General features: G+C 39.3%; 2 protein-coding genes across 3 annotated transcripts; one reads left to right on the forward strand and one right to left on the reverse strand.

The window, feature by feature from the left end:
• The first annotated feature begins 21,421 nt into the window (after positions 1-21,421).
• Positions 21,422-47,336, forward strand: asns (asparagine synthetase). The gene is made up of 9 exons (XM_056254256.1): positions 21,422-21,872; positions 38,971-39,150; positions 42,505-42,642; positions 42,755-42,805; positions 43,558-43,664; positions 45,262-45,296; positions 45,388-45,467; positions 46,883-47,040; positions 47,127-47,336. The coding sequence occupies exons 1-9, from the start codon at positions 21,422-21,424 to the stop codon at positions 47,334-47,336; spliced, it is 1,410 nt and encodes a 469-aa protein (XP_056110231.1).
• Positions 47,337-53,343: 6,007 nt separating this feature from the next.
• tac1 (tachykinin precursor 1) lies at positions 53,344-56,051 on the reverse strand. 2 transcript variants are annotated; one of them, XM_056254524.1, is made up of 5 exons: positions 55,544-56,051; positions 54,624-54,726; positions 54,446-54,469; positions 53,957-54,013; positions 53,344-53,840 (listed from the first exon to the last, which is right to left on the reverse strand). In XM_056254524.1, exons 1-5 carry the CDS (start codon positions 55,649-55,651, stop codon positions 53,797-53,799), a joined length of 336 nt encoding a protein of 111 aa, XP_056110499.1. In that variant the 5' UTR covers positions 55,652-56,051; the 3' UTR covers positions 53,344-53,796. The 2 variants fall into 2 exon arrangements, with proteins under 2 accessions (XP_056110499.1, XP_056110498.1); XM_056254523.1 differs by having other exon boundaries at positions 55,538-56,047.
• Positions 56,052-72,089: the final 16,038 nt, after the last annotated feature.

Consider the following 72,089-nt stretch of genomic DNA (forward strand, 5'->3'; position numbering starts at 1 on the left):
ATCCAAAGGTACGGAAGCCCAAGAGGCCATTCATTATTTGAATGAATTTGAATTTTACATATTTGAATTTTCCACCAGACACGGTGGTGGAAAAAAATTGGGATGGGAGAAAAAAATATTTTTCCAAACTTTTGCATTCCCCTGAGAAACTTTGCGTTCCCTCACAAAGATATTTGCGTTCCCTCGCAAAAACCTGTTGTGAGTTTGGACAAACACTTCCTGTTTAATGTCCCGCTGGTTGTGTTTCAGTCAGCTCCGTATGTTAACAATGGAGCAGCTCAGTGTTTGAACTTGGACTCAAATATAAAGAAATGCGGTCAGTGAGTGCTTAGTTCAAAGAGTTCGGTAAAGTTGGCAATAAAAAATATATAATATAATATATATATATATATTTTTTTAAAACGTTTTCTCTGTGACTTAACTGATTTGTGACTATTCTTAACAACTACAAATTCCACTGTCACAGGTGCTCAGTTTTGCTAATAATACCCTCACAGAACATGGTATAGTATAGTATAGTATAGTAATCATCCCAAATGATCATTCCAGGTTAATTTTTAGCTTTGCTCAATATACATTATTTGTGGCATGATATTGCCCAAAAGAAATGATTTCAACTCGCCCCTCTGAATATTCCTTTAACATGGCATTTATTTGAAGTGAGGGCTTCAGAGCAGAGCCGCTTACAGCGTTTGCTCTCGTCTGTCTCATTGTTTGCATCAGGACTCAATTTGTCAGCCAAATCTTAGTCACGGTTAAAACTCACCTGAAGTTATAACAGCAGAGATTTTTATTTGTATATATCCCTACCTGCCTGAATCACTAAGTTTGGGGTACCCCTATCTGGAATTGGAGAGATCAAGAGCGATTTTACACTCTTTACAATCTGTTCTAGTGGGGGTGCCTACACCCTGAAGCACGGCCTGTCTCCAATGACGTATAGCCTACACCACTCAGCATCCTGCTGGTACTTGTGAATATCCACTCACTACAGGCCCTTCGTGTTCCCACTCAAGAGTGCGTCCAATGCACTCCTACACTCTGTTGTAGTGGGGGTGCCTACACCTGGAGCATGACCTGTTTCCAATGACGTATACACCATCCAGCATACTGCTGGTCCTTGTGTATATCCCCTCACTACAGGCCCCTCGGGCTCCCACTCAAGAGTGCATCTGATGTGCTATCACTCTCCCTTCTCTCAACCTCTTCCACCCAGACAATCCTACTAAAATAATAAAATCTTCCTACCTTGTTTGTAAAAAATACACAGACACCACATCAGCAGCGCCGCTGGTCGCCATGTCTCAGCGCTTTCATGAAGCGGACGCAACTTCACGCCCCTCGTGCATGCATGCGCATCCAGAACAGAACCGGGTTTGACTGGGTACTCGGTACCACCTGGACTTGGTACCGTGACGTTTACATTTTTTTAGTACCGACTTGGTACCGAAGTACCGAATATTTTTACAACACTACCTACAGGCTTTGGATGGGTGCTTAGGCTCACCACGAGAAGAAGCGCTCTGAGGACACAGTTGCATCGCAACAGAGCGTTCAACCTGGGGGAGCCCAGTGTACCCACGGGCAGCCGCCTCATCGAGGGGAGGAAAGGCGGATGAAATCATCGAGCGGTCACGGGAAGACATGGGGGTCTTCCAGGACTTCGAGATCTCATCATGCACGTCCGGGAAGAAAGGTATTGGGGTTTGACGCGGACGGGGGTCCGCGGCCTTACCCAAGTACCAATCATCCAGCCGCGAGCGCTCGGGACAGGGCGGAGGGGTCCACTCTAACCCGATGCCTGCGGCGGCTCGAGACAGCATGGCCGTTATCTCCGGATCAGACTCTGGCACAACCGTATTCACACCCGAAGGTGGCAGCTGTGATGAGTCTTCACTTCCAGAAGATTCAGACCCACCTTGTGATGCTGCGATAGACATCGCGTCCTCCTCTGGAGCGCCAAAGGAAACCCGCGGGACACCCGAAGATGATCCCGCAGAAATCCCCTGAGCACTCACGGGTTGCAACACTGGAGAGGGTGCGGCTGGGCACGGACTGATAGTCGGCGCTTTGTTCCAAACCGTCACCCTCAGATCACCCTGGCCACCAGCCGAAGTACTAGCTCTATTTCTAGAGTCAGTAGATCGGGGTGTGGATGAGGGGACTCTCACTCTTGCGAGATCACTGAGTCTCGATCGTAGTGCTGCGATGGTCATGTTCCCGCAGAGAGAACATGAGTCATCCACGAGCGCTGCTCTAAAGTGATCAATGCCCAAACACACTATGCAACGCTCGTGCCCATCAGAGTCGGCAACGAGTCTACCGCAACCAGAAGTGCACGGGCGAGGCATCTTTAAAAAGACGTGCCGCGTGCAAGCTCTTTTGTGAGAGGAAAGAAGCTCTGACTGTGTTGAAGCGCCCGGGGAGAAACACACTCGCTGTCAAACCACAGACAGATAAGCAGGAAGTGCGCGCTCGCCGGAGATCGCCGTCACACCAACACCAGAGAATCTCGCTCGTCTTGAAGAACTGACAGTACAGGAATGGCTTGTGGAACGAAGGATCAACTTGGCTCCGAAGCGAAAACATGCCTTTTTGCTGCCAGCGTTCTCCTTAAATACCCACGAGGTGAGGCGGAGTTACGCTATGCAAAATCCGCAGACCCATGGCATTTCTTTGCCATTGGCTCGTTTTGTAGTACTCGAAGTCGATTGGCTTTCTAAGCGAAACCCCCATTCGTCGTCATCCGACGGAACTCGGAGTGACAACGAAAGGGAACTAAGTTACATGGACCAATCCAACTACATATTTTACACCACTGACAAGGGAAAAGTCACTACTCACTGTGTTTATGGCTAGCTTCTAGGTTTCTGCGGCTTCTCTTTCAAGGTAGTGACGAAACGCGCTCTGTAGCGCTGTTTGTTCGCGTTCGGCTACGGTAGAAACATGACGTCACAATTGACCTTCATAGAAGGGGGTGCCCGCGGTTATGTAGATATAAATGTCTCATTCTAAGGTAATAAAAACATTACGGTTTATTAAGTAAGTTCTTTATACACCACTGAAAACATAGTTATGGATGTCATATTGCATTTCTGTTAATAGATACTCAAAATTTTTACACATTGCACCTTTAAACTATTGGTTCCTATGACCCTTGTGACCTATAGCTGTCATAATGAGCTAGAAGAACAGCTATATGTTTTAACACGTTGAAGACCTTTCTCAAACAAAACGAGTCCATATTTCATCTCTGCAAGCCAGGCAGAATAAGCCAGCTCTGTTGCTGTCTCCCTGGCATGGGCCAAACCCTTCAGTCACCTCCAGAATACATGAAAAGAACATTACGTAATCACACTGGTAATTTCTATAACTTCTAAGTAAAATGGTAAATGGACTGCATTTATATAGCGCTTTCACAGACCCAATGGCCACCAAAGCGCTTTACATTTTGCCTCACATTCACCCATTCACTCACTCATTCACCGACGGCGGTGTCAGCCATGCAAGGAACCATCCAGCTCGTCGGGAGCAGATGGGGTTAGGTGTCTTGCTCATGGACACCTCGACACTTGGTCAGGTGGAACCGGGGACTGAACCACCAACCTTCTGGTTTGTAGACAACCTACATGAAACACTGAGCCACTGCCGTCCCAAAATCTCATAAGCTTAGAGAAGTCATTCAACTAATTTGATATATATATTAATACCTTGATTATAATCACTCATTAGATATACATTGAAGTGGCAGTGGATTCCAGAATCCACCCCCCTTCAATAGGATCACGTTCTTCATGCAAATGTTTTTAAACCATTCAAGCGTGACAAGACAAAAGAGAACATGCTGTCTGTGAATGTCCTCCTGACACACAGGACGCACAAAAAAATGTGCGCCATGAATTGACTTCTCTTTCTCGCTTGAACGAGTAATAACACAGGTATGCCAAAATGAGTTTTGTTGAGTATCCTCATAAGTTCAGTCTTAAATGAGTTAAATAAAGTCTTAAATGAATGTAAAGAGTTGGATGGGACGCGTGTGAGATCCTTATGTGCGGCAGTGACAGCAGAATCAAAGAACACGGGTAACAGAAAATTACTCACTGCTCTTGACTAAAGAATGTTTGTAGCTTTAATAATGATCAATCTACATTTAATTTATAATTTATGCAGTTAAGACTGTAAAGTGTTTGATAGCTTTATTCAATTTATGTATATTTACCTGTTAGACAGGTAGAAAGGGCACAGGTAAATATGACATAATTATGGGCTTATGTAAAGATAGTTCACTTAAATTTTAAGTTGTTATATTTTTTAGACCCCAATTAATGTTAAATTTGATAGCTTTCAATTATACTGTAATGTTGAATGGCAATAATTAACGTTTAAAATAAAAAAAAAAGAAATCATTGTATCCGTGATACTGGCCTTCATTCATAAAAAGATGCCATTAAACAATTATTTAAATATACTGTCTTTATGTTGTTTACTACATAAATTTGGAGATTAACTGTGAAATTATTACATTATAAAATATATTAAAAACAAGCTATATTGTGCAATTGCAAAAAAATTATCCCAATATAAAAACACCAATACACCAAGTGAGCAAACATTTAGGTGAATTTGCCATGGCAATTGAGCAATGTTTATATATGAATAAACGCCTTAATTAAATCTGTAATTTCCTAGACTTTTAATGGATGGACAATTTTTTTTAGATAATTTTACAAATATCTATATGACAATAGGCCTACTGTATATACGGCGGTCCTTCTCTGCGGTATTGAAAATCGATACATTTCAAGGTATTGTATCAAAGGTGCCACAACTGTCGTACTGAAAAAAGGTTGGGAAGCTATATGCTACCACCATTAAAGATCCTTCTATTTCTTTTTTGTCCTTTTCTTCCTTTTCTTGTGCAGCCCAAACAAAATATGTATATTGCAGTTTTATGAAAAAATATTTTTATCAAGATAAGATTGCCCCTTTTTGCTCATTAGTAAGCATTCTAGCTGTAACACCATTCACCACACCTCAAGTTTTCTAACATTAAAAGCACTAATATTGGGGAAAGGGGTACAGATGTGGTTCTTGATCAATTCAAGTTTATGATACAGACAATTGTAATGAATATATGTTTTTGATAAACAACATAACCTTATTTTTGATTTAATTTAATTTGCCGCTATGGCCAGCAGGCTACCAAGATGCTTGGGACCAAATTACAGAAATGTCCAATCTTAAAGAGACAATTCTGTCATCATTTACATAAGTACTTGCATGCTTTTACATGCATAGGCTAATGTACAACAAATGGTATTTATTGTGTTGCGGTTTATTTATTTTTTTTCAGTACATAGGCTACTTTTGTGCGGTCATGTATGCAGCCATATATCAACTTTGGCCATCAAAGAAGGCTTTAATAAAATAGCCAAGAAAGATTGACTGGTGACACTGCATTAACTCCCCCTTTAAAGTGCTAGTTTAACCCTTTACTTTTATTTTATTTTTAGAAAAGCAGGTTTCACTTAGAAAGCTCCTAATGTATCATACAATACAGTACATATTTAAATGATCAACAATACAGTTTTTTTTTTAGCATTGCCCATAGCACAAGGGTCAAACTCATTTCCTGGAGGGCTACTGTTCTGCAGAGTTTAGATCCAACCTGTCATGATATGTAATACATGAGTCACCTATTGCCACCCTGAAGCATAAATGTATTGTTGGGGTTACGGGGCGGGGTCAATGTAGATAAAAGAACATGGCTGAAACCTAAAACAGGTCTCGTGTTTCTCCTTAACACACATCGAAACATGGTGTCAGAAGTAAAGTACTAAAGAAAATAAAGCGACAAAAGGAGTAACGAAAATGGAAGGATTAAAGCCACCTGCAGGACTTGATCTACTGCACGGTAATTTGTCGGAAAACTGGAGGAGATTTCGGCAAAGATTTGAGCTGTATCTAGACGCAACTGGAAGCGCTAGCAAGCCAGCCAAGGAAAAGTCCTCACTATTTCTTCATGTAGCCGGCGAAGAAGCGGTTGAAGTGTACAATTTCTTCACGTTCGAAGAAGACGATGATAAAATAGTCTGACAAAAATAATGGAAAATTTGAAGAGTACACTCTTAAAACAAATGTGTTGAAAACAACACAACATGTGTCGTTTTCAACACATGCTCTGAGTGTGCTCACAGGGACAACACATATTGTGTTAAAATACAACACAGAATATGTGTTGTGAAAACACAGACAAATGTGTTACTTTAGTTAACACATTAATGTGTCCTTTTTGTATACATCTAACACAACTGTGTGTTAGTTTTATTTTATTATAAAATATTATTGAAAAAGCTAGATCAGAATACAATATGTACAGTTATAATGAAATTACACTGAAGCATTGAATACGGTTCACATACTGTGTTTATTTTGCATTTTTTTTCTGGTTTTAACATGAAATTCATACTGTTAAAAATACTGATGATAAAAAAATAAGCATTTCAAAACATGAATCATATAAAACATTCATCAGACATTTTAAATAACAACATACATCAAATATTATAGCATACATGTGGGCAGCAAAAGTAGCAACATAGTCCGTTAGATTTAAACTGCTCTGATGAACGTCCTGTGTTTCAGACATTTCGACATTCTCTCCTAGATTATTTGTTCTGCTTTCATCAATTTGACAGAATACATCTGTTTTTTTCAGTGTGTCCTGACTCTACGGTAGGGCCTGAATTAGAGTGAGCTCTGCTAAGATGTTTAGAAAATGAATTAAAACTATATGTTCTGGGGCAACCATTTGATTAAAGATTAATGTTAGGTTTTGGCTATCAGAGAGTGCATGTACTTCCCTTAAATGCCAAATCAACTGTTTTGTTTGGACAAAAATATTTTGCAAGCACTTTGGACAGGTATACATGGTCTGTTTCAATTAGGCACGAGACTGCAATTTGGCAATCAATTCCATAACCTTTGATCGTTTGCAAGTGGACTGGGACAAAGGCAGGTCATATACATACTCAAAAAATGAGAAAACTGAAGAAAGTTGGCATGGATATTGAAGATTACACAGCCAGTAGAATTTGAAAAGTTTGTCTACAGCACAAGTGAGGTTTTCAACATCAAGTGGAAAAGCAAAATGTAGCCAGGTTAAATAATGAGAAACCCTATGTAGCTGTTTAACCCAGTCACGAAAGGGTTAACTTTAATTTTGTATATTTGATGGACGTGTAAGTGAGCCAATGGGTGAATTCTATGAGGCACTGAGTTGACCAATCAGCTGCCAGCTAGGCTCTGTTACAGTTACGCCTCTAGTTTTGCGTCACTGCACGTTCTTTTGGCGCTTGCACTTGAGCATAGGAGGCTGCGTTATCTGCTTGGTAAGCTGAAAAAACAATAGGAAGTAAATTAAACAAGTTCTGTAATCATTATTGATTATACTGACTATGCCTTATTGTAATATAGAGTGTAAACGAAAACTGTGCCTGAATCCACTGTTGTCACGGAGCTAAAGGCAGTGAATTCCGTTAAAATGGTGAGTTGTTTATCTAGCCATCTGAGTTCGCTAATATTCATGCTAACAGGCCAGGTTTTTGCTGCTCATTTTTGTATTTAACCTAGTCTGCTGAGTTTATGAGTTCGCTAGCATAGCATCTATGTTAATCTGTGTTAATGGGTGAGTCAATGCAAAGGTGTTCATTGTGTAGAGCTAAAGGTGTAAAGCCTGCTGTGTGCATATGTTAATAAGGTAATTAGCCACAATAGGCTAGCGAAATACTGGTTAATGTCTTTGAAACTATCAAGTTATTTCGTTTGTGGGTTATAAAAAGGGATGTTAACTTTTTATATTGTTGCTAAATAGTTAGTTTGTTAAATAATGATGTTAAAAATTGTGGATTTAATTGTGGTCACTGAAGCTTAAAAGAGGTAAAAAAATTTTGTGCATTCTTTCAACTGTTACCGGTGCAGAGGGGGATAAATAAGCACACTAACGCCTTAATGCCTCTAATTTAAAGTGATACAATTTGATTAATGTTTACATGCAATTCATGCAGTTTTATTCTTCATACTGTTAATGTGACTACCATAAGGTTTCATAAAACTTGAATGTGAAATGTGTCTTTATGAAGGATGCAAATTATGTAAATTTACTTTTGATACTAGAGAAAAATTCATTTAGTTTTGATACCTGAGAAGAAACATAAGAGCTGTTGTACAACGAGAGAAAGATTTTTATATTGCATTATAGGTGTACTGAAATATTATCTCATTTTATTTTGTAGAAGCCTGTAACAGTCCATTTATTCACTGAATGGTAATTGAAAGAAATGATTTGGCCTTATTTATAGGTCAGGTTTTGGTAAAGAGTTGGGAACATCGGGCAGAGATCCTTTGCATGGAGTGATCCAGATCCAGACGTTCTTCCAAAGATGCATTGATTCCCAGTCTGAGTGGCTGGGTGGCGAGCCAACCGTGTTTGACAACGAATCAGAGTGCTTTAGACGAACTGATTTCATCCTCTTCATCTTCATTGTGGTAGGACAAACACTAACTCAACCTGGAAAAAAAACCAACGGTGAAACTGAACTTTTGTCAACCAGGGCAAGTCGAACCGAGGACGAACTGAGCTCAAAGATACTGAAAAGAGAGTGTTTTGTTTGTTTACGTGCGCACTTTATTATTTTAGTTTGTTATTTTTCATAAATATGTTTGTTTCCCTTGTATGTATGCTCCACCCTGTGAATTTAATACAGGTTGTCTGAACTGTCATTCTGGTGTGGTATATTTTTTTATTGATATTCAATTCTCAGGCTCTTAACAATTTAGTGTCTTCTGATTTTGGTCCAAATCGTATTCATGATATTCTCTACGACTACTTCAGACTATTAAACCTATGTACATTATTATTACTACCTCGTAATAAGGGTTACATTATTGGCGAGCCAGCCAGGAGCCAGAGACATTGAATATCAATATTGAAAGGATATGCACAATGGATTTCATACAGAAGTCAGGTGTTAAAATTCCGAATGCAGTGATTGTTAGTGGGGTAACCCAGGTAGCAGATCAGGATGAGCAAGTTGTTGACTTCCTTAAGAAGTTTGGTTCCATCGAAAGAGCCCTTTTAGTTGATGATTCTAAATCTGAATTTTACCAAAACCTGATCATTGAGTTTTCGAGCAGTTCAGCTTTTGAGAACTTAGAGCCACTTTTGCCATACACATATACAGTGCAGGGTGATCCATGTGCTAAATATGTTGTAAAAGCATTAAGCAGTGTGTACACTACGCAGATTGGCAGTAATGCTACAAAAACTTATCTAGCTGAGTTAAAGGGCTTAGCCAAGCTAAGTGGCAAAGACTATGGGGAGGTGTTGAAAGAGATGATGTCTCAGATTGGTGAAGATATTGAAGCTATGAAACCCGTAGGTATAGAAGTTTCCCCTTCACATGTTGAGGCCCCAGTTGTGACACTTCAACCCCCTACTTCTGAAGATCAACAGCCCCTAGGCTCACTCTTGAATGCCCCCCGGGAAGAAAATTGCTTAAATGCCACTGATTCAGTCCTGTTCACTAATGGAGGGAAAGCTCCGTCCCTTTCAGTGAGTGACATAAACCCAGCAGAGATACAGAAGGTGGTGGTTGAGCATATTGTAAGGAGTGAAGGTGTTAGCCCACACTTGCAATCTCCAGTGAGGCTTCGTTCCTTTTCTGGAAAGATTCCCAGACCCAGTAACGAAGCTGATTACGACACTTGGCGCTCACACATCGAACTGCTTTTAAATGATCCCAGTATGTCCCATCTTCAGATTTCAAGAAGAATTCTCGAATGTCTACTTTCGCCTGCAGCAGATGTGGTGAAAGGGCTACGGCCTGGATCACCCCCCATCGCTTACCTGCAGCTATTGGACTCAGCCTTTGGTACTGTTGAGGATGGGGAAGAACTTTTTGCCCAGTTTATGAACACCCTTCAAGACCCGGGTGAGAAACCCTCCACTTATCTTCATCGATTGCAATTAGCATTGAATCTGGCTGTGAGAAGGGGTGGGGCTGCACCAGCTGATGTGGATAAACACCTACTCAAACAGTTCTGTAGGGGATGCTGGGACAATTCATTACTTTCTTGCCTGCAACTTGAGCAGAAGAAAAGTAACCCCCCTTCATTTGCTGACCTCTTGCTCTTACTAAGAACAGAAGAAGACAGACAGTTAGCAAAAGCTAGTCGCATGAAAAAACACATGGGCACCACCAGGCAACGTGGCCAGCTTCAGCTCCAAAGTGCGTGGGCCTGTGCAGAGTCAAGAGAGAAGTCGGAGGTCAGTCTCAGTGTTATTGAAGATCTTGGGAGGCAAGTAGCCAGTTTACAAAGCCAATTAACCTATTTGATGGCACAGAAAAAGACAACGGGGGCTGATAACAGGGGAGCAGCAGGGAAAGGTCCAGGCAAAGTACAAAAACTAGACCGTGCTAACACAGACATGCTAAAACAGGCTAAGAAAAAACAGACTTACAGACCCAGGCCTTGGTACTGCTTTAACTGTGGGGAGGATGGGCACATTGCCCCGGTTTGCACAGACAGGGCAAACCCTGCTTTAGTAGCTGAAAAGAAAAAACAGTTAGAGGAGAAGCAGCACATGTGGGACGCACAAAACAGTCTCAACTTACCTTTAAACGACTAGCAGTTCCTGTTGGGGGACAAACAGGGACTGAAGAGAGTCAACAACGTCCCTCAGACGTAAACCGTAAACACAAGGCTGAAGTATGTGCTAATCTAAAACATTCAAGTAAGAACCACCCTTTCAAACTCCCTAAGGGGTTGGTCGGTACCAAGAGTACCGCTAAAGTCCACATAAAAGGTGAAGAAGTCAGCTGCCTATTAGATACGGGTTCCCAAGTAACGACAGTTCCCCGGTCATTTTATGAACAGCACTTTCCAGAGCAGGAGATTAAGCCCCTACATGATCTCTTGGAGGTGGAAGGAGCGAATGGACAGTCCGTACCCTACTTGGGTTACATAGAAATGACTGTAACTTTTCCAAAAGAGTTTATTGGAGCGTCAATGGATGTAAATTCACTCGCTTTGGTTGTTCCTGACATTCGAGCCACTTCACAGTCCCTTGTTCTTATAGGCACCAATACGCTGGATGTACTGTATGACATGTACTTCGAAGCTGGATTGACACGCCATCAACCAATCCCACATGGCTATAGAGCAGTTCTTAAATGTCTTGAGCTTAGACAAAAACAGACCAACAACAGTCAACCCAGTGTAGTAACATTGCAAGGCAGAAGTTCTAAAATCATTCCAGCTGGTGAAACTGTAGTAGTTGAGGGAGTTGCTGAAGCTTATTGCTTGCAGAATGAGAAGTTTGTAGTCATTGAGCAGCCATCAGTACCCTCCTTGCCGGGTGGCTTGCTGGTAACAGCTAGCTTAGTCGACATTCCCCAGCAGCGGCCCTATAAGCTACCAGTGGTCATCAGTAATGAGTCTGACCATGATATAGTAATTCCTGCTAAATGTGCAATTGCAGAGATAAGTGCTTACCAGAGCATCTTGTTACGGGAGCACAGTGTAGTAAAACAATCAGAATCCCTCTCAAAGTCACCAGAGGCACAGTCAAACAACAAGCACGACTTAAACTTCAATTTCGGTGAGTCCCCAATTCCATCTGAATGGAGAGAACGCATCACTCAGCAGCTCCACAACATGCCCGACGTGTTTGCACAACATGACTTGGATTTTGGCAGAACAGATAAGGTGGCACACAACATAAAACTCTCCGATGAAACTCCTTTTAAACAGCGTGCAAGACCAATACACCCACAAGACATCGAAGCTGTTCGCAACCACATTCGGGAGCTTCTTCATGCAGGAGTCATCAGAGAGTCAGAGTCACCGTTTTCGTCACCAATAGTAGTGGTCAGGAAAAAGAATGGCCAAGTCCGGTTGTGCATAGACTACAGGCGTCTGAATCTCCAGACCATAAAAGATGCATACTCTCTTCCAAAGCTGGAAGACACATTCTCAGCGCTCAGTGGTTCCCAGTGGTTCTCCGTCCTTGATTTAAAGTCTGGTTATTACCAAATCGAAGTTGAGGAGGCAGACAAACCCAAGACCGCATTCGTGTGTCCGCTTGGGTTCTGGGAATTTAACCGAATGCCTCAGGGAGTGACTAATGCACCTAGCACATTCCAAAGACTAATGGAAAAGTGCATGGGGGACATGCATTTAAAGGATGTTCTAGTCTTTATTGACGACTTGATTGTGTTCTCAAAGACTCTAGAAGAGCATGAAGCAAGGCTGATGAAGGTGCTAAAACGCCTTAGAGAGTTCGGGTTGAAATTATCACCTGAAAAGTGTGCATTCTTCCAGACGTCAGTCCGTTATCTTGGGCATGTAGTTTCCAGGAATGGAGTCGAGACTGATCCGGAGAAGATTGCTGCTCTTAAGACTTGGCCGATCCCAAAAAACCTGCGAGAGCTGAGATCTTTTCTTGGGTTTGCTGGGTACTACAGGAGGTTTGTTAAGGGCTACTCTAACATCGTTAAGCCCCTCCACAATCTAACCTCTGGTTACCCACCTTCTCACAGGAAATTAAAGTCAGATGAGAAAGCAGGGCAGTACCGCAACCCAAAGGAGATCTTTGGGAGTCGCTGGACACCCGCTTGCCAGCAGGCATTTGACCTGGTGATTAAGAGCCTTACCTCTGCCCCTGTGTTAGGTTTTGCTGATCCCCAGAAGCCCTATGTACTCCACACCGATGCAAGCACCACTGGACTCGGTGCTGTTTTGTATCAGGAACAGGAGGGTCAGTGTCGTGTCATAGGCTATGCAAGCAGAGGGTTGTCAAGGAGTGAGAGTCGCTATCCTGCACACAAGTTGGAATTTTTAGCACTCAAGTGGTCAGTGACAGAAAAGTTCAGTGATTATCTCTACGGCAACCACTTCACTGTTGTTACTGACAGCAATCCGCTGACATACATACTGACCTCAGCAAAACTTGATGCGACAAGCTATAGGTGGCTGGCGGCACTGTCCACTTTCTCATTCAAACTTCTCTATCGTCCAGGAAAGCAAAATGGCGATGCAGATGGATTGTCCCGCAGGCCTCATGGGGAGCTGGCTGATGACCTTAAATCTCAAAAAGAGATAGAGCGCATAAGACAGTTTACTCAGGGTCACCTCTCTGATCCAGAAAATATAGATGCAGTAGATCAAGCTGTTGTGCAAGCAATCTGTGAGAGACAGCTCATTTACAGTGTCAGTTATGTTGGCCAAGATTCTTCAGATTGTGTTGCTTTAGTTGAAACTCTTGCCATCTCACCTACTGCTGTGCCTGACAGTTATGGGCAAGAAGATCACCTTGGTGGGTTGCCCGTTATCCCCCACTTAACTGAGGCAGAGCTTGTGAGTAAACAAAGAGCTGATCAAAGTATAAAGCATGTCATTTCCCAGATCGAGCAGGGAGATAAACCACCCCCGACTTTGCGACATGAACTCCCTGAGCTTCCACTCTTGTTAAGGGAATTAAATCGCCTTGAACTCCGTAATAACATCTTGTACCGGAGGCGCCAAGTGGGCTCTCAGACCTTTTATCAGTTTGTGCTCCCAGCTGAACTGCGTGACCCAGTTTTGACCAGCCTACACGATCACATGGGTCATATGGGGGTTGACCGCACACTGGATCTCGTAAGGACCAGATTCTTTTGGCCAAAAATGGCTTTGGATGTTGAGAGAAAGGTCAAAACATGTGGCAGGTGCGTACGGAGGAAGGCGCTACCTGAGAGAGCTGCGCCTTTGGTCAACATTAACACCACCAGACCCCTTGAGCTCCTCTGTATGGACTTCCTCTCTCTTGAACCTGACAAAAGTGGGACCAAAGACATACTGGTGATTACAGATCACTTTACTAAGTTTGCGGTTGCCATACCAACACCTAACCAAAAGGCTCGCACAGTGGCAAAGTGTCTGTGGGAGAACTTTATGGTGCACTATGGAATGCCAGAAAAGTTACACAGTGATCAGGGGCGTGATTTCGAGTCTCACACAATAAAAGAGCTCTGTCGAGTGGCCGGCATACACAAAGTAAGAACAACCCCATACCACCCTAGGGGCAACCCCGTTGAGCGATTTAATCGCACCTTACTAGACATGCTAGGTACTCTTGACAGCCCAGAGAAATTTCATTGGCGTGACTTTGTAAAACCCCTGGTACACGCCTATAATTGCACCAGGAATGAGGTGACCAGATTTACACCATATGAACTGATGTTCGGACGTCAGCCTCGTCTGCCGGTTGATTTGGCGTTTGGATTGCCAGTGCAAGGGGGTCAGCAAACATCACATGCAGAGTATGTGCAAAACCTTAAGTCACGACTTGAAGACAGCTACAAGATAGCAATTGAAAATGCTGCAAAGATAGCACACAAGAACAAAATGAGGTATGACAGGCGTGTGACTGCTTCGGACTTGGAAGCTGGAGACAGAGTATTGGTCAGAAACGTTCGCATTCGAGGAAAACATAAGATTTCAGACAAGTGGGAGTCAATTGTCCACGTGGTGGTGAGGAGAGCAGGTACCCTGCCCGTCTATACAGTCAAACCTGAAAATCAGGATGGTCCTTTGAGAACACTGCATAGGGACTTACTCCTTCCATGTGGTTACTTGCCTACAGAGGTCAACAAGGCGCCTGACCAGCAGCACACAAGGCGCAGGCCAGCAACCCGTACAAATCCTATTGTGGATGAGAATCATTTCTCAGACGATGAAGATGAAATCATTCCTGTTTACTATTTCAGAGAACCCCCAAATGCTCAGTTTCCCACAGTCCATGACAGTCTTGTGCAGCCTGATCCAACTATGTCTATTGTGCAGGAAAAACAGCATACTGAACCTCCAAGCAATTGTCCTGTTGAGAGTCCTGTAAATGCTCAAAATGATGATTGCACTCCTGAAATTAACAAGCCACCTGATATGTCCAATGGTGCCTCAGACAGTCCCCTCACACTTAATGATCCTAACTGTCACCACTACGACACTGAGGACCTACTTACCGAAAGAGTCGGGCTTGGTGAACAAGTTGATGAAATAGTTATGACCGAAAGTAACTTACCTGCTAGTAAAAATCCTGTGGAGGAGCAAAACTTACCTGATGATGACATCCAAATTGAGCAGCTTCCAGTGTTTTCTGACATGTTAGAGAGTGAGAAGGAGATGAGTCGCAATGGAAGTAAAGAACCAGAAAAGGAAATAAAGGATACAACAGTCAGGAGATCAGAGAGAAACCGTCAGCCGTCAAAGAGACTTGACTATACTGAACTTGGAAACCCCTTTGTCACAGCTGTTAAATCATTCTTTCAGGGGTTAACCACAGCTGTGGCTGACATTTTAACTGAAGGTGAAAACACATATCCTTCTGTCCTGTACCCTGAGATACAAACAGTTCAACCATTGCCATGTACAGGGACGTACATGAGTTCAAAGGGGGAGAGTGTAGCCAGGTTAAATAATGAGAAACCCTATGTAGCTGTTTAACCCAGTCACGAAAGGGTTAACTTTAATTTTGTATATTTGATGGACGTGTAAGTGAGCCAATGGGTGAATTCTATGAGGCACTGAGTTGACCAATCAGCTGCCAGCTAGGCTCTGTTACAGTTACGCCTCTAGTTTTGCGTCACTGCACGTTCTTTTGGCGCTTGCACTTGAGCATAGGAGGCTGCGTTATCTGCTTGGTAAGCTGAAAAAACAATAGGAAGTAAATTAAACAAGTTCTGTAATCATTATTGATTATACTGACTATGCCTTATTGTAATATAGAGTGTAAACGAAAACTGTGCCTGAATCCACTGTTGTCACGGAGCTAAAGGCAGTGAATTCCGTTAAAATGGTGAGTTGTTTATCTAGCCATCTGAGTTCGCTAATATTCATGCTAACAGGCCAGGTTTTTGCTGCTCATTTTTGTATTTAACCTAGTCTGCTGAGTTTATGAGTTCGCTAGCATAGCATCTATGTTAATCTGTGTTAATGGGTGAGTCAATGCAAAGGTGTTCATTGTGTAGAGCTAAAGGTGTAAAGCCTGCTGTGTGCATATGTTAATAAGGTAATTAGCCACAATAGGCTAGCGAAATACTGGTTAATGTCTTTGAAACTATCAAGTTATTTCGTTTGTGGGTTATAAAAAGGGATGTTAACTTTTTATATTGTTGCTAAATAGTTAGTTTGTTAAATAATGATGTTAAAAATTGTGGATTTAATTGTGGTCACTGAAGCTTAAAAGAGGTAAAAAAAATTTGTGCATTCTTTCAACTGTTACCGGTGCAGAGGGGGATAAATAAGCACACTAACGCCTTAATGCCTCTAATTTAAAGTGATACAATTTGATTAATGTTTACATGCAATTCATGCAGTTTTATTCTTCATACTGTTAATGTGACTACCATAAGGTTTCATAAAACTTGAATGTGAAATGTGTCTTTATGAAGGATGCAAATTATGTAAATTTACTTTTGATACTAGAGAAAAATTCATTTAGTTTTGATACCTGAGAAGAAACATAAGAGCTGTTGTACAACGAGAGAAAGATTTTTATATTGCATTATAGGTGTACTGAAATATTATCTCATTTTATTTTGTAGAAGCCTGTAACAGTCCATTTATTCACTGAATGGTAATTGAAAGAAATGATTTGGCCTTATTTATAGGTCAGGTTTTGGTAAAGAGTTGGGAACATCGGGCAGAGATCCTTTGCATGGAGTGATCCAGATCCAGACGTTCTTCCAAAGATGCATTGATTCCCAGTCTGAGTGGCTGGGTGGCGAGCCAACCGTGTTTGACAACGAATCAGAGTGCTTTAGACGAACTGATTTCATCCTCTTCATCTTCATTGTGGTAGGACAAACACTAACTCAACCTGGAAAAAAAACCAACGGTGAAACTGAACTTTTGTCAACCAGGGCAAGTCGAACCGAGGACGAACTGAGCTCAAAGATACTGAAAAGAGAGTGTTTTGTTTGTTTACGTGCGCACTTTATTATTTTAGTTTGTTATTTTTCATAAATATGTTTGTTTCCCTTGTATGTATGCTCCACCCTGTGAATTTAATACAGGTTGTCTGAACTGTCATTCTGGTGTGGTATATTTTTTTATTGATATTCAATTCTCAGGCTCTTAACAATTTAGTGTCTTCTGATTTTGGTCCAAATCGTATTCATGATATTCTCTACGACTACTTCAGACTATTAAACCTATGTACATTATTATTACTACCTCGTAATAAGGGTTACAAAAAGAATCATTCTTTGCCACAATTACATACTGGGCTTCATGTCCTGGAGAGCCGATGGAAACCAGCTGCGGCTGCGTTGACTTCAGAGACCCGTTCATGCCTTCTTGAAGCAAAGACGTCACAATGGTACCAGCCTATAGAAATGAAACAATGAAAAGCATCAGAAAATGTCGTGGGTGGAAGAAGATGAATGAGGATCCTTAACATAGTGTAACACCTCATCTTGGAGTAAAGATGCAGGTCACATGCAAAAGATTAAAAACAAAATTCTATTTGAAATGATTACCTTTAAATCATGAATTGAATGATGAAATGTACGTGTCATTTTCACAGAAACCCAATTTGGAAATTTGTGCACATGCCACAGAAATAAAAGAAAAAAAATCTTACCATCCTGCTTATTGTCAGCTTTCTCCAATAAGTTTCTGATGTCCGTTTTTTTCTCAAAGGATGCTATTTCCTTGAGTTTTGGGATAATCGTCCCCTCCCATTTCTTGATAAACATGTCTTCTTTCCCATCTGTCATCTTGGAAAATTCAATGTCCATCTGCAGTGCATAAAACAGAAACAAAGAAATTATTAATATTACCAAATTATGAAACACAACCTTTGTGTAAAGTTCTCTGCAGCTTAGTTTAACATGTATTACCAAGGCTGGCATGTCCAGAAGTCTGGGATATTCCAACACTTCCAACTGTGAATAGTTTTCTCCATGTTTCCTTCCCGTCTATGAAGACAGTCGCGAGAACTCTGTGTAAAATTGTTGGAGTAAACGTGATTTGACACTCGTCTTCCATTACCTAGATAAAAGATATAATAACACCATATTATAATGCTGTAATCATACAGGAGTCATAATTTAATAATGAGAAAATGTAAACGTTAAGTGTATCGCGTTATCAATACATTTTAAATAGTCAGTGACAAGCAAGGTGCTAATGTTAGCACAAAGTGGCGCGCTTTTTAAACCAAACAACACTCATCGCCACAACGTCCTTTAACCACTGCATAGTTTTAGGTAAAATGACTGTTAGGAGTTCAAACTTAAGGTGCCATGTATATTAACCTTTACGTCTTTTTAAAAACAATTATTAGCAGTCATATACCCAATAAATAAACAGCTTTGCAAAGCGTGAGAGCTCGCTTGCCTATTGACGCTAGTTAAAACACAAAACATATTCGGCTACGGAACATGAAAACGGTTAAAACAAACAAATTATGTTTCCTGGACAATTAACACAACTCTTTCTCATGCTAGGTGGAGAAATGTTTATTATTTTACACGTTTACACAATTATTATTTTACTATGTTTATTTTATTTTACTATGTTTTATTATTATTTTATGTTTATTATTTTACACGTTTACACAATTATTTCCTGGACAATTAACACAACTCTTTCTCATGCTAGGTGGAGAAATGTTTATTATTTTACACGTTTACACAATTATTATTTTACTATGTTTGTATTATTTTACTATGTTTTATTATTATTTTATGTTTATTATTTTACACGTTTACACAATTATTAGCAGTCATATACCCAATAAATAAACAGCTTTGCAAAGCGTGAGAGCTCGCTTGCCTATTGACGCTAGTTAAAACACAAAACATATTCGGCTACGGAACATGAAAACGGTTAAAACAAACAAATTATGTTTCCTGGACAATTAACACAACTCTTTCTCATGCTAGGTGGAGAAATGTTTATTATTTTACACGTTTAATTATATTCACTCACTCACCTGAGGCAGACAGACGCATTTCTGACGGCTGACTAGGCGTCGGTTGGAAAAGAACGCCACTGCGCAGGCGCGCGCAGCAAGAAACCGTAGTCCCAATAGTTGTTTTCCCCCAGCGAGTTAAAATGCTTTATTCACATTTGCAACATGATAAATATTCCAATTATTAAAGGTGACATCACCCGTTGAGTATTTGCAACAGAATATATGCCTTACATGTACTAAAATGTGTTTAACACAGTAATTGTGTAAACAGTTGAGCACAATATTTACACATCATGTGTCTGTAGTAACACAAAATGTGTTACAAATCTTTTGACACATATTTTGTGTTCATTTTTAACACATCAATTTTTAGAGTGTACTGTAACCCGAAAAAGAACATAACCAATGAGAGGTAGCCTATAAGTTTTTCACGTGTGTGCAAGGGCTTTCAAGGTACAAGGTGCAAGGTACATCACAGAACTGAAGCTAAAGGCGAAGTCATGCAAGTTTGGACTGTTGCACGAATCTCTTATAAGAGATCGAGTTGTCTGTGGAATCACGTCAGATGCCATGAGAGAGAGACTTTTAAGAGAAGTTGACATTAGTCTCGAAAAAGCTACCCAGCTGTGTTTCGCGTCAGACAAGATGACAAAAGCTCAGATGAAGCAAATGCATGACGAGGATCACAACCAAGCGTGCCACACAAGCCCTAAAAAAAGTGAAGCCAAAATGTCTCGATCACCCCCTGGTGACTGGTCCTAGTATAGGTCATAAACCCCCCCTCCTCATGATTGACAGCTGTGATTGACATGTTCTCTGAGCGAAGTAGTCACTGAAGCACCAACAGACTTTTTTTCGGGATCTTTCAGGACTCAGGAGATTGGAGCTTTAAATTAAATATCTAAATTTCTATAATTAATTATTTCACACCGACATAATGGGTTGTTCTGCAGTGTGATTGCGATTGATTCAGCGAGAGTGAGGGCGGGGCCTTGATTTCGCGGCTTTACTTCCTGCTCACTACTGCGCATGTCTGGTCCCGAAATCACTACTGCGCAGACTCAAGTTCCAAGATGTCAGCGCCATATCGGGACACTGGCGGCTTCACTTCTCGCCAATGGAAGAGAGCGAAGGGGCGTCGTCCATCTTTTTTTACAGTCTATGATCACAACGCACAAGCCTCTGCACGTGAAAGCAAGCACGTTGATGCAGTGAAACATAAACAGACACGCAAAAACGAGCAACGAAATAAATACAAACCAAATGAAAAAGACAAAGCAAGCACTTTTAATTGCAAAAGATGTGGAACGGAGCATGCATCACGCAATTGCCCCGCATATGGCAAACAGTGCAAGAACTGTAATAAAATTAACCACTTTGCTAAGAGGTTTAAATCTAAGAAAGTGCATGCGGTTGATGATGACCTCACAGATCAGAGACCTAGTCTGTTTGTTGGTGCAGTGCAAATGCAGACAGGGACAGATGAATGGAGAGTTGACTTAAAATTGGAGCACAAACATGTCAAATTTAAACTAGATACTGGTGCGCAAGCCAATGTAATCCCGTAAAGCCTGCTGCAAAGAATTGGAAAAAAGAACATACTAAGACCCATAAATGTGAAACTGTCAACTTACACTGGAGACAAAATACCTGTGAAAGGAAAGTGTAACTGGGCAGTGAAATACAAAAAGAAAACACATGTACTGGAATTCATTGTTGTGAAATCAGATGCTAAACCAATATTAGGAATTAATGCATGTGAACAAATGGGGCTCATACAGAGAGTGATGGAATTGAGCAAAAGTGACAAAATGGATATCTTCACGGAGTATGCTGATGTGTTTGAGGGCATAGGTTGCCTGGAGGGCGAGCACACAATCCGAATAGATGAAAATGTGGTTCCGAGAGTTCATCCACCTAGAAAAATTCCAGTGACCCTGAGAGAAAACCTGAAAACAGAACTGAACTGAATGGAAAAAATGAAAGTAATAGCAAGAACTGAAGAGCCCACTCAGTGGGTCAACCCCATTGTGATTGTGGAAAAGTCTAATGGGAAATTAAGAATATGTTTAGACCCCCGAGATCAAAACACAGCGGTAATGAGAGAACAGCTACCAACCAGCTACCAACGGTAGAGCAAAAAACTAGCAGACTCTCAAAAGCCAAATACTTTACAGTGTTGGATGCAAGTTCAGGTTTTTGGCAACTCAAATTAGATGAAGCCAGCTTGCGTCTTTGTACATTCAACACTCCTTTTGGCGCTTCAGATTCCATTGACTCCCATTTGGGGTCAACTCTGCTCCAGAAGTTTTTCACAGGACGGTGAAGCAACTTTTTTAGGGAATTGAAGGCGTTGAGACATACATTGATGATCTTTTGATCTGGGGAAGCACACCCATGGAGGATATTGGAGCATCTCCAGCCCAACTGTTGATGGGTCGAAGACTGAGTACAAGACTTCCGATTACATCAGAGTTGTTGAAGCCTCGCATGGTAACTAACCCAGTACAGCAGTTGTTAGAAAAGAGACAAAAGATGCAGAAGGAATATTTCGACCAAAGATCCAGACCTCTTCAGAAACTTCAGGTTGGCGACAATATAAGAATTTGGCATGATGGAACATGGAATCCAGCTGAAGTTACTGGACTTTCTGAGCAGCCAATATCTTATGTCGTTGAGACACCTGAGGGGAAGGTGTACAGAAGGAACAGAAAGTTTTTAATGAAATCAAAAGAACAAAGTGGCACACCAAGGAAGGGCACGGACAATCAAGATGTGACTCAACAAAATGGGTGTGACAACACAGAGAAAAAAACAGGAAATGGACACTCAAACATGGAAAAGAGATGTCAGTCCCACCGATCTCTCAAGTCTACCTGTAAAAACTCCAAGTGGACGAGTAGTCTCAAAACCAAGAAGGCTTATTGAGGAGTAGTTCTATGATATTTCCTTAAGTTTAAACAATGTCACAGTTCAAAGGACAGTGTTATGTTAAATGAAAGCCTGGCAGATGCTTAAAAAAATGCTGTTATGTTGTGTAGTGATACACATTTGTTTTGTAATGGTGGGCTATACAAGGTGACTGAAGTTTTTTTTTTTTTTTTTGCAGAATGTAAAAAAAAAAGAAAAGAAAAAAAAGGAGATGTCATGATATGTAAAACATGAGTGACCTATTGCCACCCTGAAGCATAAATGTAATGTTGGGGTTATGGGGCGGGGTCAAGGTAGATTAAAGAACATGGCTGAAACCTAAAACAGGTCTCGTGTTTTCTCTTTAAAGGGATAGTTCACTTCGAAATTAATTTTTGGTATGTTTTAGCTTACCTCAAGGGCATCCAAGATGTAGGTGTCTTTGTTTCCGCAGTAGTTTCAATTTTGATATTTTTAGGTCAAACCGTTCTTGTCTGTCAGTCATATAATGCAGGTCTATGGTCACCACCTCAAAGAGCATGCACAGAGAAGTCCAAATTAAACATGATTTAATGACTCATAAATGTAAGTACACATTGATGGCCTAAGACACGAAACGAACGGTTTGTGTGAGAAAACGAACAGTATTTATATCGTTTTTAACCACAGCCACGTCCAAGTGATCTGAGGGTGCGGGCGCTTCGGTCTGCGCAAGCGCCGGAAAGCGCCGGAAGTGATCTCTCGCGCGTGTACGAAAAAAATTCAACGTTGTCTGTTGATATATCGAAATCGTCTTCCATTGCGATTTCCTGTATATCTAAATATGTTTAAATCTTCACAGTGAAAGGTAACACTTCCGAAATCTCTGTGTAAACAATGAGTGACGTACACGCGCGAGAGATCATTTCCGGCGCTTGCGCAGACCGAAGCGCCCGCGTCCTCAGATCACTTGGACGTGGCTGTGGTTACAAGAGGTAAAAACGATATAAATACTGTTCGTTTTCTCACACAAACCGCTCGTTTCGTGTCTTAGGCCATCAATGTGTACTTACATTTACGAGTCATTAAAACATACCAAAAATTAATTTCAAAGTGAACTATCCCTTTAACACACATCGAAAACACGTCACAACCAGCTCCAACATACCTGATCCAGCTAATCAAGCTCTTCAGGCCAGTGGCCCCCCAGGAACATAGAGTTTGATAGAGTAATAAGATGCATTTCACGTGTTAAATACGTGTTGTTTACGCGATAACAACATGTTTTTCACGTGCAAAACAATAATGCTTGAAATGCGTGTTAAATACGCGTGAAATATGCGCATTTTACGTGTTGTTAACATGTCAATCACATGTTTTTTAACCTTTAGCCCTTCCATATTAGTATTCTATGGCTTAACATCCGTCTGAAAGCCGCCTGAGAGCTGAAAGAGTTGCACGTGACGCGAGTCAGTTTACTCTACGACGCGTGGCAGCATTTGGTATGTTTGGTGTGCAAATTGTTGAGAGGTAAGTATAATATGCAATAATATGTGTAAATGTATGGTTTTATCATAGTATGATCATTTGTGGGAATGTGAGCGTTTTCCTCCCGACCTGTGTCTAACGCGTTTTGCACGCGCCCCTGTTAAAGGCGATTTTTCAAATTACTTTTGAAAATGGAGCAGTGTTAAAAATATAACTTAAAGTAACAACAGGTAACTTTTCAACCTTCATAATATATTTCCAAGTCTCTTGTGATCCCAGCAAACAAGGGACGTCCCCCGGACGTTTCAAACGTCCCCTTAGGTCCGCATTAGGTCCGCTTTGTAACGTTCCCGATCGGACGTTCGGAGGACGTCCGCACTTGGTCCCATTTGTAACGTTCGCTGACGGACATTCCGATGACGTTCGCATTTGGTCCGCTTTGTAACGTTCGCTGAAGGACATTCCGATAACGTTCGCATTTGGTCCATTTTGTAACGTTCGCTGACGGACATTCCGATGACGTTCGCATTTGGTCCATTTTATAACGTTCGCTGACGGACGTTCTGAGGACATTTGTCCGGGCCAGTTTGCGAACGTCCCTATTTCGTCCCTCACCTGGCATTTCCATGACAACACTTGCAAAATCCAGTCGCCCATGCGTTTGCCATCATCAACTGACACTTTGCAACTCAGACAAACGAATAATTAAACTAAAATATAAATGCAAATATTTGCATTAATTGTAAAATTAAGTTCATGTTAAAAATGTTAGTGTTTTAATGTTAAGATAATAACTTTCATGTAAATTATATCACTAATTAAAGATGTAATAAAACCACGAGTCTGTTTTCACCCGTTATAATTTAAACATCAAAAACATGAAAATTGATTCAATTGAATATGAGCTATTTATAAAGGCTATTCCACATGCACGAAGAGGTTGAATCCCAGGAGCTCTAAAAGAATGCATCGACTTCAAATGATGAATGCAGCCAAGGAAAACGTGAAGAATGAAAAATTGCTGGAAAGAAAGTGGAGAGTAACACGGTAAGACAAATAAAAGTATCCTTAACATTTACCTGTCAAACTGTTGGTCAGGCGAAGGTGACTGGTTTTAAAAAGGTGATTGGCTGCAATCTTCCATCACTTCAGGACCTGTATGCCTCCAGGATTCTGAGGCGAGCAGGAAAGATTGCAGCTGACCCCTCACACCCTGGACATAACCTGTTTCAGACTCTCCCCTCTGGCAGGAGGCTCCGGTCCATCAGAACTAAAACCTCTCGCCACAAAAACAGTTTCTTTCCGTCTGCAGTTAGCCTCACTAACAAGGCCCGGGCCCCTACCGACACTTCCCTTTTGCAAAGTACATAAATTTTACTAATGTTTCTACACATCTCATATTATGCACAAACTTGACACATTGACACATTGCACATATCTGTTGTTTATTTTAATCTTGTTGTCGTATATTTTTTATACTATTTTTTATACTATTGTCCATCCCTTATGTACCCAGCAAACATTGGTCCGACGGCAACGTCGTGTCCCTGGCCAAAAATAGTTGCGGCCAGGACGTCATAAATCGGTAAAAAATTTAACACAGAACATTTCCTAAAAATGCATTCAGATACATTTGTACATGTCTACAGTTGCATGTATAATTGTTATTTTAACTTTTAGCTCGTGTAGTTATGTTTAGTGTATCGGGTGAGAGGACGTCACCTGGCGACGTCTTTTACACGTGCATTTATAGTCCATCATGACCCTCTATGAAATCCTTGTTAAATATGCAAAAGCTGCGCTTAATCCTCGCATGGTTAATACTGCAATAATTAATGTAGTTGCCCATGAAGTTTTTAAGAGGTTGTGAAGAAGACGTCCACTGGCGTCCTTTACACGTCTAGTCAGGCTGTGTGTGAATAATAACGTCCACTGACGTCTTTTGCACGTCTAGTCTAGCAAGACAGAAAAAAATTATCAGGATTTATAATTCTTTATACGATTTATATACAAATGAATATATATTTACTTTATCTTGTTTTTATAAATTATAATCACAAAATGCACAGTATAGTCAAGTGATTGCAAATGCAAAGCCACTGCATTTTAGTCATTATTTTAACCTGTTGTACCTGATGTATTCGTTGTTATTTTTTTATGGAATGTATATACATGTAAAACAGAAATATACCCGGTCACCATTTATGTCTGAGTTGGATGTAATTACCCAAACCCTCTGCCCAAACCATAAACTGTGCTGCCAAGATGTAGTAACAAAAGGTCTCGCGATATTACAAAATCATGCGATGGGATTATCTCGCGAGATGTTAACGCGTTCTCCCCATAGATTCTGGAACTTTGAACAACCACGAGGAGAGGAGGGAGTTGTGTCGATATTATTATTAAAAATCTACTGTTGGGTAAGTACATTTTGTATTAGATTAACGTGCTTGAGTTTTACTTGTGTGACATGAATGAACCGAAAGAAATTATGCCCACATTGTCAACTGAAATTTACTGAGTTTGGCTAAAATTAGCCAGTAGGCTAAAAGTAACTTTGAACGTATACAACAACGGTAACGTTATACCAAGTATATTGTTTAATGATACAGTCATTACTGTAACTTATTAATGTAGCCTTTTGAGAGTTTCTTTCAGAAAGTAAATTATCTGAAATGGAATGAAATGTTTAGCTGGATTTTAACATGTATGTTTTCAGTAACTGCTTTAAAAATAAAAGCAGAACATATTTTATACAATAAAATAAAATGTAATGCATGTTGATTACCTTTTTCTAATGTGTCATTCATGATTCATTCATCTTGTTCCAAGTTTTTTTTTAATTTAGCTGTAGACCATAAAAATATTTTGAAAATAAGTGCATATCATTTACCTCAAATTTTAATTTAATAATAATTTTATTTATTTAAATATATATATATATTATCTTCCCTTAGATGCTGTAAAGAGGTGGAGCCCAAATGCTACAGACTCTGAAATTGATGCAGCAATGGCAGAACACCTGAAACACGCTCCAGGAACAGCTGGTGGATACAAAAACTGAGCCAAACAATGTGTTTTTAAACGGATAGTTTCCCCAAAAATGAAAATTGTCATCATTTACTCAACCTCATGTTTCAAACCTGTATACCTTTCTTCATTGAATTTTCATTTTTGGGTGAACTATCCCTTTATATAATAATTCAGTATTTTGTAATTGGTATTTTAGTTTGGTTAACAAATGTTAAACATTGAAAAAATATTAAGATACATTTTGGCTGTTCAAGATCAATAAAATGTGCTAAATCAGAACATGCTTCTTTTTTTCATATGTCCACAAATAATGTGTTCTTGTTTGTGATGTACACGTGATTAAAACGTTTTATTGACGGTCAGGTCTGACTAGACCAATTTTGGACCTTTTTAGAACCTTTGTCAAGATGTGTAAACTTCAAGACTTGATTGCCTTTCACGATGTTACACAATATGTGTGTGATTATTTTAAATGCAGGCTTATATACACTTAAATTATGCAGCAACACATTTAAACACACAAATGACGACGCATTTAGACGTCCAGGGACGCGCTGAAGAGACGTGGAATTCACGGCCAAAAGAGACGTGGAATTCACGGCCAGATGACGTCAAAGACGTCGGTTCAACTTTCATTTTGGAACTATTTTTCAACCATGACGGGACGTGTCGGACGGACGTCTTTTCAACGGTCATTACACGTCCAAATGTTTGCTGGGCCCAGCAAACATTGGTCCGACGGCAACGTCGTGTCCCTGGCCAAAAATAGTTGCGGCCAGGACGTCATAAATCGGTAAAAAATGTAACACAAAACATTTCCTAAAATTGCATTCAGATACATTTGTACATGTCTACAGTTGCATGTATAATTGTTATTTTAACTTTTAGCTCGTGTAGTTATGTTTAGTGTATCGGGTGAGAGGACGTCACCTGGCGACGTCTTTTCCACGTGCATTTATAGTCCATCATGACCCTCTATGAAATCCTTGTTAAATATGCAAAAGCTACGCTTAATCCTCGCATGGTTAATACTGCAATAATTAATGTAGTTGCCCATTAAGTTTTTAAGAGGTTGTGAAGAAGACGTCCACTGGCGTCCTTTACACGTCTAGTCAGGCTGTGAATACTATACGTCCACTGGCGTCTTTTGCACGTCTAGTCTAGCAAGACAGAAAAAAATTATCAGGATTTATAATTCTTTATAAAATACACGATTTATATACAAATGAATATATATTTACTTTATCTTGTTTTTATAAATTATAATCACAAAATGCCCAGTATAGTCAAGTGATTGCAAAGCCACTGCCTTTTAATCATTATTTTAACCTGTTGTACCTGATGTATTCGTTGTTATTTTTTTATGGAATGTATGTACATGTAAAACAGAAATATACCCGGTCACCATTTATGTCTGAGTTGGATGTAATTACCCAAACCCTCTGCCCAAACCATAAACTGTGCTGCCAAGATGTAGTAACAAAAGATCTCGCGATATTACAAAATCATGCGATGGGATTATCTCGCGAGATGTTAACGCGTTCTCCCCATAGATTCTGGAACTGTGAACAAACACGAGGAGAGGAGGGAGTTGTGTCGATATTATTAAAAATCTACTGTTGGGTAAGTAGGCCTACATTTTGTATTAGATTAACGTGCTTGAGTTTTACTTGTGTGACATGAATGAACCGAAAGAAATTATGCCCACATTGTCAACTGAAATTTACTGAGTTTGGCTAAAATTAGCCAGTAGGCTAAAAGTAACTTTGAACGTATACAACAACGGTAACGTTATACCAAGTATATTGTTTAATGATACAGTCATTACTGTAACTTATTAATGTAGCCTTTTGAGAGTTTCTTTCAGAAAGTAAATTATCTGAAATGGAATGAAATGTTTAGCTGGATTTTAACATGTATGTTTTCAGTAACTGCTTTAAAAATAAAAGCAGAACATATTTTATACAATAAAATAAAATGTAATGCATGTTGATTACCTTTTTCTAATGTGTCATTCATGATTCATTCATGTTGTTCCATGTTTTTTTTTAATTTAGCTGTAGACCATAAAAATATTTTGAAAATAAGTGCATTTCATTTACCTAAAATTTTAATTTAATAATAATTTTATTTATTTAAATATATATATATTCTCTTCCCTTAGATGCTGTGAAGAGGTGGAGCCCAAATGCTACAGACTACAGAAATTGATGCAGCAATGGCAGAACACCTGAAACACGCTCCAGGAACAGCTGGTGGATACAAAAACTGAGCCAAACAATGTGTTTTTAAACGGATAGTTTCCCCAAAAATGAAAATTGTCATCATTTACTCAACCTCATGTTTCAAACCTGTATACCTTTCTTCATTGAATTTTCATTTTTGGGTGAACTATCCCTTTATATAATAATTCAGTATTTTGTAATTGGTATTTTAGTTTGGTTAACAAATGTTAAACATTGAAAAAATATTAAGAGACATTTTTACTGTTCAAGATCAATAAAATGTGCTAAATCAGAACATGCTTCTTTTTTTCTTATGTCCACAAATAATGTGTTCTTGTTTGTGATGTACACGTGATTAAAACGTTTTATTGACGGTCAGGTCTGACTAGACCAATTTTGGACCTTTTTAGAACCTTTGTCAAGATGTGTAAACTTCAAGACTTGATTGCCTTTCACGATGTTACACAATATGTGTGTGATTATTTTAAATGCAGGCTTATATACACTTAATTATGCAGCAACACATTTAAACACACAAATGACGACGCATTTAGACGTCCAGGGACATGCTGAAGAGACGTGGAATTCACGGCCAGAAGAGACGTGGAATTCACGGCCAGATGACGTCAAAGACGTCGGTTCAACTTTCATTTTGGAACTATTTTTCAACCATGACGGGACGTGTCGGACGGACGTCTTTTCAACGGTCATTACACGTCCAAATGTTTGCTGGGGTACCGCTGATAACCGTTATGCCTAACACTACGAAGCTAACGTTAAATGTAGCTGAAATGAGACAACGTTATATTCCATTTGGATAAAATCATAACTGAATATGTTTATTTTGTTGTTTTAGGGCCAAAGGGGGAGAATTGCCATCGGATTAATCCCACAGCTGACCGACAAACACACACACACACACAGCTGCCAGCGCATTTGAAGACACATGTGAACTTCGTTTCAGCTGGAAACTTGGCAACTAGACACGCAACACACACACACGCACTTTTTTTGTTTATGAAAATAAAAGTATTTTTGTTTCCTGATATTCCTTGTTGTGTGTTTGTTCCTTGGTTGTTCGATTTTGTGTTATCAGACTAATGCTACACTATAAAAGGGTCTTAAGATGTTAAAAGGACTTCTAGTGAATGTTCCGTAAAGGTCCCCGAAAGTTTTCTAAACGTCCCGCGAAGGTCCCTCGGGACGTCCCGCGAACGTCCCCCACGACGTCCTGCGAACGTTTAAAGAACCCTACACGAAGACGTTCAGGGGACGTTCGCAGTGGACGTTCAGGGGACGTTCTGGGGACGTTTTTTTGTTAGCTGGGATGGTACATCGACTTACAATAGGTTGAATGACACGTCTGCCATAGCCTGACGGGGTCTGTAGCGTTTTTAATCGTACTTTTAAACTTCGGGTTTCGGGTAGTAACCGGCGAACAAAGAGAACTACAAAATTCGACTGCTTTACGGCATATACGTCACTTCCACCACCACCCCCACTTCCTTAAAATCGGACTTGCGAGCCAAATGTTATAGTCATGGCCGAAGCAGCACAGAAAAACAAGAAAGCAAAGGTTTTATCGGAGCAAAGCAAAAAGAGAAAAAGAGAAAGTGATCGCGTTAAAGGCAGAACGAGGATCAACATTGCAGAGCTGCCAACTCTCACGCATTGGCCGTGAGACACCCGCATTTGATTGGTTTCACACGCTCACACGTACGCCACACCCCCGGTTTCTCACGCTAAATTGTCAACCCGGTCGGTCAAATCCCTGAAAGATGAGTTTATCTATAGATCTACCTGTTGAGCCACTCGTGATCGACAAGTTATACCGCAAATTAGTTCAAATCTCCCGGAATCTAGAGCGAGCGCGCACGCGAGACAGAGACTGTGCTCCAACGCGCGCGGACGGCAGAGAGAAAGCGAGCGAGAGACCTTTGCGTGTGCACGGAGCATCGAACCCTCCATCGAAAAAAGAATGCCTCTCTCTAACCTCTCTAATTCGCTAGAGTAGTAGCGAATTATCAATCTGGTAGCTAGTAAACGATATTCTAGTTTTTGATGGTTAGCTATCGCTAGTATTCTCGTTCTGATTTGAACTTCCCTTGTGAAAAAAAAGTGCACTTTAGTGTACTTTTCGAAAGTGTACTTATTACAAAAATAATACACTTTAAATGTATACACTTAAGTGTGACTTAAATGCAATGTTTTCGGGGCACTGAATGCACATTAAGTGTAATTTATTTCAAATATATCACATATTAAGTTGAAATAAAGTGTAATAAGTTGCAATTAAGAGTGATTTTTTGGAACAACTTAATTGGCACTTTAATACAACTTTATATATACTTTCATAATTGCTTCTATTGTATTTAAATTATAGTTAAAGTGCACTACACAATATAATGACACGCAATTAATGTGATTAAAAATATACTTTAATGTCAGTTAACAATACACTTAAGTGTGAATTAAATGCAATGTTTTCAACTCACTTAATGCACATTAAGTGTAATTAAGTTCAAATGTATCATATATTAAGTTAAAATAAAATGTAATAAGTTGCCATTAAGAGTGATTTTTTTAAAACAACTTAATTGGTACTTTAATACAACTTTATATATACTTTCACAATTGCTTCCAGAAAATACAGTTAAAGTGCACTACACAATATAATGACACGCAATTAATGTGTTTTAAAATATACTATAATGTCAGTTAACAATACACTTAAGTGTGAATTAAATGCAATGTTTTCGCCACACTGAATGCACATTAAGTGTAATTGATTTCAAATATATCACATATTAAGTTCAAATAAAATGCAATAAGTTGTCATTAAGAGTGATTTTTTGGTACCACTTAAGTGGGACTTTAATACAACTTTATATTTACTTTCATAATTGCTTCTAGTCTATTTAAAATGTATTTAAAGTGCACTGCTCAATGCACTGACAAGCAATTAATGTAAACTAAAATGTACTTTAATGTCAGTTAACAATACACTTAAATGTGAATTAAGTGTAATGTTTTCGACAAACTTATTGCATATTATATGTAATTGATTTCAAATGAATCACAGATTAAGCTCAAATTAAATGCTATTAGTTGATATTAAGAGTGTTTTTTTGGAACAAATTAAGTGGGATTTTAATACATTTGTATATGAACTTTGAAATATGGTAAAGTGTACTTCCAAATATACTGACAAGCAATTAATGTGAACTAAAATATACTTTAATGTAATATACATGTACACTATTATATAATTAAATACATTTGTAATTAAAAATAAATAAATAAAGTTGCAAATTATTTCAAATTTGAACAAAAAAGTCTTAATAACCTTGCTACAATCAACACAAATTCAATTTAAAACCCTCCACATTTACTGACAAAACAATCTCTAAAATAAATACATAAAAACCTTTCTGTTGATGCACAAGAAAAAACCCAAGAAACACTATATATAAACAGTTACAACACTTTAAAGGGATAGTTCACTTTAAAATGAAAATTCTGTCATTATATACTCACCCTCAAGTTGTTTCAAACCTGTATGAATTTTTCTTCTGCTCAACACAATGAAGATATTTTGAAAAATGTCAGTAACCAAATAGTTAACTGGTCCCATTGACTTCCATGGTATTTTGTTTCCTACTATTGAAGTCAATGGGACCAGTTAACTGTTTGGTTACTGACATTCTTCAAAATATCTTCCTTTGTGTTCAGCAGAAGAAAGAAAGGTAACACTTTATAATAACTGCACACTATTATTCATTAGTTAAGCATGAATTAACAGTTAATTCATCATTTATAAAGCATTAATAGACATTAATAAGAAGTTTATAAATACAGCTATACATGCTTTTTCTTGATTTATAAGCATATCTATAATGTGTTTAATAATTATATTTTCATACTTTGTTAATGATCAATTAATAATTTCTAAATGAAGTATAGCATTATTTACAAACCAGTTATTTAAGAGTAGTCAGTGATTCATAAGATCACTTAAGTGTATGTTGATGGTGAGTATATGATGACAGAATTTTCATTTTAAAGTGAACTATCCCTTTAACTCTCATTTAGAAAGAGTCTGGAGGGCAATGATGCTTATATGCACAATCATTTTCTCCCTCATACAAAGGTACCTAAACCTAAACCTATCATCACAGAAAACATTTTTGTGTTTTTACATTTTCAGAAAACATCATTCTGTATGATTTATAAGATTGTTTCCATGTAATTTACTGGTATTACTATACTTTTGGGGTAATTTGGTCCCCATAACCTAGGGATTACCAGTACAAACATCATTTTAGAAGCAAACACACAGTACATCAAACACACAACCCATGAATTAATACAAACAAAATGTGATGTGACGTTATACTGCAAAATGTGAACACTAAGATTCAGACGGGTAATGCTTTACAACAAGGTATTATTAGTTAACTCCTTCAGTTAACATGAACTAAGAATGAATAATACTTTAAGCATTTATTAGTCTTAGTTAATGTTAATTTCAACATTTAATAATCCATTATTATATTCAAAAGTTGTGTATTAAAATTATAATGCACTGTGAACTCGCATGAACAATGACTATAAATTGTATTAACTAACTTTAACAAACCAATTTTAATTAACTAATATTAACAAAGATTCATAAATACTGTAAAAATATGCTCATTTTTAGATCATGTTGGCTAATACATAAACTAATATTAACAAATGAGACCTAATTAAAGTGTTACCGAACCTTGTTAATTTTAGCTTTTAAACCTTTTCATAGCACCAAGATTAAACAGGACAAAATGCTTACTCCAGCATTACAGTGAATATAAGGTTGTCTAAAAACAAAAAACAAAACAAAAACTGAAGAAATCTAAAGGCACAAAAACAAGAAAACCAAAATCATTTGTCACCAAATGTTTTGAAGTAGTTGGAAAGTGCTGTTTATGTCAATGTCCCGGTGCTCTCCAAAGTAAATGTCAATGGATTTGTTCCAAAGAGGCAGGAAAGTCAGAAAAAATACCTTGAGAAAAAAAAAAGTGAAGGAAAACATTTGTTTATAAAACAGATCCAGTCCATTATTATATTTGGCTCAAATGAATGAAAGTGATAGATATTTTCCCGTTAAAGTTTATATACACCTTTCAGTATCTGCACAATGTTAGTAATTTTAGCAATAAGAGGGAACACAAAAATGTATATGTTCTCTTTTTATTTAGTACTACCCTGATGAAGCAGTTTATTCTGCAAGGTGTACGTAAACTTTTGACTGCTAACTGTTGATGTGATGAATTACCTCATCAGGGTCACACCGAAGTAGAAAGCTGGGCAAGGTTCCTCTATTTCCCACAAACACCAGGATATCACTTACCATGCCATCTTCACTGACACTGGGCTTAAAGTTATTAAAAATAGAGAACATTTATTTTGCTACTTTACAAGGAATTAAACATAACTTTATCAATTACACACATATAGGTTAATGACCCATGCAAACCCAAGACCCATGCAAATTGAGAAAGGTAATCTTGAATTTTAAGCTTGCCGCACGTATCTTCATGAAGGATGTTCCTGTATTTACCACGGTTGACACAGTAATGCGGCAGCCTTCTTCATTTGGTTTGTTACCTATAAAATATATGATGATTATAGGGGCATATGTAAATGCACAGGTGGGAATCTATAACTTGCAAATGGAAAAGATACAAAGCATTAAAAGCTATAGGGATAGTTAGGGACTTGATAGCAGTGTTTTAGCTTGGTGTGCTGGCTGGGCAAAAATTCATAATAACTCTTGTAACATCACCTCATCAATACAGGTCTGTGATTCCACACCGCTTGCCCTGTATCTCCAATAACAAATGTGAACTGATCCTGCAAAATGAATGTTTAATCCAGATAAGCACAAAAATATTACATATTCCAAAACAAATAGTAACTGAACAACTCTCTCTTCAAATGCAAAACGAAATTAAATACATTACAAGCATTATTTATAGAGGTGGGTGATATATTAAATATGTAATGTATGGTGGTTAAGATTAATTAATATAAATGACTTCGAGAGTTACAATTGGATCAGCATTCAGCATGCAAATTTAACTTTAAGTCATTTAGTTTGTTTAAAATTATTTAAAAAAAGTCGGTTTAAAATAAATAAATGAAAATATATATATATAAAAAACACATTTCAGTAGACAAATTCCTCGAACACGCCCACACACGCGAGCACATTACGATGTAAGACATTATTAGAATGCAATCATAGATAAATTAGTGGAAACATGATTAATTTACCTCCCGAATCTGTTGCGTATAACTTTACTATCTGCGATTAAAAAGCACTCTTAATCGCAATATCAACTGCGGTGAAAAAAATGTCAATAAAGAAAGCATCAAGATATACTTACTTGACTGATTATTTGCAGTATAACATCTCATCTGCAAACAACCAAACGTGGCGCTCCTTTTGTTTGGGAAGCTTCAGTTTCCTCATGCACCGCCATTACAGAAACATAACAGCGCATTTTTCAAACTCTAGTGAAGTAGTGCGTCATCATGACGTAGTATTTCTGGCGCATGCTCATTAAACACCATGTTCGTATAGAGTATATTTTCATTTTAGCTTTTCTGTTTAAGTTGAAGTTGTTCTAACTCAATGGGCTCTATGCACGGCGGTATTTCCGGTGAAGGTCAAGGATGCTCGATAACTTCCGCCGATCATAGAGTCCAATGCAATACCGAGAATTTATATTGAATTGTATACTCCATGGTTATACTAAAGAAGCGTTAGTCACAAAAACTGACAAAACAGACACACCTCGTTGTGTTTATGCTTCTTTTTAAAATTATATTAAATAAACATAACTATATATAAAATTACATCTAAACGTATGAAAGTTTCGTTTCAAAGACGGGAGGACAGTAAATTTTGAAGACTCTGCCATAATCCCGTTTTCCTCGTTTTCCTCCGCTTTAATCTCCCCAACCGGAAACTGACGAGCATCCTTGCGTCAAATGCGGAACTTATGCGTGCATATAGCCTATTGTGTTGTTAGACTCTGTAAGTTCACAAAACTTTACTCTTTCATCTAAAAGTCAATATTTTTGTTCAATGTAGTGTAGATTGCAATTAAATGTGTTTAATTGACTTAGAACAACATAATGATATTGAAAGTATTCTGTTCACAGATGTAAAGTACAACACATTACTGCTAAGACTCCTCTCATAAATTAAATTTTTATTGTCAAATATTATGTAGAAAACTGACAAAAATGTCAACAATAGGTTGTCCTGGATTATACTGTATTGCAAATTTATTGGAAAAATACATTCCAAGTGCATTAATGCACACAGTATATATTATAGACTAAACACATTTAAAATACATGAACAAATTATTTTTGGACAACACACTTGAGTTGAAATTAAAGTGAATTACTTTCCATGTTTTCCATTAAAAATATTATTTTATTTAGTATATTAGTCAATACATCAAAATAAATTTCATTTAATAACTTATAACTTTAATAACTTTAAAACACTATAAATTCATAATTATTTAACATGTATGTTTAAGTAAAACTTAGACACAATTAAAAAGTGATTTTTTTAAAACATGCACTTAAGTGTGTTTAGAAATATTGTGATGAAAGTGTACTTACTTTAAGTTAAGCTTAATTAGATATTATTACAAAGTGCATTTGTAAAAAGTGCACTTAAGTGTGTTTAGAAATATGATCATGAAAGTGTACTTTCTTTAAGTAAAACTTAATTAGACATTATTACAAAGTGCATTTTTAAAAAGTACACTTTAGTGTGTTTAGAAATATTGTCATGAAAGTGTACTTACTTTAAGTTAAACTTAATTACATATTATTACAAAGTGCATTTTTAAAAGTGCACTTAAGTGTGTTTATAAATATTGTGATGAAAGTGTACTTACTTTAAGTTAAACTTAATTAGATATTATTACAAAGTGCATTTGTAAAAGTGCACTTAAGTGAGTTAATAAATATTGTCATTAAAGTGTATTCCCTTTAAGTACACTTAAGTGGTCTTTAATTTTAATTATATTATATTATCTGCAAGTACACTTTTCAAAAAGTATACTTTTATGAGTTTAAGCACACAAAAAGTACACTTTCAATACAATTAAGCACACTTCTTTTTCACAAGGGTTTGCAATCGATGAAATGCAAATAGCAAATGTTTGACCTAAAAAGTGTAGTCTACTCAACATGTACAAAGAAAGGAGGAAGATTATTAATAAAATCATATTTTAGGATACCTAACATGTCTGTGATATTTGTTTATTTGTCTTGCCTCAAGCTATAATGCAAATCGATTTGTAAAATTTGCAGATTCATTTATGGTAGGTTGATATTATAATATTGACGATATATGGTTATTATCAACCACTCAAACATTGCATTGAAGTATCATATAGATCCAGTAAAACGGTAACCAATAGACTAGGCTACTATAATGACGCTGGCTTGTAAACGTGAGCATCGCGATCATTTGTCGTTAGAAAAAAAATAAAACCCATGAAATTATATTCATATGACATGCTGAAATATATGCCACTGTACCTGGGATGAAGACATTTCACACGCGACGCAAGCAGAACACCTGCATGTGACCTCCTCCTACAGTGTTCAGGGCTATCCTGGTTGTCAACAATTGCACGTGCATGTAGGATGACAGAGTTTACGACAGTAGTAGAGGACAATACTGTTTCCCAACTGTAGGGGGAGCCCGAGAGCAAAAAACGACCTGTTGTTACTTTAAGATTTTAAAGTTAATAAAACATGTCAGAGAAGTGCAAGATGCATCCATATGTTATTTAGGTGTGAATGAAACTCTTTATTCCCTTACAAAAATAACCTACAGGAATCCTGCAGGATAAAAAAATAAATAAATAATTATGCAGGATATTTGCAAAGATATCCTGTTGGCAGAGGTGGGTAGAGTATCCAACAACTACTCTAATAAAAAGTATAAGTAGCCTACTTATAGAAATATTTACTCAATGTAAAAGTAATAATCTTAAATAGTTACTTGAGTAAGAGTAAAAATCCAATGAAAAATCTACTCAAGTATCTATTTACTAGTTACTTCGGATCATAGCCTATATCAACAACACAACAACATGTTAATATTTAGATAGGTATTGAATTTAAATGATTATTATGATCATTATTAGATGTCTTTGCAACAAACACAGAAGAGACAAGCATTATTTCTGGCATCTTTAGCCCAAATATCATTGCATGTCCTTTGCTTTGAATAATAATGAATACAGCTATATTTGGATTATTAGACAATTTCGAAATAAAGTGAACCTGCTGAGTTTTGCATGTAAAGGGAACTTTAGTGTATTGAATTGTATATAAACTCAGGAACAAGGACTGTTTGGCCCTCTAGAGATTAACTCTGGGTTTATTTTGGTTGGCCAGTTCATTGTCCAAAAGACCTGCGTTCACAGAGTTTGGTAATTCATATTGCACGGTAAACCAAAAGAAGAACACCATTGTCCCGACTCTAATTTGTGTCATTTGAACAGTATCAAAACACAGCAGGAACTACAGACAGTGAAAACTCTTAACATGTGCCCGCACATATAACCGCCACTGAACATCTGAACTCAATCAATGATCAAATGCACATTGATGGATCTTCTTCCATCTGTTCTTCAAAATGTAATCAAATGAATATTTCTGCAGTTGTGTAAACTGTCCAAGCAAAAGATTAGTTTTCAAGACGAACAGGTCACCGCCACTGCGCAATACACACAAATTACTGCGAGTTGGTGGGGGTTCATTCATTTAATGTATAAATTAAGGTATATTTCCAAATATAACGTCCTACTTTGTAGTAGTGGTATCGTGGCGTAATAATCTGTTTGGTTGTAAAATGTATTACCTGAATGAATTGAAATCGAATGTAGCTCCTTCACAGACAGCATACGCAGATGTTCAACTAATAAAGATATTCATCGCTGGATGCATTTGCAGATTTACTTTTATTTGACTCTAGGTCCACGGCCACTTTATCCGACGCTCTTGATCTTCTTAAATTTGGGGGGTTAAGGGCAAGGGCCTTGCTCAAGGGCACCTCAGTTGTTTCCTGTAGGTATTGAGACCTTAGGGTTACAAGTTTGACTCTCAACCATTAGGCCACAACTGCCTTTAGAAAATTGGCAGCATTGTTATTTTATTTTTTACAAAGATCTGTAGACCTATCTGTTTTAACAGCATTCTGTTTTAACTTTGATTTAATTCAAACAGGTTTGACAGATATTACGCACTCCATGTCCACTCCTGCAAAGATCACTCCGTTCCCACCAGGGCACTTTGAGGCATTTAACTTGAAGCTCAGTGGAAAAGTGAAGTCTGTTCAGATGGATCGCTTCCACTGTCTCACAGACAAACCCAAACATGCCGCCTATAACAACGTTGAGGGTCTTCCCAGCTAGCAAAAAGTCATCTATTAGACGTTGAATAGACGTAAATCTATCGTAAATCAACGTCTTATTATGGTCCACTGAAGGTTGAAAATGAAAATTGAAAAGACGTCAAATTTAATTTATTAATTAATTAATTTTATTTTAGCATACAGTTCATCGGTGTCTAAACGTATGCATAGCACTGTATATAACAGACTTATCCTGTCTTAGATTATCAGTTGAAAACACGTAGTCAAACAGTCCAGCCGAAACTACTTAGTTGAAATCACGTCGTAAACCAATCCAAGGTGGACCGACTTTTTTTCAACCATATTTCAACGTTGAAAGACGGTAATTGTTTACTGGGTTGGCACAGGTAGATGTCATATTCACCATTAAATATAATAGATTAATAGATTAATAATTCAGCAGAAAAGTCGTTATATTTCAAGTGTGTTTAAAGGGTTAGTTAACCCAAAAAAGAAAATTGTCATTTACTCACCCTCATGTTGTTCCAAATACATAAGCTTTTGATCATCTTCCAAACACGAGTGAAGATATTTTAAATGAAATCTGAGAGCTTTCTGTCTCTACATTGACAGCTACACAACTACCACTTTGACGCTTCAAAATATTCATAAAGAGATTGTGAAACTAATCCATATGAATCGAGCGGTTTAGTCCATTTTTTCTGAAAAGACACTTTCGTTTTATATTATAAACAGATTTAATTTAGGCTTTTATTCACATATAAACATTCAACTCGCACTTCAGATCTGGTAAACAGAAACACAAGCATGTTCGCTTGACATGCGAGAACCAATGAGGTTCTTTCTTGTGTGTTATGTAGCACGTTTGACCTTCTGTTTATGTTCGCTGACCAATGTTTATATGTGAATAAAAGCCTAAATTCAGTCAGAAATTGGGAGTGTTTCCTTCATGAAAATATTTTAAGACCGTTACGAAAATGAATGTTGACAAATAAAAATAGGACATGAAAACATGCCTATGAAAACATGAACGTATGAATAGACAAAAATAGCTGCTAGATTATGATGTATCAATGTTATCGAAAAAGAAACATATAAAAGGAATGTTTTTTTTTAAGTTTTTTTTTTTTTTTTTTTTACCATTTTACAGTTTGTGATCGTCAAGTGTTTTCTATCAGCTTATGGACTATATACATCATGACAATAAACGTTCATGGATTCTAAATGCATGGGAACGCGTCACGGCTTCTTTCCTGCTGCTTAGCCTCTCAGCATCTATAGGCTGCTGCCATACATAGGTTTACTGTTAAAAAATGAGAACAAAACAACACTGCTGCATTATTATTAATATCATCTAGATTTTTGCCTATCTACAAGGAATATGACCGTCTCAAATAACCCAATCATAGTCAATAATATCAGACATTATTTCAGCATTTGAGCTGAACTGAAGATTGAATGAAAGGTCGGTAAACTGCAGCATTTTGCTAGCTGGTTATTAAACTTAATCAAACGCATCTAATTTGAGATTAATCAGATATAGACAACATAAAAGTAATTTTACAACTTACATCTGCACAAAAAGACGCGAATGCGCACATGAACTTGGCTGTGCTAGTCTGATGTTGTGTGCTGTAACTGACATAATACACAAAGAAATACAATTTTGAACACTTTTCAAAAGTTATAAGGGTTTTTGCAAAACAAAATATATCTCTGGAACACTAGGTGGCGCTGTGTTCAAACTTCTCAGGTACCTTCAGGACATGCTGTCGATTATCCCAAGGGGGTAATCCATCGACCGGAAGTTGAAGCCGGCCGGGTGCCGCCATGTTGTAGCAGAACTTCACTTGCGTTAGCATTTCCATTGACTCCCATTCATTTTGGCGTCACTTTGACAGCGAATAACTTTACACCTGAGGCATTTAAAGACTCCATTTGTCCATTATTTATTTCTAAAGAAACACGACAATGTATAAAGGGCTCCATTACCTTCTATGTTACATTATGGCCCCGTAGAAACAGATTTAGTAAAAATAGGCTAACGATTGCGTCATAACCACTCGACTCTCTGTCGCGTTGTACAGAAATTACCGTACAGACAGGAGGAGAAGCTCGCAGGCAATCGGGGGACGTCCCGTCAAGGGAGAAGCCCATAGATAATGAGTCCATAAAAGCAATGGAATACTTACTCCTGCTCACTCACGCCAAAGAACTCTTTGCTCAAGTTCCCCGTCTCTGCAAGATTAACGTTGGCAATTTTCACACACAGCTACTAGAAGATTAACGTCTGTCAGACAGGTTGCTCACGTCATCAAGCTTAGTTTGAGTCGGTTTGAGTCTGCGCGTCAGGAACGGAAGTGCTCAAAAATCGCTAAAAATGGGCTTCAACTGTCTCAACTGAGTTCCAATGAGATTGCTCTGTCCACTTCTTATACTGTCTATGGATTATCCCTATCAAATTTTGTGAAGATGTGTAAATTGTTTAAAAGATATTGCAATTTATGTCATTTCAAAATGACGTGCACATGGTTCATCCAATCCTGCAAAAATCGGTATCCACAGATATGGCATGACACAAGGAATCCATAGACACCAAGTTTTTCTGACAAACTGTTCAAAAGTTATGAGCAAGTCAGATCTCATGACCTTTAGGTGGTGCTGTTCCCAAATTTGGCATGGACCCTCAGATCATGGTTCTGATAAAACACACCAATTTATGTTTCGATTGATCAAAGTTTGGCCGAGATACAGCCTCTGAACCAATTTTGGGTCGACCTCGTTAGGTTTGCGACATTATACCTTTTGAACAAAGATGGATAAAAAAATTCAGTCAAGCGCGCTCTTCCTTTAAGACTAGAGCACAGAGAATTTACAACATTCTATTACAATCGTGTTCACATTATAATGTTATGTTTATAATAGATTAGCGCTGCACATTTGACATTCCAGGCATCACTGCTGTGCTCGTTTTCAAATCCAGTTTCACTTTATTTTGCCGGTTTGGAAGGCGTGCTAACGCTAACAAATCAGACCTCAGGAACCGCCCCAAATGCTGCAATAACCAATCAGAAAAAGAGAGAAATATATATATTTTTTGAAGTCAGGGCGATCATCGATTTCATGATCGATAATCGCTGTCATGTACGGAGTACTCGTGCCCATCCCTAGAATCAACCTTAACAGGATACATTGAAATTCATGGCAAATTAAGTATCGAGTTAGTTACAAACTAGTAGTTAGTAAGCCTCTAGTAGGGACTTAGTGCTATTTTAAGTAAGAGCTTATGAACTACTGGTGCAATCTTACCCAGATGAATGGCCAACATATTTCTGGAACATCTTTTCCACGAGTCTGAATGAACGAGAAATTAATTTGTTACTTTTCATCGGGCTTTGAATTGGAGACCGTCAAGAGCAACATTAGGATCCTGTTTGAAAATGCGGTAAAGAAACGCTTGATGACACACAGAAGAATCGGTTGCCTCCTCTCAGACTCAGGAGCCTATAGGCTATGCTCATTTAGTTTTTCTAGTTATTTTATTTATAAAGCACATTTAAAAACAGTCTGGGGACTGACCAAAGTGCTGTACAAGTCAGATAAACACAACAGAAAACTAAGTAACGCATAATAAAGTCATCATTCACTTGGAGAGTTATGACATCTTCACTATGCCTCCGTTGGTGAGTACAAGAGTTCATCTCATTCATAAGACCATTTTTTGATGAGTGCATTTAAAGAGCAAGTCAATCAATTCCTTTAGTTCCCCGTTTTCTTGTATGGAGCACAGAATGTGAAATTTGATTCTCTTGTGCATATCTGCATATTCATATTAGCACAACACATTGTGGTGAAAATTTTGGTGAACTTAATTTCTATTTAACATTCGCAAAGCATTGATGATAAAACTATCCTGCTGTCATTGCACCCATAGACCTCAGCCAGTTGGGTTGAGGGTTAGCTACCATTCCTCTGCTCTACTCATTTGACCATGTGATCACGTGAAATCTCAGGATTGGACATAATGCTGGTCTGAAACTTGAAAAATGGAACGTCAGCATTATACTGCTTAGAAAGTTAGCAGGACAAAAGATTGCTCTTTCTCATGATGCTTTTCCCCTTCATCTGTGTAATACGGACTTCTGTAACTGTAACAGTCTTGAAGCAACTTTTGTTGAATTATTAGGTGTTTATTTTTTTATTAGTCAAGAAATAGATTGCACACCCCTGTTCAACAAGCTGCCTGATTTGTGGCATCAATTATATTTGTAGAACAAACCGTACTGGATGACTTGCATGCAAAAGCTTAATACTTTGGGTTAGAACAAATCAAAAGTATGAACAATAGTAACCATGCTTGTTCTGGCAGTGTGACTATATAGTCTGAACTCATAGCCACTAGATGGCAGCAGGAACATTCAGTGATCTCTGTTTTTTAGGCATGTACCTGATATCAAAGTACATCCATGAGAAGACAGACAGTGTTGTGATTTTCTCAGGTGACGGTTCGGATGAGCTGACACAAGGATACATCTACTTTCATCGGGTACATGTTATTGTATGATTAACCTCACCTGTGTGTATTTACAGTGTCTCTAAAAAGTATTTGGATACTTTTAAAAGTGGACACATTTAAAACTGCATGAAAGTTATTCCATTCGATACGGTATCCTTGAATCACCATTATTTGGCTGTTGGTATCAGCATTTGTGCTTTTGATTTAGTGTGATATTTTATTACGCAGTGTCCCTTGTGAAAAAGTAGCATAGGCTTGTGTGGTATCACAATTTTAAAGCATTTAAACATTTTCTTCGCAAGCTGTTCTGACATGCACTTTTCTGAGGGCGTACACCCGAAGTGCACGCATACTAAAAGACTACTAAACTAAGTTTTGCGGCTTATTGCGGTTTAACTATCAAATACATACAAGGTTTACATAAACACAGTCAGTTATGTCTTTAGTGAACGTAAAGAGTTCGAAAAGGAAATCGGATGTGTGTCTGTGTACTAGATCTGTGCATGAGGTCTTAAAGTAACCTCAGCCTAAAAACCTTCTAATGCTTTTGTCATTACCATTAATCAAGCTACAAAAGACAGAAAATCAGTTCCTGCTCTTGACTGAACTTCAGTAACTTGCTAATACTTGCTTGTGGGTGTTCTCGGGGCTTTAATCCAAAGATAATGTGCTACACTTTTAACTCTTACAATAAGAATCGATGTATATTTAAATTTATAAAGTGTAGTTTATGTAGTGTTTTATTTAAAAACTATTTTTTATTCAATTTCTTACTTAAATGCTACTGTTAAATACACCAACTGTAGCTGACGTTTATTTTAGTTTAAAATAAACTAAAAGTTTCTATTGGTTTATATCATTTGTTTCTTATGTTGTAATTTGCATCTTTGTTATTATTTTTAATGACAAAGATGAAATAAAATTAAAAAAGGAAATACGATTTTGGCCCACCTCTACTTTAGCCAAAACGGTCAGTTTTTTTTATACTGTATATATATTTTGTTAAAATTGTATCGCTTTTAATTGTATCTCTAATTTTTCAAAATAGGGAAATTAGTTTGGCTATACTACTCAGCGTCTTAATATAGTACTTAGTGACAAAATAGTCCTAAAAACTGACACAAAAAACTGATCCTGATAAAATACACTTTAAAGTACAATGTGCTTTTTAAATGTATACTCTTAAGGGATAGTTCAGTTCACCTAAATTTCTGTCATCATTTACTCACCCTCAAGTTGTTTCAAACCTGTATGAGTTCCTTTCTTCTACTGAACACAAAGTATGATATTTTAAAGAATATGGGTAAGCAAATAGTTGTGTGACCCCACAGACATCAATGGGGCCCATCTACTGTTTGTTTACCAACATTCTTCAAAATATCTTTTGTAAATGATGACATAATTTTCATTTTTGGGTGAACTATCCCTTTAAGTGTTTTAAGAAACCTATCATAGGGTGTACTCTTAGTACATTTTAGTTGGGGTGGGAATCTTAAGGCACCTCGGCTCACGGTCCGATTCTTAGCCTACTTTTTTATTATTATTAATTTGTTTAATAACTTGAACATTGAGACATTTTGAAATAATTTTCAAATGTTCATAATCTATTCTGAATCTTTGACGTGAGAATCACGATGCGGACAGAAGCACAGCTGCATTCGGGTAAGATTAAATGTCCCTTCCCTTCTCTTCCCTGCTCATAGCAAAATTTTTCATAGTATTTGTCAATCCAAACGGTTTGTTTCTTCCTTAGACTGGAATTGAGAGTGCCTTTCCTGGACCATAGGTTCACCGCATACTACCTATCTCTGCCTGAAGAGATGAGAGTGCCTAAGATGGGTATATCTGACACCTTCCAATTCAATGATTTATCCTTACACATGTTCGTACCTGCTACTTGTCTCTATGCAAAATTATTGGAGTTCGACAAACCCCGAACCCTTAAGAGTCCATACAAAACTGAAAATTGTCATTTACTCACCCTCATATTGTTATTAACCTGGGGTGTGCTTTCCGTACAACAACGTAACTCGCTGCTTAACTACTATAGTACAATGCATCATTGAAGAAATCAACTAGCTAGTCACGACTGTTTCCCGAAACCATATTGTCGCAAAGTGGTGTTCAACCACATTGGTTTATGACGTCAAGGACGTGGTGGAGTAATAACTCATTTTAATTAAACTGTGTGAGATCGAATTAATGCTAGATGTTTTGATATAAACTACAGACATGGCATCTGAGGCAATCGTTATTTCAAATTTTTCTCAGTTATTTCGCTTTATTTCCAGATTCAATCATAGGCTCGTTCTTACATAGTAGAGCACGTTCGCACATGCGCAGTCTTCAAAAACGGTGCTTTACATATCTTGACAAACTCAAAGATGTCAAACACATTTGTATGTATTATAAATAAATTACACAGGTTGTACTGAATGTCAGCTTGTTTATTTTGCTCAAGATACGGATTTATTAAGTCCACGTGTCATGCAATTTAGAAACTATGCTTCTAACCACAGGTCGAGAGCTGTCGTTCCAACCACACAACTTTGCGATGCTGTTTGCGAATGTTCGTTGGAACGATGGTTTCGGGCAACACCGACTTGTTGAACTATGCTGATAACGACGGAACTTGCGACCATAGTTGGCTAACGATGCTTTCGGGAAACGCACCCCAGAATGACTTTTTCTGTGGAACATAAAAGACATTTTGAAAAAATGTTGGGAGCTAAACGGTTTCGGTTCCAATTGACTTCCATTGTATGGACAAAAAAGCAATGGAAGTCAATAGGAACCGAAACTGTTTATTCTTTAAAATAAAATTTTGATATGCTTTGCATGATGTACAGTTTATTTTCTCTCTATTTTTCAAAATTCATGTTTGTGGTTTCTAAGCGTACAATCACACGAAAACAATGTACTACAAACAGAAAGGTTTTTCCTTTGTACTGACGACAACGTTGTCAAAACCATCCCCGTTCACACGGATCCGTGAAAACGACTAAAAACGCTGTATTATGCTGCCAGGCCAGTTGTTGGCGATGTCATTTTATAAAGAAAAATCATGCGCCTATAGACTGAACACGCAATGCGCATGCACATGACATCACCGTTTTCACAGGTTTTTTTAGGCCTCCAAAAGATTGTTGTTATGTAAATGAATGGCTAAAATGCATGAAAAGTTTTTAGTTAAAAAGGATGTGTATACGCCCCCTAAAACCAGACCGAATAACTTGTTTGATCGGCACAGGATGGTGTGGAGAAGCATCTCTTGAGGGAAACGTTTAAAGGGATGAACCTGATCCCAGATGAGATTCTCTGGAGAAGGAAAGAGCCCTTCGGTGATGGTTTGTCATCCATTAAGAAACCCTGGTACACTAGTCTGCAGGAACACATTGAGTCTGAGGTACTTCACATGTACATGCACATGGCACAGCGCTTTAAAGCCTCTTCCTCTTTATCTATTTCTTGAATTTTTCTTTTCCCTTTTAGGTGAATGACTCTCAGTTGGAGAAGGCTGCTAAGGTGTTCCCTTTCAACACCCCCACAACCAAAGAGGGATTCTTCATAAGGCAGATCTTTGAGAAGAATTTCCCCAGCTGCTGCGAGTGGACGCCACATTACTGGATGCCTCACTGGATCAAGGCCACCGACCCCTCGGCTAGAACCCTGTCCATCTACAAGGCTGATAAATACCAGTAATCGCATCAAACTTCAGACCTTGGCTAAACAATACAATCACTATAGCATACATGCCTCCCACATGAAGCCGGTTTAAACATTACCATAATATATTTTATTGCTTCCACTTTCTCTGTTTAGTTTACTAAAATTAGTTTTCATGCTGGTTTTAGTCTCATAAAGAGTCAGTTCCCTTTCGTAGTCACTCCGAGTTACGTCGGATGACGGAGAATGGGGGTTTCGCCAGAAAGCCTATCATCTTCGAGTATTAAAAAACGAGCCTATGGCAATGAAATGCGGAATTTGCATAATGTATCTCCGCCCCACCGCGTGGGTATTTAAGGAGAGACACCTGCAACAGCGGATCATGTTTTCGCTTCGGAGCCAAGAGCATCTCTTCACTCCACAAGCCAAATTCTGAGTTTTCTCAGTGACTACATCTCTTCGAGACGAGCGAACTCTCCGGTGTTGGTGTGACGGCGGTATCCAGCGAGTTTCACATTGCCTGCGAGCTGAGCAGTGGTCTGCCAGTCTGTGTGTTCTCCCTGGTCGCTTCAACATCCGCAGAGTTTTTCCTCTCACTAAAGAGCTGCACGCGGCACGTCTTTTTAAAGACGCGTCTTTCTAAAGACGATCTGCCCGTGTTTTTCTGAGTGTGGTATTCTGATAGATTCAGCTGATGGGCGCGAGCGCTGTTTTGAGTGTTTGGGCTTTGATCGCGCTCAGACAGCGCTCGTGGGTGTGTCACGTTCTCTCACTGGGAACGTGACCATCGCAATGTAACGGTCGAGACTCGATGAGCTCAATGAGTGAGAGTCCCCTCATCCACACCCCGATCTATTTTTCTCCACGTGAGATAATACTTCGGCTGGTGGCCAGGGTGACCTAAGACGGCAGGTTTGGAACTAAACCGACGAAAAATTCCTCGGTCCACACCCCGTCTTTCACATTGCAACCTGCGTGGTCCCGGGTGAGTTCGTCTCATTCGGTCCCCCAGCTGATGAAATCATGTATCACCGCATCACAAGGTGAGCTGGAGTCCTCTAGAGATGATGGCTCGTCTGTGCTGCCGTCCTCGGATGTGCTAGCATAACGAGTTTGATCCAGAGTGCACAGCTATGCTTCCCGGGCTGCCGCGAGTATCGGGCTTGTGTGGAACCTTCTGCCATGTCCCGAGCACTTAAGGCTGTTGATTGGTTTTTGGGGGTGGCGAACCCAAATCCTTTCTACCCGGACGTGCATGAAGAGATCATGAGATCGTGAAAGTCTCCTTGACTTTTCGCGACTGCTCAGTGGCCTCTTCCGCCTTCTCTGCCCTTGTAGAGGCCGCGGCCTAGGGTGCACTGGGGTTCCCCCTGTGGAGTGTTCTGTGGCAACACTTATGTGTCCCCACAGCGCCTCCACCTAGCGTGGCGACTCTTAATCACCCCTCCAATGCCTGTAGGTTCTTGTCTACTCCGGTGGCGGGGCCCTATAGAGCTGCGGGGCAGGCTGCCACCTCACTGCGTGTTATTGCCATCCTCCTGGGTGTTCAATGACATGCACGAGGGTAGGGCTGATTCAGGGCTCATCCTTGAGCTGCCTGCCGTCACCGGCCTTGCTCTCCGAGCGACGTAGGTGACCGCACGCTCCCTGAGTCAGGTGATGTCCACATAGGTGGTCAGACACCTCTGGCTAACCTGGTTGATGTGCGCGAGGCTGAGTGATTTCGTTTCCTCAACTCCCCCATATCCCAGGCTGGCCTCTTCGGCGGCGCGGTCGAGGACTCTGCCCAACAGTTCTCGGCCGCCCAGAAGTGGACTGTGGCTATTTTGTCTGACCCCTCGGCTTTGCTGCCTCCAGCTGCCGGCTCAGACGCCTCAGTCCGCTTGCTGCCGAATGCGCCCTCCTGTGACTTCAGCCCCCTCCCGCCCGGCCCCCAGCAGCACCGGGCTGCGCCGTGGAGGTGGTCGCAGGAAGGCGCCCCTGCCCGTACCGGTCCCGCAGCCCCGCCAAGGCCAGGCTTGCGGCGCTCCCGTTACGGGCAGCTCAGATGTGGGTTGCAGTTCTTCAGGGAGTGGTTGCAGGGCCACTCCTTCCCCTGGTGGAGGCCTGGGGGAGAATCTTTCTAAACCAAAGAGCTGCATCCCATCTCTGAGCCCTCAGTGGGCCGGACGACAGTGCGCGACGCTCCCAGGCCTTGCCGCTCTCGTCCCCCTCTATCTCTGAGGGCGCGGATGACAGTGTGTGCCGTCTCCGGACCACACCACTCTCGTCCCCCTCTGTCGCCAGACCCCTGGCAGAGCAGACCCCCGTGGAACGCTGGTCCTTCCCTGGTCTCCTCTGTCAGGACGCGGAGCATGACCGTGCCCCCGCACCGGGCCGCTATGCCACCCACGCCTGGGCCGGTCACTCCGCTTCGCTGCCCCTCCAGGGGGACGTCTGTCGTTCGGATGTTTCCGCTGGTTCAGTTCTTGGGAGCTTGGTTAGAGCTTCCCTACCTGTCCCGCTGGGTCGCCCGAACTATCAGGCTCGGCTATGCGATCCAATTCGCACGGTCTCCTCCCCGCTTCAGGGGAGTCTGTTTACTTTGGTCGGTGGCAGTGCCCCGATCATGAGAGCGGAGGTTGCCACCCTGCTGGCGAAGGGTGCAATCGAGACTGTCCCTCCAGCCGAAATGAGGTAAGGGTTTTACAGCCCTTACTTCATTGTCCCCAAGAAGACCGGTGGGTTACGGCTAATCCTGGATCTGCGCGTCTTGAGCCGCTCGCTTCACAGGCTGCCGTTCAGGATGCTCACGACCAAACGCATTTTCGAATGCGCGCGGCCACAGGATTGGGCACCCTATGGCACCCTCGTCCCGATCTTTGGAGACTCCACGTGTGGCTCCTGGACGGGACGAGGCAGGTTTGAGTACCCTGCAACCTGCGGTCACTTTCATCACTTCCGCTAGAGCCTTGTCCACGAGACACGTCTACGCGTTGAAGTGGAGCCTCTTCGTCAACGGGTGCTCTTCTCGGCGAGAAGACCCCAGGAGATGCTCAATCGGTGTCGTGCTTTCCTTTCTGCAAGACGGGCTGGAGCGAAGGCTGTCTCCCTCCACCCTGAAGGTGTATGTGGCCGCTATCGCCGCTTATCATGATGCAGTTGAAGGTAAGTCTCTGGGAAAGCACAACCTGATCATCAGGTTCCTGAGAGGAGCGAGGAGACTGAATCCTCCTCGCCCTCCTCTCGTACCCTCTTGGGACCTCTCAGTGATCTTATATGCCCTGCAGAGGGCTCCCTTTGAGCCTCTACAATCAGTGGAGATTAAGTTCCTGTCAATGAAGACAGCGCTCCTGGTTGCACTGGCCTCCATCAAGAGGGTGGGGGATCTGCACGCACTCTCCGTTGACGAAGCGTGCTTGGAATTCGGGCCGGCCTGCTCTCACGTGATCCTGAGACCCCGGCCTGGATATGTGCCCAAGGTTCCCACCACTCCCTTCCGGGACCAGGTGGTGAACCTGCAAGCGCTGCCCCTGGAGGAGGCAGACCCAGCCTTGGCACTGCTCTGTCCAGTACGCGCCCTCCGTGCTTACGTAGACAGGACGCAGTGTTTCAGGACCTCAGACCAGCTCTTTGTCTGTTATGGTGGGAAGCTGAAGGGAAAGGCTCTCTCCAAGCAAAGGTTATCCCACTGGATAGTGGACGCCATTGCTTTGGCATACCAGCAGCAAGGTCGACCGTGCCCCCTTGGTGTGACCGCCCACTCCACCCGGAGTGTGGCGTCCTCTTGGGCTTTAGCGCGTGGCGCCTCGCTAACAGACATCTGCAGAGCTGCAGGCTGGGCGACACCCAACACATTCGCCAGATTTTACAATCTCCGAGTGGAGCCAGTCTCCGCCCATGTACTGTCTTTTTCAAGCTAACATGGGAGCCGTTAGGTGTCTCGCTTGCTCGCCATTCCAATCCACGGACTGGATACGTGCGATATTTCCTCAGGTAGCCTTCCTCTCTGAAGCCCTGAGTTCCTCCAGCACTCTTGACGCTGGCGCCAGTGTCTATTGCCTGTGCGTCGGCTAGGTGCCTCCGTGTGCATGGTTCCTCCTCTGAGTAACCCCCACATGTGTATTTCCACTGTAAGCCTCTTTGAGCATGTGTCTTTCCCTCGGCAAGCCACCTTGCCACTCCTGGAGTTGAAAGTTGCCACCCCACGGGCTGGTCACTTCAGTGTTCCTCCATATGAAGCCCCCTCGGCCATATGTGTATTCTTAGGTCCTCCCTATGGGTAGGCATGCTGCGGCATATCTCCCCTGAGATATGCTTCCCAGTGTACCTTGGTATTCCTGTGTTAAGTAGGACTCCTTCGTCCGTGCCTATATCACGACAGGGGGGTCAGACTTCGCAGGGCACTGGAAGACAGCTGTGAAGGTGGCGTGATTACACGGGGACCCCCATTCTCCGCCATCCGACCTAACTCGGAGTGACTACGAAAGGGAACGTCTCGGTTACGGATGTAACCCTCGTTCCCTGAGTAGGGAACGGAGACGTTACGTCTCCCTGCCACTTCCGCTGTACCGCTGGGTAGACGCCTGAGTTCAGTCTCGGCTCCTCAGCGAAGACATGATCTGCTGTTGCAGGTGTCTCTCCTTAAATACCTACGCGGTGGGGCGGAGATACATTATGCAAATTCCGCAGACCCATGGCATTTCATTGCCATAGGCTCGTTTTTTAATACTCGAAGATGATAGGCTTTCTGGTGAAACCCCCATTCTCCGTCATCCGACGTAACGTCTCCGTTCCCTACTCAGGGAACGAGGGTTACATCCGTAACCGAGACGTTTTTCACAGGTTAGTGTGATTTCTTCAGCTCATGCAATAGCTCAAAAGATAAAAATGGAGGCCCTGTCAACTTTTCAGGCCTTCAAGTTTTCTTGCATACTCCATTAGACTCATGTTTGTTTTTTCACACCTTTTATGATAAATAGATACTAGATAGATAGAGACAAAGTTCAAGACAAAGTACACAAATATACTGTTTAAAGGAGATTCCATATTCATTTAATTTACATTAGTAAGTAGTGATATAATACCGTTCAAGAGTTTGAGGTGGGTTAGGTTTAAAATGTTTTAAAAAAAAAGTCTCTTATGCTCACTAAGGCAATGTATTGATCAAAGATGCAGTAAAAACAGTTATAATGTAAAATAGTAATATTATATATCAATTTAAAATAACTACTTTCTATTTAAATATATATTAAAAAACGTATTGTCTACAAACTTTTGAACGGTAATGTTTTTGTTTTTTGGTTCAGGAATATTTTTATTTTTTTTGTTATATCTGGGCTGGATAATATCTGTTACCACTGCAACTGAGCTATGCACTTATCCCATGTTCCTTCAGTGGGTCCGTCCCTTTAGTGAGTGTATTTGTGTGCGTAGAGTCAGCTAATTGAAATTAATAATTAGTTGGCTAGTTAAACTGCTTTTAAGCAGTTATTTATTCCACACACCAAAAAAAAAAAAAAAAAAAACAGTTTGACTGTTATTGTAAGTCTGAGTTGAATGAATGGCATTGGTTTAAGTAGGGTTCACTGTTTATCCTTAACTCCTGGCTTAATATTGAGATGTGAAACTAATATTAAGGGTTAAGAAATTATATTTATTTTTATTTTTATAAATTCAATGTGGTATTTGTATTTTCTTTGGTGCACCATTACTGTAAGAAAGTGTAAGTGGAAAGTGGATTTTCAATTAGAGAAAAGAAACGGCTTGAATGTTTAAAGAAACTTTAACTTTCTATATTAAACAGTTTCACTTTCAATTCATTTGGAGAGTTTAATGTGCTAGATGCTGGAGTGATTGCTGGTCATGATACTGATAAAGGGTTTCTTCAAAATACCAGTCGAGTTGTGTTACATTAATACAGTTCAATAAGCCGGGTTTAAAAGTATACTTGATGGTTAAAATATAATAGCCTGTAGGTGGAGTGAGTGTGCCATTGTGAAAGCACCTTTAGACCGTGATACGCCACACATTCAACGATACAAGGAATTAAAAGTTCCACCAATAAAGAAAATATTTTTAATATCAAGCTACAATCACACAGAGATATCAAGATAGCAAAACCTTTGCTTATAGCAGTGACAAGACATGCGCAGGATGACATCACACCCGGACTGTCTGTATTATAACATCATCAGTCATGGTGAAAAGTGAAAACACTATGAGGCACTAAAATTGACATTTTCAGCACAAATCTCTGAGTACCTTAGAATGGACAACGCTTTGCTTTAATGCTCCACAACATCGGGAAAGATGTTGTGACAAACACGTTTGATCACAGCTGAACCGTTTTGAAATGTCTGACATAAATAAACTGGCACAGGTGTGGCCATATTTCACAATGTGAAATAAGAATGTTTATTTCTGACCTGAATAAAAAAAAGAAAGAAAAAAAATGAGTATCACATAATGAAATGATCCGTAAGGAAGCGGATGTGACGATGATCCATTTTAGCCATTAACGTCTTTTGTCGTAGATCTGTACTGTTCCCCATTCATATTCTGTGAAAAGAGAAGGTTGGGGTTACAAATAACTCGTTTTTATTAGTATTATCACTATTTCTATCATTGATGAAGCAGCTATCCTAAAACTAATTGAGAGGTTTTGCAGTTCCTACCTGGCTCTTCTTGGCTTCTTTTACCCATCAGCCCCACAAAAGAATTGATTTTATGCCCTGGAAGACAATTAAGGTTTATATATATATATACATATACATACACGCATACATATGTACAGTTCTACTATATTGTTGAAGCCTAGAGTGCGGTTGAAGGATGTTACAATTGTTTTTATTCTACTGTGAAAAAGACCTTGAGGATGTGAGCTTCCATTAAAAGGAATGTGTCGCTAAAACTCTTAAGATTCCATTTAATAAGCTGTGAATGGGACTGTAAAATATGCAAAGTTCAAGGATTTGTAAAGATTTCTCTCTTCTAGAGTTCTAAAAACCTATTTTCTTCATGTGAGGAAAAAGAAACACTGAAAATTTTGTTATATGATTGCATATGTAAATTAAGCCCTTAAGTGTCTTTGCTTTTAGGCAAATGTAAGCATTTAGCAAATAATATTATGCATTGTATGCAGACGTGTTTTTGAGATCACTTACTTTTTCGTGTAATCTGTGCATTTGCTGTGGGGGTGGAAGAATGAAAGAGATGTCAGTTATAGGTCAAAAGCATTTTTTTTTTTTTTTTTTTTTTTTCATTTGCTGCATTTTAGTTAAAACGTATTATCAACATCTGCTTTTTTTATGATACGCATGAGATATAGGACTGTGGTCTTACCAGAGGACCGTTTCCCCATCAGACCAATGAACTGATGAGGTCGGGGTTTCCTCGTCATACGTCTTAGTATCTCTCTGAAGGGATCCGCCTGAATCCACTCATCCTGCAAGAGATGATTTGATTAGTGGAACATTAGACCTCCAGCATACAGATGCCACTCACATTATAAGATCACTGGAACCCTTGCAGATGTTAATACAATTAGTATTTTATAACTCCCTAATACAGAATTCACCAAATTTCATAATTGTTTCACCAGTTTTTGAGCACAAAAATACTTTACTACAGCAGTTGCATAGATGCAGTTTTTAGACACAAAAAGCATGAGAGACATAAGTGCTTGGCTCTCTTCCAACCCGCAATGTCAAATGGGAAACGTGTGCTCCATTCAAACAAGCAATATGAGCATTGAGTAATTCAGCACTGGACAGCGACCTGTGCATATTGTACTTGAATCCTAACTACCCAGTGAAATCGAATGAATACAGCTGATAACATTTTTATTACATGTGCCATGTTATATGTATTTAATGGTTAATTTCTAAATGATTGCTTTTGGTCCTCCTCAATCCTGAATATGTGGCTACATCCTACCCAATCGATAATAACAATGTAAAATTATAACCAAAAAAGAATTATATAATGTAATAGTAATTACAACGTAATTTGCTCACTGAATTGTCAATTGTGATATTTTCTGTTATAATCACTCTATGAAGCTGAGCTTTAATAATGAAAAGTAGCATAATTAAATAAAATTACCTTTACAGATAAGATTTTCTTGATAAGAATGTTTTATGTTGTTGTTGTTGTTTTGGCTAATAAAACCAGCCCTAAAAATGTCAAATAGTTACAGTAGCTTTTATTTAGTCTAAAAGACATGTTTAGACAACAGTCAAAGATGAAAAACTCACCTGTACCTGATTGTTGCCTGTCCAATAATCAAGGTCTTCTTTTGGACCCAATTCTTCTCCAAAAACTTGGCACAAAACAAGAAAAAGGACTACAGCCGGTAAGAGAAATTTCATGTTTCACCCAGTAACTTTCCTTTTCCTTTCCCAAAGCACTTTAAAGTAGGATAAAAACGCAAGGTAAACGTCGATTCAAAGTCGTATTGTTCGAGTATGTTGTTCAATGTTCTTTCAGCTGTGCGTGAACAGTTTCCTCCACGTATAACACAGTTCTTCAGTGCGCGCGTCCGATGCGCGTCTCCGTGACCGTACTGACTCGCACGTTCGGTTTTATAGCAATGCAACAGGGAGGTGACAGGTTCCTTCCGACGCTTAAAATCGATAAAACAAATAAATGTATTAGTCAGATTGCTTTAAAACGCACAATGACGAAGAGCACTCCTCTTTAATATTTCGCTCACATTGCTAGAGGAAGTATCTAAAGTTGAAATAGTCCTGGTTCGGACAATCCGTGACTTTATGGACGTGTGCTGATCAGTATGTAGACTGCAGACAGGTGACGTTATGATTGACTCATTCGACGCATGTTTTACGAAGTTCCGTCTTCGATTGTGCAAACATGAATGCAGATGGCTCGTTTAACACGATTCTTTTGCGTCAAAGGAGGTGAGCAACTTCAGAAGGGTCTTGGAAATAGAAAAAAAAGCACATATGAGAGGAATCAAACACTGTAGAAGCCGAAACCTTTGTGTTTTCCTCCGTGTGTTATATAAACTAACAAAATATTTTGAATTCTGGGTGCGAATCACAACTGAATTCTTGAAGGAATTGCAAGAGCCACGAGAGATTGCCTATGTTTCGGGTTCTCCGAAACTAACAGCTAAACACAACATCACTTGTTTTCAAGCATTACGTTCTCGAAGAATGAAGCTCTTGTTAAAAGCATCCTCGCTCTTTCTTTTAAATAACCACTTTTTGTGGTCTGTTCATGGCTTTTGAGTTTCTGGATGTTACATTTTAAGTTCTTCAGATGAGCAAAACCCTAAAGGGGAATCTAAAACGTTGAACTTTAAACATGTTCTACTGTGGCATCAGGCTATAAAACCCTTTTGGTTTTAATACGGACCTTTTTTTAAGAGGCTGGTCACACTTTATAAGTGTCTTTATTATGTAGGCTACTTGTGTCCAAAAAAAAATTATAGGCTACTTATTGTGTTCAGGTTAATTATCTGCTATCAAGATGGGATATGAGTAAAGTTAGCGACAGGTTGATTAGGGTTATGGGTGGGTTATGGTGTAAGAAAAGGGTCAAAAATGTGATTATAAATACAGAAATCAATCACACGCTATAATTACATGCAGGTATTTTTTTTTTAAATATAAGTACAATGTAAAAACATGTAGGCTACAGAAGAAGTGCATTGTATCAAATTATTAATTTAAATCTTAATGGTTAGTAGTTAAATTCACTTAATATAATAAGTAATAATAATCCCACAATATAAAAAGTAATAATAAGCCCACAAAGCTTGCGTGCCATTTTTAAATCATTGCATCTCTGGAGGCAGTGTAGTCAGATGTGCAGGGTTAAATTCGTGTTTGTAATGAAAAGCAGGGAGAGGACACTCGGAGGTGGATGACCCACGGAGGAAGTGGAGACATGACTGATTTCCATGAGAAAGGACTTTTGTCTCAACGCACAGAGTCTTTACAGACCGAACAGCACTTCATACCTCGAGTGCCTTTATCAGCGACAATGATGTCTCTTTATTTAATCATGTGTTAATATCATATGCAAATGTTATTTCTTGCTAAGATTGCCTAACACAACTGAAACAACCCCAGCAGCAGCAGCGCGAGGGTCGTGGACAGTTACTTATTAAAGTGGCTTGTGCACAACCTGTTTGATTTTAGTTTTTACTGCTGATGAGAAGATACAGTTGACATTTTGTCCTGCAGCTGTTCAGAAATCATTTGTAGCCAAATGTTTGACACTATCTGTTTATAAATAGCAAATATTGGAAATCCAGGTTGAACATTTTGCCTACACTGTAATGTTTGGTCAGGCAGGTTTTATTCATCAAAAATATTTGTAATATGACTAAAAGAACTTGATTACATTAGGTTACTACACCAATTTGGTGTCAAATCAGAAAAAGCTCTTTCAGATCTGTTTTTAGGCTGATGGTTCTCTAGTGACAAATGGATTTTTTGCTTCATTTATTTTATATTGAAATTGTTTACTCGGAAATATGAACTCTCAATCCCTCTCACGGATGATGGAAGGTACAAGAGAAGAGTATATTAAGGAGAAGTGTGTCTGAAGAAGAGATAGATAATGAATGGAAGAGATAAAATAAGATATATTCATTATCTTTTCTTTTATAGAGCTCAACACCAACAGTTGTCAGAAATGGCATGTGTCTGCATGAATCCATCTGATTATTCAGACATACTATCTTCTTGTTTCCAAGAACACAACACTCCTTAGTTTTACCCCAAAATGCATTAGAAGTCAGACCACTCTGCAATTCTGACTGCAAAGTTAGAGATGTTGAAAGAGAAAGAATATAATGGCACTAATGGTCAGTTCACCCTAAAAAGAGCACAAGTAGACCTCATTTTTCTTTGAACAATGGTAGGTTGTGTTTTTTTTTTCTCCTGGTAGACTTGCCAAAAATGTTAGAAGATTGCAGGTTGAATTACTCTGCTTATGTTGTTAAAGCAGAATAAGAGGCGCCAATTATTTCTTTTTATAAACACAATCTATATATCCCATGTAGTTTTAGCAATGTACAGCCATCGTAAAAACAATCAATTTCAATGCACAAAAACAGATCCAAATACTCCACACAAAAATTCACAAGTTCAGTTCAGTTTGTTTGAAAGTCATTTATCCAGTAGAAAATGGGTAATATATAAAATGTTTTGTTCATTTTGAAGAATCTGAAAAACCAATGCATGTACCCATCTTTAACATTTGTAGACGTCCTTCTCCTTAGAACTGTATATCAAAGCCAGCATGAATTGAAACTGAAGCGTGCAGAGAGCAATTGCTGGTTTGTTTATTCTGACTACTACTACTACTTATGTTGTTTCTCATGTCTCGCAGGTCGAAACCAATGGTCAATGGACCAAGCTATTACGAGTCGGTAAGATGTTTTAATGTTTTGATGAGAAACACTAATGTAATGTTTTCCTGTGATCAAAGCTGCATTTTCAGCATCATTACTCCAGTCTTCAGTGTCACGTGTTCCTTCAGAAATCATTCTAATATGCTGATTTGCTGCTCAAGAAACATTTCTTCCTATCAATGTTGACTACATTACTGCTGAAATATTTTTGTGACAACTGTGACATTTTTTTTCAGGATTCTTTGATTGCTTGAAAGTTAATCAAAGAAAAGAACAGCATTTATTTGAAATATAAGTCTTTTGTAACATTATAAATCTCTTTAGTCACACTTGATCAATTTAATGTGTCCTTGCGGAATAAAAGTATTAATCTGAGCCCAGATTTTTGAATATATACAACAATTTGTTTTAAGTTTATTGAGGTTTATGAACCAGCCACTCAATAATCTATTGATTTGATAGATCATTAGTATCACAGTGGGGTTGCAAAGGAGGAGAGTTAAGTTGTGCAAACGGTACCTTATTAAACAAAACCAAAATAAGTAATACAGGAGGACTATGAAACATGAACTGATGGATAGAAATACACAGACTAAATGAGGAACAGGTATAAATCACGAGTAACCAAGGAAACAGATTAACCTGAAAAAAAAAAAAAACAGAGAAAAAGAGAAAGAATGCAAACTAAAACTCCATAAATACCTTAAACATAATAATCCTAAAATCAGCGGAACATAAAAATACTGAATACCTGTGACAGGTAGAAGCATAGTCCAATATTTAATTATACATTTGGATTGATTGCATTTATATTTTACAAGCAGATCGTGTTATAAAATTTACAGACCTCGACAGAACATGTTAGTATGTAATAAGCGCTTTATCAAATATTGGTGATCATAATGGCAGTAGTAAGGCTGTTGCTTTGGATCATCTATTTGTACAAGTGTTATTGCGGGAGTGTGCAGGCTGTCAGTGTGTGGGAGGACAGGTCAGTTTGTGTTTGAATGAAGCTCTCGTAATCTGTCTTAGATTTCTTGTGTTCTGTTGTTTCGACCGTGTCATGAATAAAACACTGAATAGAAGGTGAATAAATATTTCACCTTGTAAGAAAAAGACATGAGACCTGTGCTTACCTCCGAGTTTTGTGATGTGAAGCAGGAGCGCAGTTTTAGTTTTAAACCTCTTTAAACCTTTTGCTTCTTCAGCGCAAACCTCAGAGTTCTCAATATTAAATATTTTTGATGTCAGCAGTCAAGACTTTCAGAGATTGCATCAAAATGTGAATTTGCCTTTTGGCTAAAATGCTTTGAAGACTTTGCTAAAGTGAATTTAGAAAAACATTATCATAACTTATACCTTACTTAGACATAATGCTACTTCTTCCTGACCTTCCAAGCATGACTAAACATTTACCGTACTATTTTAAATTGAAGTCTAAAGATATTTCAGTTATGCTTAATGGATATAGCCTTGTCCTTTAGGCTAAATAGGCTTTAGTTTATATATCCAGAAGGTTGGAGAAGATCCACAGTAGATAGAGATGACCATGTGTCTACAGCGGATACAAATTGAAATCTTGCTTCAATTTCTCTCAGCATATGAAGAGCAATTATATTGTAAATATGCACTTTCCATATAGATATTCCAAGCACAGTTTGACCCTTAAAGTGCCACATGCAATTATTATTACTTTTTCAATTATTTCTTGCTATTTTTATGTATGTTCTTTAAAATTCCCTCTTCAATTTCTCTTGGTAGTGGGCATGCATATATGCTCTTGTAATTCATGTCTGGGTATTTTTAAACCAGTAAAATTTCCAGATTAATATTCTGGTTTTGAGTACTAACACGCTAAAATTATTTTCCGTCATGAGGCATTTTTTCCTTGTCCATTTTAATTATATTGACTCATAGTAGCTTGTTTTTTTATTATTGTTATTTACCTCTGTATTTTCTTGCTACAGTTGTCCTGTATCAAGTAATGCCATTTTCTAAAAACTCAAAATAACAATTAGTTTTATTAGTTGTGGTTCTTGTGTTCTATGTTGAATATTGTCTCAAATCATGCGGCTTGTTTAGGAAAGGTGTGATGTTCCTTAATAAGTGACCATAATTACAATTTGACAGACGATTAAAAAAAAAATCCAACACCCAAAATTCATTCAAACAGGGTCCTTTGGTTTCTCTTGACCTCCTTCAAAATAATATATATATATTCTCTGTTGTAGATATATATCCTGTTAATAAACAAGTACAAGAAATAAAAGTGTTTTTCCTGCATAAACTGAGCATTATTGACCACTTAAGACGCTCAAGTAAAATCGCAAATGATGGGCATTCATTAATAATACAGCAATCAGGCAAATGTGACTCCATGCGGTCTCCCCACCGGAACAGATGAGACCTGTCCTGTCAATGGACAACTAGCTTCCCTCGTATTTTTCATGTCCTCTAGATGCTCTATTGAATTTCCTATTTCCATTCAGTAGAAGAGACATTCCCATTAAGGGGGAGACTTTAATTAAGGTAGTACACTTACGCTGCACTCCCGATGCGGGCTGAATGGGCCTGACCCTGCCAAGCGTAAAGAGAGGGGGCTTGGCTGCGCTTTCAGTCACCCTAAACCATGTTTATTACTCCCTGACTGGAATGCAATGATTATGAATATAGAGAACACCGGAGCAGCTGTGCTAATGGAGCCTCCGAAGTGCTTTTGTAGTAGAGGATTTGCCTTTGCAGTTTCCATCACTAAATGGGTCAATGAGTGTCCACAATAAAATAAAAGAAAAAAGAAAAAGGTGAACACGGCATGTTTTTAAAAATGTACTGTTTAAAAAATAAACTAATACTGTTTTTAAAATGTTTTGATTTAATAAATCTAAAAATGTCATGTTGTGTAACCAGGCATTTTTCCATAAACTTTGAATACATATGAGTGGACATATCTTATTTACATATTAAAGTACATAATAGGTTTTTAGTATATTTTTCAAGGTTCAAATATCATAAATTATTATTAATAAAAAAAATTACAGCCTGGACTAACATTTATAAAAAAAAGAAATACACTTTAGCATACATTTTAAAAGAGCAAATATGGAATTATTATGGAAATAATTAAATGAATTAATTTAATTAATTAATTAAATACATTAAAAGAATACTTAAAAGTGAACTGAATGTAATAATTTCAGACAATTAATCGCAATTAAATTAAAATGTATTATACTTTCTATTATCTGAACTTGACCCACTCAAGTAGGACTTAAATACATCTTTATATGAAATTTCATAATTACTTATATTGTCTTTGTAATATGTTTAAAGTGTACTGCCGAATGCACTGACAATCATTTAGGCCTATAGTAAACTAAAATATACTTTAATGTAATTTCTATTGAAACTTTTCATGTCTTTAAATATATTTTTAATTACACATTTGTAATGATGAAGTTGCAATTAAGTACATATATACATATATATGTACTTAATATGTGTGTGTGTGTGTGTAATATGTAATATCGAACAGTTATAATTACAATAAAGTGCTTTTGTATATTAAGCGACATCAAAATAAGTGTACTTTAAAGCACAACAAAATATTAATAAACATAATGGTTTAAAATTTACTTTGAATTCAAATTTTAATTTAACATTATCACAGAGTCCACTTTTTAAGTGGCCTTTTCATTGATTTTACAATATCTGCAAGTAAAAGTGTACTTTTAAGATTTGAAGTGCACTACAAGTGCACATTCAATACAATTAAGCACACTTCTTTTTTCACAAGGGAAACTTGCCTTATCATAACAAGCTGAAATTATCTGATAATTTAAGACACTGATTGACACCATCGTGAGGGTCTGCAGTGGTCCTCTCTATGATGTCATTTCCTCTTCGTGTTTTTTACTGCAGTTTTCTGAATGTAGGTTTGACTGCACGACTTTGATTTGGTGGACACGTTTCTTCTTCATCCTATTACATCTTAAAATGAATAAATCCAGTCAAAAATGAACATAATGCTATTTCCCCACATTCAGATATTGTTTTTGTTTTTTGGCATGTTTCATCATAAGCTCTTGGAGCGCTCCCAGCTTTGTTACTTTGATGTAATATCGGACTCAGCGGTAAACTTCGCAGAAGTAGCCTAGACCGTCCCTGCCTGGCTGTGCATCTTATTTGCTTCCATGAATCAAATTAAATTTGGCATCTTTAATTTGAAAAGTGTGATTGATAAGGCCCGCCATGGAGTATTTAACATGATGTCATTGTCCCCCTTCCCTGACTGAAGGGACGCGTGACTAAATGCAATCTCTTTCTACTAATGCAATGGTACATTATTCTACTGTCCTACACGAGAACACCATCAATCAGCCACAGACATGCTGAGCTTTGTGTGAGTGTGTGTGTGGTTGACTCAGTGGGGGCGTGTAGGAGGGCACGTTACGTATCTCTCTCACATGTTCTCGCTGCAGTGGGCTGGTTCGTACCTTTCACTTGCGTCACCAGGGGGTGGCCATCAGTGAAGGGAGGACGTCAACCAGACCCAATTATCCTCACCGTGAAAAACCATCAGCGACATGTTCATTCTCCTCGTGCTTTTGTCCCACTGTGAAGTCACGACAGGGCACCTTTCTTGCAGTTACAGGTGAAAATGAGTGTCTTCTAATGTTCACAGTAGCTTGAATAGATATCAGTATGTCACAATAGGTATGTCAACGAGAAAACGAAAATAGGTCAGGATATCGTCCGATAGCTTGTTTACAGTTCTTTGTGCTACTATGACACAATAATTGGACTGAATGTCAAGGTCTGACCACTTCCGTTTTATAGAAAACCATTGATTTATTTTATTGTTTGGGGGGTTGAATATAAAGATGTCTGGGCATGCTTGGTGATAATTGGGATAAAACCTGAAACCTGTCAGGGCAAATTAGGTGTGAATTGCAGTTACTAGCAAACTCCAAGGTGTTGCTTCATCTATTCAACAACTGTCTTTCTTTGAGAATGTGCATGCAATTCAAATGAATATCTTAATAAGTAAAAAAGTTAAGGATGAACAGTGAAAGAGCAAAATGTATATTTATGCAGTACCACATTTTTTGTTTAATTAATTTAACATAAATATGAAAAATTATAATATATACTGTATATATATAATATTTAAAATATGGATGGATGGATGGATGGATGGATGGATGGATGGATGGATGGATGAACTGATGAAATTTGCAATGTAAGTCACTTTGGGTTAAAGCATCGACCAAATCCTATTAATTACCGTTATGTGTCCGACGTTGTAAAGAGCAATACCATTGTGCAGAGTTTACCTCAGTAAATTGACCGAGTGATGCTGGTTGACTCTGAGCTGGTGGATGTGTGAGTGGAGTGAGTGGAGGCGGGGTTAATTAGCATATTCATGTTCCACAGCAAAGTGTGTAGAGTTACATTTAAGCTATTTTATGTCATGAAGAAGGATTTTCACAGGATTTTTTTTTTATATGTCATTTTGGTGATCAAATATGAAGTTTTAAAGCAACACCAAGGAACTTTTCCTCTGCGGTCGCCCTACAGGTTGGAAGCGGAATTGTCCATTACCGCTGTCGTAAATAATTTAGCCTACCGCAGCCTACTGTCGCACGCGCACGCTCGCTGTTTATCCAGCACCGGCTTTGGAATCAACAATGTCCACAGACAATTTGAGGAAGTGGTGGGGGAAGTGACGTATGCCGTAAAGCAGTCGAATTTTGTAGTCCTTTTTGTGCTCCGGTTACTACCCGAAACCCGAAGTTACATAGTGCAAGTAAAAGCGATACAGACCACGTCAGGCTATAGACGTGTCATTTAACCTATTGTAAGTCGATGTACCATCACAAGGGCATTGGAAATATATTATGAAGGTTGAAAAACTACATAGTGTTACTTTAAGGGATACAATTATTGACTATAGGGGGACTTTAACAAAATGTTCAAATGAATTACTTATAATAGCCATGAATGTGTACCAAATTATGAAATGAATTGTGTGCCTGTTAACGTGCATTTTGTCTTCAGTTTTGAGGGAATGTCTCCTTGAGATTTGAAAAACACAGAAAAAAACGTCCTTATTGATGAGTTAAAGCCTTCTGTCAAGGCTTTATATTAATAAACATTCACTGAAATTGTTTAGACTTTCTATTCCCACACAAGGTTGACAGTGGAACGTAACTCATAATTCAGTTCATTCTTTGCATTCAAGTGCCTGATTACTGTCCTGTACTTATAATGGACAATAACAGCCCTCAGAGTTTCAACCTTGATTTTTATATATATATATATATATATATATACTTGCATGGGACTGCATCGTGTCAAACAATTTAAGTCCTGAATTGTTTTGCAATGTAGCATAGCTGCAATCAACGTAGACCAGTGGTTCTCAAACTTTTTTGGTCACGCCACCTTTTAAGTCATCTTAATGTAATTTAAGTTCAAATGACTTAAAGGTGAACTATGCAGGTTTTTTTACCTCAACCGAACAGCTTCGGAGTCATTGGAATGGTTATATTACTCTTTTCGGGTTGAATGGTGGTCGTTTCGCACCCCCCTATCGCATGTGAGCGGAAAAAAACACACTTGCAACTTTTTGAGCCGACGGGCCGCTGGCAGCAGCATCAGGAAGTGTCGCGTGATATCAGGTCTCGCGATGTAATGAATTGCTTTACGGTAAAAAAGATCTGATAAAATTCTGATAAAATGAGCATCAAACAGAAATAACCCGGCGCCGTATACATGTGGTGTTCGAGGCGCACATACAATACAGACTGCCGACAGTTAAACAGGGCGCGCAGCTCTTAAAGGGGCCACACCTTATTTCAACTCGTTACAGCTTCCATCCTACTGGACAGGTACCGGTGTACAGGGGGAGGGGATCAGGCCGTGAGTGCAGAGCCATCTCTGCGTGAGTGCTATTTACGACAGTACAAGTACTCCACAGCGACTCTAGGGGTCGCTGTTTGACAAAAACGGAATTCCTGCATAGTGCACCTTTAAAGGTGCAGTATGTAATATTGACAGCTAGCGGTCGAAATAGGTACTGCAGTCCAAATTCAAAATATTAGAGAGAGTTGTTTCCCCCGCCCCCTCCTGCTCAGACTCAACGTTCACGCGGGTTGCCAGATTGAGGACATGCAACAGGAACGAGCTCAATTGACAATGGAAGGCGAGGAGATAGAAACACTGTAAATTGATGAGTTGATTTATTGAATTATAGAGTAAGAATTATGAATCCCGTTCATAGAGATTTTTAGATGGGTGAGGAGGCTTTTTAGGTAGGGTGGAATCTATGATCTCTAACCCAGTTTGTTCACTAGCTTCCATGGCTGCAAAATGCTGTGTTTTCCGCCAACTGTCAACCTGTGGTGGCGAAATACTATTGGGTAAATTGGCAACGTGCGATATCACACAGACCAAAACAAAAACAGATATTCCGACATGGAACCCAGATTTCAAGGTAAAATAACTGGCTGTAGCATTGTTTATCAGAGAAACGAGTATGTCAACTCAGCATGTTTCCTAAATATCTGCAAACATATAATGGTATTTTTATGCTTTAGTACAGACAAAAACTTACATACTGTGACGATCTGCGGCTGGAGTGCCCGCTTGAGCCTCTGGGGGGCACTCCTTCCTAGTTTATTATTTCCATTATGTTTACCCTGAACTGATTATGGTTGATTTTATGCACCTGTGTTTTATTATCTTGTTTAGCGCACCTGTCTTAAGCCTGAGTTATCCCTGTGTCGATTGCGAAGTCTTGTTTTGCCCAGCAGACATTTCCAAGTATCCCTGAGAGTTTCCAAGTATCCCTGGATTTCCTGGTTCCCTGATCTTTGCCTGTTCTTCTGGTCTCCGAGTGTTTGTCTGCTGCCTGCCTCGACCTCAGCCTGTTAGCGACCACGAGTTCTGACTTGTCCCTCTAATTCCTTGTTTGCCTATGTCTTTTGTCAGCTCTTCTTTGTGTTTAAATAAAGTGCTGCAAATGGATCCGAACGCCTTTGACTCCGCGTTACACATACAGCACCTTTAAACATCCAAGTTGAATGTACTTAAAAATGTAAAGCTGCAACTTTTTTTACAGTGTAATATTGTTTGCATTTATATTAAATGCAGCTGAACTTACTATATTTATGTACACTTAAGTGACCTTTAATTTCATTAATACTATATTATCTGTAAGTAAAAATATTTAGAAATATACTTTTTAGATTTGAAATACACATTCAATACAATTAAGCACACTTTTTTTTTACTTTGGTCATTATAACTGCACTGGGCACAGATATCAGAGGATAGGCGGACGTGGGCAGATGCGGATCAGAGACAGTGGGTGACTCTCACTTAAACAAAATCACATTCTGTTAAAAAAGCAACTAGGGCTACTTATGCAACCTATAATTTCAGAGTAATTTACTGTTCACAGAGCAGAGACAATAAACGTGGAAGATAATTACTTTATATAATATAAATCATGGGTTATTGTTCACGTGAGTCTTGGATTCACATATGGAAAAGAGGGTTTTTTTTGTTGAAAATGGAGAGGTGATTAAGTTTTAGGAATGCAGAAGAGTGATCTGCAACACAATCTGTTTCTCAAGCATTAACGGCCCAGTGCATGTCTGAACACACGTTGATCATTTGAACCTTTTTGCTGGAGGCTTGTTTTAATCTGAATTTGGCAATTTAGTCATCATTGATTGTTCCCTGCAATGAGAAGCATACCAAATCTGCCATACCAAATAAGGGTAACACTTTAGAATGCTGTTCAGTCTACACATAACTAGACAAGAACAAATTAACATTCTAGTAACTACTATTATCTAACATGAAACTCTGATTAACAAATTAGTAAGCCACTATAATGACTCAAGTATTACCAAATCCATCAGATGGAATTACTACTTATTTGGAACAGTTTTCTAAAGTGAAAAGCATGATAACTCCCTAGTAGTGACATTGTAAGCTTTTGAGTTTTTTGTAAGGTTTTGGATACTACATCCTTCTAAATGAATGACAAATTATTTGGAACAGTTTTCGAAAGTGAAGATTTTGGTAACCCACTTGTAATGATTAAAATGTTACCAAGAAATTACTATCCAAAACCTATGGTTAACATATGACCTTCACTTTAAAATGAATTATAATTTTTTTTATTATTTACATTAATTATGAACCTATAAATAGTAGATCTTGGTCTTCCGGGAAATAGTTACTGATTAGCTAATATTGAACTACCACATTCAACTGAGCCCTATACTTACTACTTCATTAACCACAGTTTCTTGTTAATAGTATTAGAATGTTGATATTGCGTTACTCATTTGTTCCTGTGTAGTTATTCATTAATGACGGAACAGTATTCTAAAGTGCCAATAAGGTATTCAGCAATGCTATTTCAAAGACCTTATGACAAACGAGCAAGAAGGTGGCTGGCCGCACACTGAATTCAGTACAGACTAGTCTATCAAAACATTTTTTTTTTCTGGATTGCAGAGTGAAAAAAAGTGCAAAGTGAATTAAAAACAACTGAACAGGAGCAAATGGTTCAGCACATTGCTATCTTCAGTGCTCACTCTGCAACAAACATTCACCCTTTTGTTGGTAAATTAGCACTAATTAGTTGGTAACTCTATCACAGGTGGAGGAGCTCCAGGAGAGTCTGATAATTGGCATGCATGAAAAAATATTGCAGGTATTCAATTATAGCAACAGCAAAAAAAAGTACCAAAATAATGCATATAAGACAAAAACCACAGAGAAAAACAAAACAAAACTTTACAAAAAACAGGAAAGTTCTAGTTCTTCATTTATACCATCAGGGAATAAACAAGTGTGATGATCTGTAACGTGATGCGGTGAAAGCAGAGAGGAGGCTGGATCCAAACGCAGTGTACACGCTTTATTTAAACAAACTATAAAATTAAACAGAGACTCAGAACTTGGAACAGGAATCTTTACACAGGAACGACCAACACTCACGTTAATCCTGGAACAGAACATACATTCAACAACTCACAAAGACAGGGCAGAAACACAGGGCTTAAATAATCAGGGACAAACAAGCTAGACAGGATAACAAGGGGGCGTGGTTAACAAGAAACACCTGGGATAACTAATGGACAAGACAGGGAACCACTAAACATGACAAGACACAAACCCACATCGTGACATAACCCCCCCCTTAAGGAGCGGCTTCCAGACGCTCCAAAGACGATCCAGGTGGGGGGTAAAGCGAAGGCGATCCTGGGGGAGGGAGGGATGGAGGGCCAGGCCCGTGCAGGGGAACGGGACCAGGACATAGCCACGACGGGCCTGGACCGCAGAGCGTGGGCGACCAGGGCGGAGCAGGACGAGATGGCGGCCAGGGCGGAGCAGGACGAGATGGCGGCCAGGGCGGAGCAGGACGAGATGGCGGCCATGGAGGTGAAGCCCCTGCAGACGACCATGGCGGCGCAGCCCGCATGGTCTCCTCACCGGACCCTTGGCCCCCCCCCAAAAAATACTTGGGGAAATCCACGGGTTCAGGCGCAGAGGCGGAGCCGGGAGGGCGAGGCGCAGAGGCGTGGCCGGCAGGGCGAGGCGCAGAGGCGGGGCCGGCAGGGCGAGGCGCAGAGGCGGGGCCGGCAGGGCGAGGCATCTGGGAACGCCCTCCAGAGCCTGGCGAGCCAAACGAGACCTCCTCTTCCTTCTGCGACGGCGCTTCACAGGGCTTGAATCTTTCACTTGGCTGGATTCACTCACTTGGTTAGATTCGGCACTCGATTCACTTGACACAGCACTTGATTCACTTGACTCGCTTGACTCGGCGGCACTTGACTCCCTTGACTCGGCGGCACTTGACTCCCTTGACTCGGCGGCACTTGACTCCCTTGACTCGGCGGCACTTGACTCCCTTGACTCCCTTGACTCGGCGGCACTTGACTCCCTTGACTCGGCGGCACTTGACTCGCTTGACTCGGCGGCACTTGACTCACTTGACTCGGCGGCACTTGACTCACTTGACTCGGCGGCACTTGACTCACTTGACTCACTTGACTCGTTCGCGCCGGCTGGCACGCGTTCAAACTCCGGTTCGGCCGGCGAAACCTCCGCCGCGGTCTCTGGATTAGCAAATTCAACAGAACCAGTGCGGAATACGGGCTCGAGGGGTCCGACACAAAGAGTGGGTTTGGCGGAGCAGACGTGCAGCGCGGGTTCGGCTGAGCAGACGTGAGGCGCGGGCTTGAGGAGCGCGGTCTCGAGGAGCGCGGTCTCGGCTGGGCAGACGTGAATTGCAGGCTCTCGCCGCTTCTTCTCCTCCACGCCCACAGTAAATGATGAACCGCTCCAGAAGAGGGCCAGGTTGACATACCCCTCCAGGGTCCAGCTGGTACAGTCATCCGGCATTAACTGGGCAACGTCCTCGTCCAACCCGCTCCAAAACAAGTCCATGAGCTCGAGGTCGTCTAAAGCCCCCAGACGACAGCACGACATAAAGTCCCTCACGTACCTCTCGATGGACTGGCCTTCCTGAAATATCGAGGCAAGGAAACTTCTGAGGGCCTGGTTGCTGACAACTGCTGGATCCATATTGTGGTGAGTTGTTCTGTGATGATCTGTAACGTGATGTGGTGAATGCAGAGAGGAGGCTGGATCCAAACGCAGTGTACACGCTTTATTTAAACAAACTATAAACTTAAACAGAGACTCAGAACTTGGAACAGGAATCTTTACACAGGAACGACCAACACTCACGTCAATCCTGGAACAGAACATACATTCAACAACTCACAAAGACAGGGCAGAAACACAGGGCTTAAATAATCAGGGACAAACGAGCTAGACAGGATAACAAGGGGGCGTGGTTAACAAGAAACACCTGGGATAACTAATGGACAAGACAGGGAACCACTAAACATGACAAGACACAAACCCACATCGTGACAACAAGGCTTAAATTCAAAGATCCAGAGGGCCTCGCTTTGCAACAATTTCTTATCTCTATCTCGGCCTCTTCTATGAGGTAAAATCCTCCCAGGAACTTCATGTCAGACAAAGAATGTTCGGCAAACTTAAAGTGGCGATAGATTGGGGATGTATCATCCTGTCTTCGAATGACACTTGTGTGTTCAATGATTATTGTACGTAATGCACGTTTGGTTTTGTCTACATATAACACATGAACACGAGCATGCTAATATAGATCACATACTGTATGTACTCTTGCAAGTACTCAATTGTCTAATCTTGTATGTTTTTAGTGTAGAAGGATGTGTGAATGATTTACATTTGACATATTTGGTGCAAGAAGTACAATTAAATCATGAAAAATTACCCTGGGCATCGACAAGAGTAGTCGGAGAAGAGATGTGAGTGTCCGCATGAACAAGCTTGTCCCTCAGACTAGAGCTTATAGAAGACACAAAAAGTGGTTGATCATTGAATATATTCAATAACTGCGGATTGCTTTGAATAATGTGCCAATGTCTCTTAATAATCATCCTAATATCATTACTCAATGGACTATATGTGGATTTGAAAGCACATGAGAAGCTCTTCTTTCTATTATTTTTGATAAAGTTGCTTTCTTCCTGTGCATGTAAAATACTAACTTTCTCAAGTGCAGATACGGTGAAGTTTTAAAAACTGACTATAGGGTAACCCACGTTTTGAGGGGATTGGATGAGCACTATAGCATGAAGGAGGCTGTTCTTTGCTGTATCTTTTCTGTACAGAGAAAAGAATATTTGTTTATCAACAACTGATATGCATGTGTCCAAGAAATTGACATTAGTGATACCCACGTGATATATGAATTTGATTGAAGGTCTTAAACAGTTCATATATAAAGCAAATGCTTCTAAATCACTTTCAGAACCCCTGTTAATAACAAAACAGTCACCAATGTATCTCTTAAACAAAATAATGTCGTCAAAAAAGGGTTATTATTGAAAACATATCTGTCCTCCAAGAAACCTTAAAGACCTTACAAAGACTAAATTTAGTTGATTTGTATTAAATTTGAGACCATTTATATGCTAGTACCCCTAAAAGTCCTAGATAATAATAAAGGTTCCAAAAGGTTTTTTCCCCCCTGGAAAACCTGTCCTGGAGTACCACCAGCCCTGCACATTTTGTATGTCTCCCTATATAGGGAGACATACAAAGTGTGCAGGGCTGGTGGTAGTTCGGGACATGTTTGAGATACAGGTTTGAGATATAGCTGTTTGTGAATGTAAACGTTCTGCAAAGTTGTCAAGTCAAAGGTGCACGAAAGTTATTTTCTCCCCAAAGGAAGAATCGACTCTGAACCGCCGAAACGAGTCGTCTGTAATTCGAATCCCACTTTTGCGTAATGCCCGCCTATGTTGAACGTCCGCCCGTGAACAACTTGATCTGCC

This window comes from Rhinichthys klamathensis, unplaced genomic scaffold (assembly GCF_029890125.1).
Source record: "Rhinichthys klamathensis goyatoka isolate OS25496 unplaced genomic scaffold, OSU_Roscu_1.1 h1tg000111l_1, whole genome shotgun sequence".
NCBI lineage: Eukaryota > Metazoa > Chordata > Actinopteri > Cypriniformes > Leuciscidae > Rhinichthys > Rhinichthys klamathensis.

What these genes read in the sequence shown, in the direction of transcription:
- asns (XM_056254256.1), top strand. Translation starts at nt 21,422, where the DNA reads ATGGAGGATATTGGAGCATCTCCAGCCCAACTGTTGATGGGTCGAAGA. An exon ending in TAACAACGTTGAGGGTCTTC is followed by an intron (nt 39,151 to 42,504) that starts CCAGCTAGCAAA and finishes TTTGTTACTTTT; the next exon opens with CATCGGGCTTTGAATTGGAG. An exon ending in CACTATGCCTCCGTTGGTGA is followed by an intron (nt 42,806 to 43,557) that starts GTACAAGAGTTC and finishes TCTGTTTTTTAG; the next exon opens with GCATGTACCTGATATCAAAG.
- tac1 (XM_056254523.1), bottom strand. Translation starts at nt 55,651, where the DNA reads ATGAAATTTCTCTTACCGGCTGTAGTCCTTTTTCTTGTTTTGTGCCAA. An exon ending in GATGGGGAAACGGTCCTCTG is followed by an intron (nt 54,470 to 54,623) that starts GTAAGACCACAG and finishes CCACCCCCACAG; the next exon opens with CAAATGCACAGATTACACGA. An exon ending in AAGAAGCCAAGAAGAGCCAG is followed by an intron (nt 53,841 to 53,956) that starts GTAGGAACTGCA and finishes CTCTTTTCACAG; the next exon opens with AATATGAATGGGGAACAGTA.